The sequence below is a fragment of the Ochotona princeps genome, chromosome 17, assembly GCF_030435755.1.
Source record: "Ochotona princeps isolate mOchPri1 chromosome 17, mOchPri1.hap1, whole genome shotgun sequence".
Classification (NCBI taxonomy): domain Eukaryota; kingdom Metazoa; phylum Chordata; class Mammalia; order Lagomorpha; family Ochotonidae; genus Ochotona; species Ochotona princeps.
Genome location: NC_080848.1, coordinates 47,820,230 through 47,891,991, shown reverse-complemented (window position 1 = coordinate 47,891,991; position 71,762 = coordinate 47,820,230). Strand labels below are relative to the sequence as shown.

Genomic DNA, 71,762 nt, shown 5'->3' with positions numbered 1-71,762 from the left:
AGTGGAAGGTACACTCAGTCCCAGGCTCCCTGATATGGGATGTGGGCATCCCAGATTCCCACCACCCTTAGTTTTATTTTTGTGATAAAATCTCCACTCGCAGAGGAACTCAGTTTGATAGTTTATGTCACATGTTTCTAAGCTGTGCCCATGTCAGCTTGTACCCGCTCTGCGTGTGATGCCCAGGGTGTCCCCCCCCACCACCTCTTGTTTGTTCTTTTCCCTCTCCAATGAAGGAAACACATTTCCTCTTGTTCCCCGAGCCAAAGCTTTGGTAATGTTTCCAATGCGATCTCCTCGTTTGCTTGCAATCAAGTGTGTTGTACCTGACAATTCCTTCTGCTTCCTCTCTTTATTGCCTTGCTTGTTAATTGCAATACTGATTTTAACGGTGGTAAATAAGGAAAAATTTACTGCACATCAACAGAAGGAATGATAAGCTATCAAACACTGAGAGCCACTCAAATCAATGTTTCAAGAGGGACTGGCATGGAGGTGCGTTGGGGTAAGCTGGTATTGCATCTCAGAGCACCAGTCTGAGTCCTATTTGATGCATTTCCAATCCAGTTCCCTGGTAATGCACTTGGGAAAGCCGCAAAACCCAAGCCCAGTACTTGGGCCTCTTACACCCACCTGGGAGACCTGGCTAGAGCTCCAGGCTACTTGTGACCTTTTGCAGAGCAAACCAACGAGTCTCTATCTCTCCTTCCCTCTCCCTCTTTCACTCCGCCTTTCAAATAAATCCAAAAAAAAATAATAATAATAACATGATTTAGAAAATATTTATAGAATATTGTGGAAAAGCAGCTTTTCAGAACTCTACATTCAAAAAAACCTCATAATGATGGATATGTTGGTTATTCTGATCTGATTATTATACATTGCACACACATATTGAAATGTCTCACTGAATGCCACAAATATGTAGAGTTACTGTGTCTGGCAAATTTTAAAATATTTTTAAAACTTCATAAGCTCATCTTTCTCTCTCTCTCCCTGCACCTCTCCCTGCTTCTCCCTTTTATTAAAAAAAAAAATTGTTTTATCTGAAAAGCAGAGTTGCAGAGAAATAGAGACAGAGACAGAGAGAGAAATCTTCCAACTACTGGTTCACTTCTCAAATGTCTTCAACGGCCGGAGCTGAGCCTGTCTAATCTGAAGCCAGAAGCTTCTTCCGGGTCTCCATGTGGGTTCAGGGACCCAAAGACTTCAACTACCCTCTACTGCTTTTCCAGACCACAAGCAAGGAACTGGATGGGAAGTGGAGCAACTGAGACTAGAACCAGTACCTGTATAGGATGCTGGTATGCCAGGTGGTGGATTAGCGTGCTATCCCATTGTGCCAGCACCCCTTTGTGGTTTTTTGGTTTTTTGGTTTTTTTGGTTTTTTAGAATTATGGGACAACTGGTCATTTTATTTACTCATTTTGTTTCTTTCTTGGTTTATAATTTTAAAAATCATGGATTTCTTAGATTTTTTACTTTGATAAGCACTTTATATGTTGCAAACCTAATAAACATTGAGGAGGCAAACCAGAAGGACATCTGAAGCTGGCCAAAGGATAAAACATTTATTATTGAAAGGAATAATTCACAAGAAAAATATTTCTAGTAACTAATGAAGGAAGCTTAAGAATGAGAAGAAATTTTAAAATATAGAAAGATATCTCCAATAAGCAAATGAACGTAAATAGGACAGTATGTTTATTTTCTGGTAAGTTTGGAAGAAGTTTTGTTTAAGCAAAAAAGGAGAAGCTGTATTAGTGAATATAGGGAGAAATTAGCATTCTTAAATCCCATTAAACCCTTAGATCCGGTTGTTTCACTTCTGGGGTGCTAGCTGAAAAAAGTAATCCTAAATATTTTTTTAAATGGTTAAGTGGGAGATGTCCACTCCAATGTTCTTCATAAGAAGAAAACAGATGAAATGCAGCAAGATAGTGTTTGGAAAACTAAACACACTGAGAATATTCCAGGAAGAGTGGTCAAGTGCTTATCTATGGTTGATTAGCAATGTCTTATTAAAAGTGCCAGGCATGTAAGTGTTGTTAACTGCTCACTTAGTCAGCCCACATTGGAGAATTCCAAAAAGTTGGTACCATTCACCAGAAACACCTACCAGATGACCATCCCAGGCTGTTTCAATCAGACAGGCTTCCCAGGAAGCAGACTCACAGTTCTGGGTGGGTTACTGCTCACCAACCTCAGCCAGTGCAACTCAACACCCACCGCTTTTGTTTGGCACTGTTTTCTGGACTTAGACCTTCGCCCTGAACCACGAGTTTCTGAGAGTGTAGTTTGGCAAGTCAGAAATTGGCCCCTTCTGCTCTGGGACCCTCTTCTTCTAACTCTTCTAAGGATTCGGTAAGAACTCCCTTTTCCCAGCAACACCGCCACCTTAGATAGCCTTGAACTACCCCTTTCTGAGCCACAGTTGACATCTGTTGTATTCAGAATGTGACATCCCAACCCACGGCACTTCAGCATACTGTGTGCTGAGGATGGAGAATGAAACAGCCACCACGTGCAGTCACACGGGATTGCTAATTCCTGATAACTGTCGTGCTCTGGCCACAGCCCTATCTTACAGCCCCAGAGCCTTCGCAGTAATGAGATTTAATGGACAAGAAAATGAGGCACGCACATGCTGTTCCCGGGGGAGATCCCATCTCTTCTCTGGCATCTGTCAGTTAACTACATGCTGCGTCCTCCTTTAGGGAGGTGGGAGGGAGGGAGAGAGTAAAGAATGGGGATTTTCCTTGAAGCATGAAGAATAAAAAAAATGCACTGCAAAAAAAGAAATAATAGGGGCCCGGCGGCGTGGCCTAGTGGTTGAAGACCTCGCCTTGAATGCCCCGGGATCCCATATGGGCACCGGTTCTAATCCCGGCAGCTCCACTTCCCATCCAGCTCCCTGCTTGTGGCCAGGGAAGGCAGTCGAGGATGGCCCAAGGCCTTGGGACCCTGCACCCGCGTGGGAGACCTGGAAGAGGTTCCAGGTTCCCGGCTTCGGATCGGCGCGCACTGGCCGTTGCGGCTCACTTGGGGAGTGGATCATCGGATGGAAGATCTTCCTCTCTGTCTCTCCTCCTCTCTGTATATCTGACCGTAATAAAGTGAATAAATCTTAAAAAAAAAAAAAAGAAAGAATAAAAGGAATCAGAAAAATCCCCATCTCTGTACCAAAGCCTCACTTCCAATGGTACCATTGTGAAGTTCTGAATTTCATTTGCGCTATTGTATTTTGTTATATGGGAATCTAGCATTGGCTAGATGGCTCTTCACATGTGTACTCAAGGCAAGTGGCATCCTAGAGTGTGATATGGCTTCTGTTACCCCTTCCAGGGGCACCCTTCCAGGGGCACACCTCCCACCTGCCCTCTCTGCCCTAGGACACTCATTTGCATATTCCATGTCAATGGACTTAGTGAATCTACCGCTTCCCCTTGGAACTGGCCCCTGAGGAACCCAGGGAGGAAAGCGACAGATAGAAGGACGGTGAGTTGAGGGCATCTGTTCTCGCAGCCCCTACTCTGCAAGGTCAGCAGAGGCTGTCTGAGTCCCAGGAGTGAATCGCAAAGCCCCTGTCAGGGCCTCCTTAGAGGGTCTGCCCAGCAGCCTGCCTCCAGCCTAGGACTGCGCTTCCCACGCGCGTCCTGCAGCCTTCGTAAACTTTTATTAGCCAATGTGAGTTTGTCATCTGTTGCCTGCCAGGACGCTGACTGTGACTGGTTATGCTAACTTACAAAATGAGCTGGGAAGCCCCCCCATTGGTAGCTGTGCTCTGGAATCCATTAATGATTGCAAGAACTTCCTATTCGAGGGCCAAAGAACTAGTCTTCAGTAACCTCATGGTGTAGTGTTTTAGGGATGGAATGGGTTTTGTTTGTTTGTTTTGTTTTGTTTGGCGAATGTTTGAAATTCTTCTTATAGTGGATTCTTCATTTAGGTTTCTTATCCCATCAAGTGTAGTAAATGATATTCCCTAGAAAATTATTCATTGCCTTATGAAATGTAAAATTTACCAGCATGCAATTATTTGCAGAATTCTCCTTCACTGTTCTCATCTGTGCAGTGGTTACCACCAGAATAGAAAAAGTTGCATAACATCCTGAAAATTTGCAAATAAAAAAAAAAGGAAAAAGCAATTTTGTTCTTACGCAATGTTGCTCTGTGAGACATAAAGCTTTTTGCCATGCTTGGCCCTGCAGGAAGCTGTGTGTGCCTTCCTTATGTTTGGTAACATCTGCATCAAGTTAGTCTGATCTTCCTTGGGTAGGAGTCAGAATTGCACTTTCCCAGGCTTCTTTGAAACGAGGAGAGGGAAATGCGTGGCCCAAGACTCACCAGTCAGGTTTATTTACAAGAGACTTTGAGATTTCTGGGGACAAAGACACAAGCACAGCACCAAAGCCATTTCTGGTGCAGGCAGTGGACGCAACTTAAAACTGCCAAGGCTGGCTGGCATCCACGCCTTCATCCAATGTCTGGCTCTCAGAAACAAGTGGAGGTCTCCACGCTCAGTTGGATTAGTAACAGCATCTCCATGGAAAATGTCACATGGTGGTCACTGACGACTCCATAACCTTACTCTCCAGCCCTCCAGCCCTCCAGCCCTCATTCTTAAGGGCTCATACACTTTTTATACCTCTCAAAATTCATATCTTGAAGACTGATCTCCCAGTACCCTAGACTGTGCCTCCGGAAGTAAGGTCTTTAAAAGAACAATTAAGGTATGAAGGGGGCTGTTAGGATGAAGACTGGTTCCAATTTAGCTAATAGCCATTTAAAGAGAGGGAGAGACGGTCAGCAAGGTGGCATAACAAGTTACTCCTCCATCTGTGGTGTCAGAATCCCATATCGGTTCTAATTCATGTCCCCCAGCTGCTCCACTTGCCATTCAGCTCCCTGCTTATGGTCTGGGAAAGCAGTGGAGGATGGTTGAAATCCTTGGGACTCTGCCCCCATGTGAAAGACCTGCAGAAGCTGCCAGCTCCTGGCTTCAATCAGCTCAGCTGGAGCCATTGCAGCAACTGGGGAGTGAGCCTTCAGATGTAAGCATTCTCTAACTCTTTCTTTCTTTCTTTCTTTCTTTCTTTCTCTCTCCTTCTCTATAAATCTGCCTTTCTAATGAAGAAGGAGGAGGACAGAAGAGGAGGAGGAGAAGAAGGAGGAAGAGAAGCAAAGAAGGAAAGCAGGAAAAGACAAACCAGAAATGCACAGGTGCACCGAAAGAAAGACAGAAAGACAGAAAGACAGAAAGACAGAAAGAAAGAAAGAAAGAAAAGAAAGTGAGAAGGCAGCCAGTTGCACGTCCAAGGAGACAGTTCTCTGAAGACACTGAGTCTGCTGACAATTAGGACATGCAGCTTCCACAGCTGAGAGCAAACAAATGACTACTGTTCTGGCCACCTACCCTGTGGTGTTTTACAGATTTTAGTGCGATAGTGCTAGCAGAATGAGGCACTTGTATTTTTTTCAAGCTTTTGCTTCCTGCCTGAATGTGCTTTGTAATTGGAAATAAAGAACACTAACTCTGCATAATATGCTTCTAAGAAGGGTTTCCGTTTGTATAGCTGAGTAAGTTCCTACCAAGCCAAGCCACTTAGGATTACGGCTATACAAATTACTTATGTTAAAACTATTGCTTTATAGTTTCAGCTATGTGGGGCTGGCATTTGATGTAACAGTTAAGGCTGTGCCTGGGTCCCCTGCACCCCAGAGAGGGGTGCCTACTGGTTCCATCCCTACTGTAGCTTTCTGCTAATACAGAGGAGCAGGTGAAATTTCAAGCACTTGAGTTTGGGCCACTCAAGTGGGAAACCTGGAATGAGTCCCCAGCTCCTGGTGTTAGCTGTTGAGGGCATTTGAGAAATGAGCCAGTGGATGGAAAATCTCTCCCTCTATCTGTCTCTCCCCTTTCAAATAAAATCTCAAAATAAATACACAAAAACTTCTCAAATTACCATTACCCAAAGACACTGGAGAGAAGTCAAAGTCAGGCATATTCTAGAAATCTGAAAAGCACAGGGAGTGTTGCACAATTTCATAACTTCTATTCCAAGAGCAGACCCCATTTTTCACCAAGTGAGAATGGAAAAGAATGTAGTGGGAAACTTCCTGTCTTTTTTTTTAAAGCCCAAAAAACTAGGAAAATATTTTGAGCAGAACAAGCACAGTAGAGAATAAGGAAAGAACTTCAGAAAAGACAAACTCAGAGGACAAAGTCCTAAATTCTGTGGGTATACTTGGTTTATTCCCTAACCACACACATGAGAGACAGGCCAAGCCTTTTAGCTAAGGAGTGATTCAGAAGGTGAAAGCCGTAAGAATGGAGCCATAGTCACTCTCCACTCAGTGGCTTTACCCTTAGGTTCCAAGGAAGCCCATAGCCCTGGAAACCGATGTGAATCTGGTGGAGTTTACCACCTGGGTGAGAATATGGGTATGGAACAGCCATGACTCAATCCTCAGTAGCCACTGATCCAGGGAGTCTACTGGGGAAATAAAGATATTCAGGTTCTCACTTAGTCAGGGGGACTTCTGGAACCCAAGCTTTCTTCCCAAGATTTGGTCTGGCCATCAGAATTGTGTTATACCAGTCAGAGTCCAAGGACTTCTGACCTCAGTGCTTTGAACATTTCTTGTCTTCATCCGTGGAATCCATCAATCTCCCCTGTCTCTCAGCATCAGCCAGTCCAACTTGACCACTCAAGACTCAACCTTCTAAAATGAACCAATGATTAACATGAGCAAACTGTAGGTCTGCCCTTTGCAAGACTGAGTGTTTTCCTCATCATTTTCATGTCTTCTCATGTGTTGGTTTTCCGCAGTCTGGATTGTTTTGTATCACTTCCATTTGGAAAGGGGGGGGGCGGATTTCACAGTATTTTGATCCCCATGCAAGCTTGCAATGGTCTCTTTTCATAATTCATACTTCAATGCAATGCCCCTCTGAATCATATTAACATACCAATTGGAAGAAAAAACAGAGTTCTATTCTCATTTTTTTAACAGCTGTACCTTTTCCAGTGCTCATTATTTGCAACACTTTTTTAGCTTTTCAGAGGGGATTAGGCTAATGTTTAGTGTGACGATGGCAGTTTCTTTTGGGTTGTTGTTGGTTTTCTTAAGGGCTTCCTAGTACCTTTTGCATAGCTTGTCATTCTGGGATAAGGTAGGTGTTTACACTTGTTTTGGTGTCACTTTGCCAGATCCAAGCCCAACAACACGAAGATGTAAAGATTTCTTAGCTCTCAAAATGTTTTGTCCTCATGCTTGCATTGGAAGGCACCCAGCCGCTGGCCCTGATCCCTCCTGTACGCGCCTCTCTTGGTTAGATGTCAACTGGGGCCAGTATTGCTGCCCTCAAGTTGGGATGAATGAGTTCCTACTGCACCAATCCTCCAATCTTCCTGTAGATGGCCACCATAAACTCTATAGAAAATTATAAAAAAATAAAAAAAAAATTTTTAAAGTCTTCCAACTACTTAAAGGAATTGGAATAAGGCCTTAAGTAGGGAAGAACTGTTGTAAGGAATTTTGCACTTGAGAGATAGAAGCAGCCCTGTGTCTCCCAGATAGCCAGGACCAGACCAAGAGTGGGGACAGCAGAACATCCCTGCCATGTGTCCTAGAGGGATAAGGAAAATTTTGCCTCCAATATCTCCCCCTGTGGCCATGTTGCCTAATATTCACCTACATCATTAGCCTCTTCTTTTCTAAATCAGAATGCAGTAAAGCACGATTGCATTTACATCTTCATGAGTTTTTCCTTTCTACATATGCTATAGATATAGCTCAATTGAACATGCTCTTGTAGAAATTTGATTTTGTGCAAACACACCTTCAAGTTTCTAGCAGGTGATGGCATTCTACACAGAAATATTTTTTTCTCTTTAAATGTTTCAAATTTGACGTTTAGGAGTACATAGAAAAAGTCAAGTATGTGATCTCAAGCCACCATTCTCACTTAAACGCAACCTGTCACGAGCAACTTGCTGTTGGCTGGAGGAACCTCTTTGAGAAAATTGCCTAGCAACAGAAAGACGAGAGAGAATCCTGATGGCGCTAGTGAATAAGCCAGGTCTCCCTTATCCCTGATGCCAAAACTGTCTGATTGGATTTTCCAGTTACAAATGTTTGTATTACATTTCCTGTCTTGTTAAAGCTGCCATGAGCCAGGTTCTGTCACTTGCACCCAACGTAGGGCTGACCAGTTTACAATTTACGCCAATCTGCTTTGCGTTTGTCTTATATCATCATCATCGAACATTTTTCAAGTACTTTTACATAGTCTGCCTGATTTACATGAATATTCCACAACTTCTTTTCTAGCTGATACACTGTGCAAAGTAATGAGAATTAATATACATTAATAATTAATAACATTAGAACAATGCAAATGCCACTAATATAATTAGTATGTGATGTATGTTTTAATGATGTAATCGGCTGATGCAATTCATACTATTGATCAACAAGATTACTTTTGATTCCATTAGGATTTGTTAAAATCATTAATAGAAATGTGATTAATGCTCACCAAGTGCAGACTGTGAGTTAGGACCCGTACGGGCCCATTTATATCCCTCATTTCATTGAATTTTTTTAAAAAAACCATTATGCTTTTATTGAAAAGGCAGATTTACAGATAGAAGCAGAGACACAGAAAAAGAGCTTCCATCTGCTGGTTCACTCCCCAAGTGGCCGCAATGGCCAGAATCGAGCCAATCTGAAGCCAGGAGCCAGGAGCATCTCCAGGTCTCCTATATGAGTGCAGGATCACAAGGTTTTAGGAGCTGGATGGGAAATGGAACAGCCGGGATATGAACCAGCGCCCATACAGGATCCTGGAGTGTGCAAGGTGAGAACTTAGTTACTGAGCTATATCATACCAGGTCCACTTCATTTAATATTTGCGAGCTTTTGCCATATGCCGTTCTTTTTTTTTTAAGATTTATTTTATGTTTATTACAAAGTCAGATATACTGAGAGAGGAGAGATAGAGAGGAAGTGGAGCTGCCAGGATTAGAACCAGCGGCCATATGGGATCAAGGCAAGGACCTTAGCCACTAGGCCACGCTGCCGAGCCCTCAGCCCACCTCTAAAGTTACAGTAATGCATCTTTTGTCAAGACCCCTTTGCTCTCCTTCTGCATGTTCCTGCCTCACAGGGATGAAAACTCAGTGATGCCAGATTAACATAGTAGGTGTAACATCTCCATTAAGTGTTGTGAAAATCCCTGAGTTCTGGACCACTTTTGCTTTTTAAAAAATACATGTGATTTTGCATATCAAACCTTTATTGGTTGATTGATGATATTTGAGAAGCAGAGTTTCAGAGAGGGAAGAAGTAGAGAGAGAAAGATCTTCTATCTACTGGTTCTCTACTCGAAAGGTCAAAAGGGCCAGAGCAGGACTGATCCAAAGCCAGAATCCAGGAGCTTTTCCTGGGTCTCCCATGCGGGTACAGAGTCCCAAGGCTTTGGGCCGTCCTCCACTGCTCACCCAGCAGGGAGCTAGAGCAGGAGTAGAATAGCCAGGATTCAAACCAGTGTCCATATGGTATCCTGAGGCCAAAGGCTTAACATGCTACGCCATGGCTCCAGCCCCAGCATGTTAACTCTTAAAATTAGAATATGACCACCAATATAATTTCTCAATGTAATTAAAAAATCTCAACAATTTTAATTAAAAAATAAAGCATTTATACCCACCCCCAAAATAAAATTGCATTATGTCTACAACTATTGACAATGAAGGTACTTCAAAAAGTTGATGAAGAAAAAAGTGAAATTAAATGTAAAGTTGTTTTGTGCAAAAGAATTTTGAAATCTTTGCATTTTTCATCTTCCAATCAGAACAGAGCAATTCAGGACTCACTTCCCACATCAGAGCACCTGGGTTTGCTCTGACCCCCACCTCCAGCCAAGATAGACCAGAGGAGATGGCAGGTGGTGCCTCCAGGGCCTAAGAGACCTGGGTTGAGTTCCTGGCTCAGCTCTAATCGCCCCAGGCATTTGGGGAGCAAGCCAATGGACGGGATTCTCTCTCTCTTTCTAACTCTCTCTCTTTCTCCTATTCTCTTTCCTACCTCCCTTCCTCCTCTCAAGTAAACAAATAATTTTGATCTAGAAATAACATGCACTTTCCATGAACTTATTCAAAGGCTCATTGTACATTTCATAGGAAGACGTGTTTTTTTTCCTCAAGAAGTGCTTTTAAAGTCCAAGGTACATCATATCTTAGAGGCATGTGGGAATTAAGGCAGCAAGATAGCGAGTCTCCTGTAATTAAGCCAGACCATGTTTTATCCCATCAAGGGAATTCATTCCCCGGATGATTTCACAGCACATAGTCAACCGGGGTTGAACACAGCAGACTCTGAGTAGGATGGAGAGGTATGTGGCGCCTCATCTGCTCAAGGTGCGGCCCAAAGGAATCTTCAGTCACCAGCATCAGTTGCCCAGTGGGTACTCTCCAAGTACCCGAATACCTGAATACCTCATACTCAGATAAGGCAGGAGGAGGCTGAGGGCCCCTGAAGGTGGGGGCGAGAAGGTGCTAGAAGTTTCTAGAAGGATGGAGAGAAAAAGCCAATAGTACAATCATTAATACAACTGAGTCAACCTGCACTCTACCTCCTTGATATTCCCATGAACTATCATTTGCAGGTTTAGAAATTTTAAAAGAGATTAAATGGAATACATTAATATAGGTCTGTCATCAGTGTTGCTTTATGGTTTTATTTTTTCTTGCATACATTTTATTTTTGATAGATTTTACATGTTTGATTAAGGTGCGAAGGGTTAAGTGCTAGAGGAAAGTGGGTGAGATCATTGTTTGAACATTCTCTTTTCTTTCCAATATCTAGGGGGGGCGGAGAGATAAGGGGAGAAGCCACACCCAGCCACCCAACCAACCCAGGGTCCCCAATGTGGGGTATGCTCAAAGGGTCCTGCTGAAGTGGTTGCAATAGTTCAACAGTTCTGTATTGCTGCCAATCTTGTCAGCCCTAGCACGATGAAATTGCTCCAGACTCCATTGGCTGACATAGTCCACCTTAGAATCTTCCTTTGCCCAGGTATTCACTGCCAACTCTTGGCTGGAGTAGTTGCTGAGTTGTTCTGTCTTCCATCCTCTGTTGTGGTACCAGGAGTCCTCTGCAGGCTCCAGTATACTGCCATATCCTCCATGTGCATCTGGATATACTGGCCACTGCTCCATCTAAGCCACTGAGGAGGCCCAGCTCTGACACATGCATTCCACGGTCAGACCATAGAACCTGCAATTCTCTTTATGGTTGGAGTTCTGAGTCCAAGGGTTCAGTCGGGGAGATCCCCAGAGAAACTTTATCTGAGATGATCCCAGACCTGATTCTTGTGTGTGCTTGCCAATACAGGGTCCAGCACAGTCTATCACCCAAATCAGCTTATGCGCACACTGTTAGTTGTAATTGCTGGGTCAGTTGTTTCCAGCCCTTTTTCTATTTTAAAGGATTTTTTTTTTTTTTTTGGAAAGTCAGATATACAGAGAGGAGGAAAGACAGAGAGGAAGATCCTCCATTCAATGACTCACTCCCCAAGTGGCCACAATGGCCGGGGCTAAGCCAATCAGAAGCCAGGAGCCCGGTGCCTCTTCCAGGTCTCCTGCAAGGGTGCAGGATTTCAATGCTTTAGGCCGTCCTCTGCTGCTTTCCCAAGCAACAAGCAGGGAGCTGGATGGAAAACAGGGATTAGAACCAGCATCCATATGGGATCCAAGCACATGCAAGGCAAGGATTTTAGCTGATAGGCTACTGCGCTGGGACCTCCAACCCTATCTTCCTACACAAACTAATAGGTGTTGCAGCCCAGCCCAATCCTGCCCACCACATACGCAGCCCTCACGTACACAAGTAGGAGTTGTAGCCTAGTCAGAGCAACCCACAATAATTCCCACCAGGCCCACCCGCTACACTGTTTCCCATGCTTGCCAGTATGTACAACAGACCGGTCCAGTCTGTCCCACATTCTTATTCAGCTCTCATACATGTCAATGGACATTAAAGCCTTGTTCAACCCAACCAGCCCCACTATCCAGCCCACACATGTGCCAGTGGGTGCGTGCCACTCTCTGTCTAGCATGCCTGCCCCAGACCTGGTTCTCATGCTCACCAGTATGAGTGGCAACCCAGAGGGAGGTGCCCACTGTTTCCCTCACTCCCACTCCTGGATCTTGCACTCTCCAGGTGGTTCTGCAGTTTAGTTTTACAAAATTTGTCCCTGTGCCAGCATCTGCCAGCTGATGCTGTGGCAAAGCCCAACCAACCCTCACCCACTCTGCTTATGCATGTAGCAGTAGGTACAGTCTGCCCAGCCTGACTTTCCCCCGATCCAGCTTACATTAGACCAACAGGTATGTAACCTTGCCCGGCCTGGTCTGCCTCCAATCCCAGCTCCCACACTCACCCATAGGAACAGTGACCCAGCAGGGGAGTTCCAAGCAGCCCCGCTACAGGGTTGACCTGCTTTCCCCCAGGTCTCACATGTGCTGGTTGGATGCTGCAGCCCAGGCTGGTGTAGCCCGCCTCACCTTAGCATTTGCCAGTGAGTGCTCTAGGCTGGCCCAGCCAGGCCCAGCCCCAGTTCTAGCTTATGCTGGTAGGGACTACAACGTAGCCAGACCAGTCAGCCTGCAGTTCTGGCCCTAATGAGAACTGGCTGATATTGCAGCTCGACCCAGTCCAACCCACACACACAGTTCTGGCTCTCAGGTTTGCCAGCGGCCCAACCTGACTTACCTCAAACCTGAGCGAAAGGTAAGCCTGTGGGTATCATAAACTGACCTGGTCCAGGCTGATCCCTATCGTAGTTTTTTGCACTCATCTATAGGGACTACGTCCTGCCAGAGGAGTTCCCCAAGCTCCACCATCAGAACCTCTCCCAATGTCAAATCTTGCACACATCGGTGGGTCCATGGGCCAGCCCTACTTAGTCCAGCTCCTGTCCTAGCAGGAACAGCAGCCTTTCCTGACCGGCCCTCACCCATTCTGGTTCTTACTGTTGGGTGCTACAGCCCAGCCAAGCCTGGTCCACACCCAGGCACAGCTCACACATGGCTCAGCAGGGGCAGAGACATAACCTAACCCATCCTACACCCACCCAGGGTTCTCATGAGCAACAGTGGGTGCTGGAGTCTAGCCCAGTCCGGCACACCCCAGACCCAGTCCACACCTATGCTAAGGGATGCTACAGCCATATCCAGACCAGAACACAGCTGCCACTCCAGCATATGCATTCACCGGTGGGGCCCGCAACCCAACCAGGGCATCCCCTTAGCTCCAAAACCAGGCCTGATCCTAGCCACAAATCTCGCACATGCCAGTGGTTGCTCTGACCCAGCTTGGTATAGCTCCTCCCCTGTCTTGGCTTTTTGCCTTCAGATGCTGCAGCCTGGCCTGGCCCAGCTGGCCCCCAATCTTAACTCTTGCTGGAGGCTGCTACAGCCTGGCCCTGCTCAGTCTGCTCTCATCCCTTGCTCATGCAAACTGATAAGTGTGGCAGCCTACCTCAGCGTAACCTGCACTCCAGCCTGGTTTCTGAACTTGCCAGTGGGCTATGGTTTGCTCAGCCCTGCCTAGTCCATCCCCTTCCAAAACCAACACACACTTGCTGATGGATGGAGCTACCTTGCCCAGCCTGCCCAACATCCAGGCCTGGACTACATGTTCATTAGCAGGAGCTACAACCCACTAAGGGAGTTTCCCAGCTTCCCCCTCTCTGGCTACTCCCAGACCCAGATCTCACACATGCCAGCAGGTGCTTGGCCCTTACCCAGCATGGTCTGCCCCATCTGTCCCAGCCTTTGTATGAACTGGTATGGCCTGGTCTGCCCCACAGCCTGTTTTAGGGTGCTTATACAGGTGCTACAGCCTGGACCTGCCCTGCTTGTTTCTAGACCCAGAACTGGTGACCATCAGTGAGTTCCACAGTCATGCCTAGCTCAGCCCATCACTATCCCAACTACAAGCAGGACTTGTAGTTTCATAGGGTTGGGCCTACATAACCCCCCACAGAATCCATCCCCAAACCTGATCTCTTGCATTCTGGTTGGTGTCATGGCCCAGTCCAATGTGACCCATCCCCTGATCTGACACTCACTGTCAGGTACTGGGATCTAGTCCTGCCATCAGGCCCCCAGCCTTAGCATTCATGTACACTGGCATGTGGTGGTCAGCCATGCTCCGTGCTAACAAGTCCAACCCAGTACTCTTATGTGGGCTGATGGATCGGTCTGACCCATAAAGATCTTCAGGTCTCTCCCCTCCAAATCACCAGGTCTCAGTCCCCTCGCTTACCTGCAAGTACAGGTAAGCCTTGTCATTGAGTATCCCTCAGGATTCATTCCTCACTTCCACATATAGTGACCTTATCCATGGCTGTCCCTAGGCACTAATTTCATACCCCCCCCAAGACTCCAGAGCTCACTGCCAGTTGGTGCTCTGGCCTCCCAGAAGCCCAGGACCCTCCCCGCATCTAACAGCAGTGGATGGGGGTGCAGCTAGGATCCCCAGCAGAAAACCTGGCCAGTCACATGCCTGGGGCTGAGGAATCTAGACACCCACACTGCTCCTCAGGCTTGCCTTGCATTATGGTTTTATTCCACGAAGTGTCTATAATCAAGATACTTTTTTAAAAGTATTTTTTAGAAAAATTTTTTATTTTTTTTTTTTTTAAAGATTTTATTTTATTTTTATTACAAAGTCAGATATACTGAGAGGAGGAGAGATAGAGAGGAAGTGGAGCTGCCGGGATTAGAACCAGCAGCCATATGGGATCAAGGCGAGGACCTTAGCCACTAGGCCACGCCGCCAAGATCGAGGTGATGCTCTGCTGGCTCTGCCTACAAACCTGAGAGGGCCTCCCTAAGAGGCGGTTGAACTTGAACTGGACAAGTGGGATGCTGAACTCTGTATGGTGTAAACTTTTAATTAGGGAATCTCAACAGAACTTGAGCTGTGGTTATGCATCAAGGTGAAGGAATTCATGATGGGGGAAGGGTTTGGGGTGAAGGGGGGGGAATCCCAGTACCTATGAAATTGTGTCATGTAATGCAATGTAATTAATGAATAAATGAATATTTAAAAAAAAAGAATTCTAGACTGGAAAAAAAAATAAAATAAAATAAATCTTTTTTTAAAAGTAAAAAAAAAAAAAAAAGAAAAATTTTTTATTGGAAAGGCAGATACATAAAGAAGAGACAGAGAGAAAGATTTTTCATCCACTGGTTCATTTCCCAAGTGACTGCAATGGCCGGAGCTGAGCTGATCTGAAGCCAGGGGCTTGGAGCTTCCTCCAGGTCTCCTCTATGGGTGCAGGGTCCCAAGGCTTTGGGCAGTTCTTCACTGCTTTCCCAGGCCACAAGCAGGGAGCTGGATGGGAAGTGGAGCAGCTGAGATACAAATTCATACCCATATGGCATCCCAGCAGATGCAAAGTGAGGATTTAGCCACCAAGCAATCATGCTGGGCCCCAAAATACTGTTTTATGGTTGGATACAGGGCATAACCTAATATCCTGGACTTACATCTGTAACGGCTCTTACATAAACATAAATACTACTTAAAACGATGCCTTTCCATTTTCTCATCTGAGTCTCAGTGTTTTGTTATAGAATATGGGAGACACCTGCTATCTTTATCCTTTCTCTGCTCACTGCCCAGAATGGATTCCTAATAACTACTGAATAAGAAAAAAAAAAAAGGTGAAGATTGTCATTTAGAGACTCTCTGTGTGTGTGTGTGTGTGTGTGTGTGTGTGTGTGTGTGTGTGTGTGTGTGTCTGAGAGAGAGAGACAGACAGAGAAACTTTGCCCTAAGTTATACTGGACACTAAAAGCAGGATTCAAGCAGCCTGCTATTTGGCCAGAATATTTTGCCTGAAGATAATACATTTCCCTGCATTCCCACCTGCCAGTCCTCCTGACAAAGGATCAGAGGGAATCCAAGGATTTGGGGTCCCAGGATGTGCTGGGCAGTGCCGGTGCCATAGCTGGCGACTCTCGGCCAGGTGATCAGGTTGATGAGAGAAGAGGGCAGAGGTCTTCTGCACTCTGCAGAGCTGAGTCTCTTGATCTTCTGGGAGTTAATACCTTTAATTTTCATCAGCACACGACTGTGTCCCAAACCAGAAGGGGTTTGTCTAATTCATCACGCTCCCGGGGCGGTACAATGGGACCCCTGACACACAGCATATTGGAGGAGGAAAGAAAACGGACGTCAGGAATGCTCATGAATTGCAAATGCTTCTTCATTAAAGGTCCCCCGCCTTGCATGGGACCATCTGCTTGATAGGTCTGTACCCAGGTCCTCAGGCTAGAAACATCTGCCGCTTTAATCATTTCACCTCTTAATGAAAGCAGCGCCCAAAGGCAACCAAACACGGGTGTGACACTGGACAGAGCAGAGTTCAACCGTCCAGAACTGAAAGATGCCTCCCACCACAGCGGGCAGTGAATGAGAACGCACAGGTGTGCTGCTCCCCAGTGAGATAAAGCAAAGCTGGGTGCATGAGCCCTCCTTCCCCCGGACTGGCTCCATCATTTCCAAGACACTGGGTCTTTCTGCTTAATTGATCTTCCACTAGTAGGGCCTGCTGACCAGCGGTCTTTAAGCTGTTCTACCCTGGGGCACCTTGGTCGGGTCCTTAATGATCTCCAAACACACATGGTAATGCCCTAAGGGAGAGGCTACTTAAAGGACCCCCGCTGCTGAGCCTTTTGTACCACAATGAATTCTTTTGTGATACAAACAGTGGCCCTTTAGTCGCTGTATTTTGCTAGTGCCTGCGTTTCTATCAGTTTTCCCATACATCATAGGAGAGACAAAGGGAGATGTTCTGCTGTGTGCACAGTGAAGCACCAAGTTGTAGCAGCAGGCACTGCTATAACTCATACTCAGACGCACATTCATGACATTGAACTTGAGTCAAATAGTAAACCTGCCTCAGGGTTGCTGCAAGCCCATCTCGGTCCCTTATGCCTCACTTTGAATCTGTTTCTATATTCTCTCAAGAGCCTAGGTGTTCACATAAATATAGTCATGAAGTGAGAAACAAGACGCATCATTGTTTGGTTGTACGATGGTGATTTAGGGGTCCAGCGCCATGGCTCAGTGATTAAAGTCTCACCTTGTACACACCAGGATCCCAAATGGGCACTGGTTGTGTCCCGGCTGCTCCACTTTCCATCCTGCTCCCTGCTTGTGGCCTGGGAAAGCAGTGGAGGATGGCCCAAAGCCCTGTGACCCTGCACCCGTGTAAGAGACCCAGAGGAAGCTCCTGGTTCCTGACTTCAGATCAGCTCATCTCTGGCTGTTGTGGCCACTTAGGGAATGAACCAGTGGATGAAAGATCTTTCTCTGTCTCTCCTTCTCTCTGTAAATCTGCCTTTCAATAAACATAAATAAAAGTTTCTTTTTAAAGATGCTGAGTTTAGAGCACCTTGTGTAATGATGGAAAGCCATCGTTTCTTCTTGTAACAAAGATTTATGAAGAAACATGTTGTACGCCAGAAACAGAGCCACAATAAAACAAGGTTAAGCTCCTAGTAGGGCCTCGTTCAACAGGAGCAGAGAGCAGGGTGCTCAATAACAAGGTAACTGGTTCTCCATGAAGAAGAAGAAACACGTGGACAGAGATGAGGAAGCTGAAGGCAAGTGTTTGGTGACTGTGACATCTGCACTCCGCCTGAGAGCGCCTGGGTGTGCATTCAGGCGTCACTCCCCAATACGGCTTCCTGCTGATGTACAACCCCAGAAGCAGCACGTGATGGTTCACGTAGCTGGGTTCCTGTCACTATTGTCAGACACCAACTCTTTCCTTGTTTCAGCCTGGCCCAGCCCGTGCTGTTGCTGCCACTGGAAGAGTTAAACCAGCAGGCAGGAGCTCTATTGTACAAGGGCACGCACGTGCATGCGTGCATGTGTGTGTGTGTGAAATATGTAAATGAAGTTAATGAATAGAAGAGCTGGAGGAAACGAGCACCTTGAAGCAAGGAGAGGGAGAAGCTGGTGTAAACAGCTCTGCCTATGGGATAACCCTTGTGGGAAGTAACATGGACCACAAAGTTGAGCGACGCACAGAAGCAGGGAGAGCCATCTGTGCCAAAAGAACAGCGAGGCAGGAATGTGTTTGGTGGAGTTGGGAACAGTGAGGCGGTCCTGTGGACAGTGTGCAGTGAATGAAGGCAGTGGTGACGGGGGCCAAGGCATCAGGGAAGCACAGAGGGCAGACCTTGCGGAGACCTCGCTGTGGTTTGGACAGTTTCTAACCCTAACCCTACCCCTACCCCTAACCCTAACCCTAACCCTAACCCTAACCCTAACCCTAACCCTAACCCTAATTCTGTGGGTACCTCAGAAAAGCTTTGCAATGTGACTGCCTTTGTGGTTTTGATGGGACCTGATGCTGTTAAGAGAGTATCAGGTTAAGCGGGTTAATGCTTTCCTGTGCTCATAATGCTGAATGCTCACTCCGCAGGGCTGGATCAGAGGATATAAGTCACTAACATGCAATGTTAAGCCCTCACTCACCATCCGCAGTTATCCAGGCTCCTACGTATGTATTTTTCCAGAAATACTATTTACACACACAAATTATATATTCATTTTTCAAATCCCCACTGCTCCACTTCCCTTCCAGCTCCCTGCTGGGAAAGCGGCCTGGGAAAGCAGTGGAGGACGGCCCAAAGTCTTGGGAACCTGCACCCAAGTGGGAGACCCGAAAGAAACTCCTGGCTCCTGGGTTTGGATCAGTTCAGCTCTGGCCGTTGAGGCCACTTGGGGAGTGAATCAACAGACTGAAGATCTTTCTATCTGTCTCTCCTTCTCTCTGTATGTCTGACTTTCCAATAAAAATAAATAAATCTTAAAAAAAAATAAAAACAGGCACTGGCACTATGGTACAGTGGGTAGACCTGCCTCCTCTGATATTCCCACCTCATGTGAGGGCTGTTTCCAGTCTGAGCAGCTCCACTTTTGATCCAACTCCCTGTTGATGTACCTGGGAAAGCATCAGAAGGTGCTTCAAGTTCTTGGGCTCTTACACTCACGTGGGAGACCTGCAAGAAGCTCCTGGTTCCTAGCGTAGGATTTGCCCAGAGCTAGGCATTGCAGCCATTTGAAGAGTGAGCCAGTAAATGGAAGATATCTCTCTCTCTCTCTCTCTCTCTCTCTCTCTCTCTCTCTCTGTAACTCCACCTTAAAAAGAAGTGATATCCGAAACTCCATTACCAAGTGCATCATTTCAGAGGTTTTCCGTCTTCTCTCTTCTGTGAGGTTTATGTGTTGAGTCTTACATTTAAGACTCTTATTCATTTTTCCATTTTTGAGCTCATATTTTGTAATAGTGTAAGAGAATGTCATTCTGTTTTATTCCCCAATACTAAAGACACTGTCCTTTCACCACTGATGCCCTTGTTGAAAGTTAGCTGAATCTTGGTGTTTGGTTTACTTCCAGGTTCTCTGTTCTGATCCACTGGTCTCTGTTTCTGTTATGTTATGCTTTGTTTTAATGCCAGGACCTTATTGCTTTGCCTAATTTAGTTTTGTGATATAACTTACAAAACAATGCTTCCAATATTGTTCTTTTTAAGAAGTTCTTTGGCGATCTATACTCTGGTAATTCCATACAAATTTAAAAATTGTTTTCCTATTTCTGTGAAGAATACCAGTGGGATTGGACAGGGTTTGGGTTCTATGGATGCTTAATTATTCAAATCCATGAACACGGGATTTCTTTACATGTATCTGTGTCTTTTTCAATCTCCTTCATGAGTATTTTGTAGCTTTCAGTGTACAGATATTTTATCTCTTCATTCACCTTTATTTCTAAGTCTTTTTTTATGCTACCATAAAGGAAATTGTTTCTTTGATTTCTGTTTCAGATAAATTATCATTGCATACAAGATGCTATTGCTTTTTAAAGTGTTATTTGTATTTTAAAGGCAAAATAACAGAGAGAAGGAAAAACAAAGAGAAAGAGAAAGAGAGAGAGAGAGAGAGAGAGAGAGAGAGAGATCTCCCATCTTTTGGATCACTCTCCAAACTACCGCAGCAGGGGGACTGGGTCAGGCCATGCCAGGAGGCAGAGGCAGGTGCTTCTTCTGGGTCCCCGTGTAAGTAGAGGGCCTAAGCCATTGGCTCATCCTGCACTGCTTTCCAAGGCACATTTGCAGGAAGATGGATTGGATATGGAGAAGCCAGGACTTGAACCAGCACCTGGAGGGGACTCTGGCACTTCACGCAGAGCTTTAATCCACTACACAACAGCACTGCCCCCTGCTGTTGGATTTTATATATTGACTTTATGTACCAAAAGTTTATTAACTTTATTTATTAATTTAAGCTGTTGTATTGTTGAATCTCTGAAGGTTCCTACATATAAAATCATGTCATCTGCAAATAAGATCATTATATTCCCCCCTTTCAAATGATATGCTTTTTGTTTCTTTTTCTTGTCTGATTGAGCTCACCAATCCTTCTGGTACCGTGTTGAGTAGAAGGGATGAAAGTGGGGGGTCCTTGCCTCATACTAGTGTAAAAATTTTCAACTTCCCTCCACTGATCATGCTAACTGTGGGTTTTTCACAAACGGCACTTATTAGGTTGAGGGATTTACATTCTATATCTAAACTGTTCATGGCTTTTTATCAAGAAAGGATCTATACTTTGTTGAATACTTTTTGTGCATGAATTGAGCTGATGATGTGGTTTTTTTTCTTCGTTTAAGTTAAAGTGATCTACATACATACGTGCCTTGTGGCACAGTTGATAAAACCACTGCCTGTAGCACCAGCATTCCATGTGGTCCCAAGTTCAAGTCCTGGCAACTCCACTTCCAATCCAGCTCCCAGCTGGTGCACCTAGAAAAGCGGTGGAGGATGACTCAAGAGCATGGAACTTTAAGCCCAAGTGGGGTCCCTTGGAAATTTCCTGGGTTCTGGCTTCAGCCTGGCCTTGCCCCAGTCATTTTAATCATTTTGGAAGTGAACCAGTGGATGGAAGATATCTCTCAATCTCTTTCTCTCTCCTTTCTCTAATTCTGCCTTTCAATAGAAAATAAAGTTGAGAAACACACAAAACTCCCATACCATTTGGTTGTAATTCAATTAGATGTGTTTGTTAAATTCAGAAAATGAAAAACCATGATCTCTGGTTAAGCATTAGTGCACAAATCTTCAAAAAATTAACTGTCTAGAGAGGAGAGACGTGACTGAAAAAAAAAATGATTTGAAGAAATCCTGAGTAGAAAAATTCCCAAATTTGGCAAAATACATAAGCCTATATATTCCAGAAACTCAACGCATTGCAACTAAGATAAAAACATAAGAAATCCTATCAAGATGCATTAAAATGAAACAGCTGAATACTAAAAAATAAAAAAGGATCAAAGTAGTCAGAGAAAAACATGTATTACCTTTATATAGGCATTGCCATACTCTAATAATAAATACTTACAAATACATATTAAAACCATTAACATCTACAGTAGTATCAAAAATGTAACATGCTTACAGATAGATCTGACCAAAGATATATAAGATTCATACGACAAAAACTTGAAATATCACAGACAGAAAATAAGGAAAATTTAAATAAATGAGTGCTTTCAAAAATGTATAGGAAACTGCAATTGAAAGGTAAGTTTATTTTGATGCAAACATTTTTGAAATTCATGCATACAGGGTTATTCAAAAGTTCATGGGAATGCATGACCTGAAAAACTATGAATTTTCAAACTTTGTTCACAGTTATAAATTTATCTTTTAACTCAATTTTCCATGAACTTCTTGAAGAATTTTCACATTCCTTATTCATAAATCAGAATACTCAATTTTATTAAGAGATCAATTCCCTGAAATCAATACATAAATTCAACTGAATCTCTAGCAAAATTCTGGCAAATTCTGTGATAATTGCCAAGTTGATGTCATATAAAGCAGCAGGGGACATAGAACAGTTAAAAGAACTTTGAAACACTGGAGTTGAAGGTATTATCACAACGTGATGTAAAGACTTGTAATAACCTGTGTTTGGGCATTGACACTGACAAATAAATCAAAAAGAACAGAAGAGAGGGACCAGAAGTAAACCAAAACATTACGGACAGCTGACTGTCTTACAATGACACAAAGCGGACGCAGTGAAGAAAAGATTTTGTTTCTATTTCTATTTATTTTATTTGAGAGGCAAGGAGAGGAAGAGACAAACAGAGAAATTTGCCACCACTAGCTCAGTCTGAAATGCCAACAACAGTCAGGTCTGGGGACCAGGCTAAAACCAGAAGTTTGGAATGAACTCAACCCAGGTCTACCACACAGGTAGCGTGCCAGCAGCAACACAGGCATCTGACATGGAAGACCCGAGTCCCAAGTGCTGGCTTAACTGCTGCATCAGGTGCCTGCCTCCACCTCCCACTCCTCCCCAGCTGCTGTTCCTGTAAGTCAATGGTGAGAAGAGGAGGTTGTATGGACTGACCCTGCCAGCTCTGAGCTCCACTGGATGGAGGAGTAGTGGTGGTCCCCACTTTCAAACTGCAGAGGTGCAGCCACCACGCACAAGATTTTTTAAACTTTGGGGGCAGACTTTGTGGTGCAGCCGGTTAAGCTGCCGCTTTTGACACCCACACTGGAGTACCTGGAATCAGTCCCAGATACTCTGCTTACTACAGTTTCCAACGAGTGCACCTGGGAATGCCACCCACTCACAGCCACCCACACGGGAAACTTAGTTCCTTAAATAAATTAGATACCCATCTGCCAGCAAATCCAGATATTTTCTCCCTTGGTGTTTGCCCAACAGAAAGGAAATATGCACTTCTGCAGTGACCTGTGCACAAATATCCACAAAACTTCAATTGCAATAGCCCCAGGGTGGAGACAACCGCACCATCCATTGGGAGATGAACAAACAATGTGTTTCTCATGCAATGGAAGACTACTCAGGAACTTAAGCGAAGGATCTTTTCATACTTTTATCAGATTTCTTTTCAGATATTTTTAAGTGTACAATGAACCAAGAAATTCACTTCAGAAATAAGTTCTCTTTAACCCAATATACTATGGAAAATAGTATACTATGTTAAATGTTTGCATTTCAACATATAAGAAACGATGCAATATTTAAATCCTATAAATTACTTATAACTATTCAATTCCTCAGTCGCAAGAACTACATTTCATAATCCCTTCACACACTTAGAAACCATCTACAATGAATGGTGGAAGCTTCCACATACAGCAGCAGTCCTGTCTTTTTCCTGTGTCTTAACATTCCACTTTGTGAGAGATTTACTTATTTTTATTGAAAGACAGAATTGGAAAGAGGAGACACACAGAGAAAGATCTTCCATCTACTGGTTCACATCCCAAGTAGCCTCAACAGCCAGAACCAGGAACTCCGAAGCCAGGAGCCGATCTGAAGCCTGGAGCCAGGAGCTTCTTCCAGGTCTCCCCTGTGGGTGCAAGTCCCCAAGGCTTTGGTCCATCCTCCACTGCTTTCCTAGGCCACAAACAGGGAGATGGATGGGAAGTGGAGCACCCAGGACACAAACTGGTGCCAGGACACAAATCCTGGTGCGTGCAAGGCAGGGATTTAGCCACTAGGCCATTGCGCTGAGCCCTTAACACTTCATTTTTAGAAAGAGATTGCAAGGGGGCCTTTTGGAAACAGCTGGGTACATTCAGCAGGCTCCAGGTCTTAAGACTTCTCCCTCACCATTACAAAAATCCCTAAGGCTCCCAGAGAACAGTCGTTTACTTGTGTGATCTTAGGTTCACCCAACTCAGTCTGGAAGTGTGACTCCTGCAGTTCGTGATGGACACCTGTCAGTCAGAACTGCACATATCAGTGACTCTTCCTCTCCGAACCCTTGTCTTACTGTCTCCCTTACAGATCATTAGGCTGCCTTCCATTGCAAGGGCAACCTGGTGAGTGGTCATGGGAGGGAAGAACAAGGTCAGTCTGGCGGGGAGAGATGTTGTGTGACAATAAACTGAACTCTGGTAGCTCATCCCGAGAGTGCCTTCTCAGAGACAGCCAATAAATAGGAGCCAGTCATCTCAAAACATGTGTATTAACATCTGAACTGAAATATTGGGAGTGGTGCTCTTTATTTTGATTTGGAGATGGAGTTATAAGAGTAATTGCTGTGTCCACCAACAAGATCCATCCCCAGCCCTGGTTTCTGCATGTGCCAGCTTCTGCTGTGGCCTCAACAGACTCAGCCTACATCCCATCCAGCTCTCACGCACACCCATAGGTACTACAGCTTAGCTCAGCCTATTCTGCCCCCAGACCCAGCCCTCACATATACTAACAGATTTTGCTGCCTTGTCTAGTCTGGCCTACCCTTATCACTGGTTCTGATCCTCAACCAGGGGTAGGTATAATGCAATAGCGGAGTGCTCACATTTCTCTGCCAGGCATGCTTGCACCCCCAGATCTTGCACCCACCAGAGGATATTGTGGTCTAGCCTGACATGACTTATACCCAGGCCTTGGCACTTGCCAGCTGGTGTTGTGGCCTAGCCCCGTTGATCTGCACCCATTCTGGCTCTTGTGGTATGGCATGGTATGGCAGCTTAGCCCAGCCTAGCCCTCCCTTAGTCCCAGCTCTCACACTCACCACTGGAAGCAGCAACCCAGCAACAGAGTCCCAGAGGCTCCCCTACTAGGCCCACTCCGTATCCTGGATCTTGTGCATGCCAGCAGGCGCCGTGGTCCAGTCTGAGATGACCTTCCCCCCGGTCTAGCATTCACCAGTAGGGGCTGCAGGCCGGCTCAACCAAGCTTGCCATCTTCATAGCTTTTAACGGGATGTCAGATCCATTAAAAGTAGTCAATTCAATAAAGAAAAGAACAAGGAGTAAACACCATTGTCTGGTATTGTACAGTCATGGGATCGAGTTTATGAACACAAGGCGTTTGTTTTCCCCTGACACAGAGAGACTCATTAAGAAGCCATTTTACATTGCTCTCTAGAGTGGCCACAGTAAGCTCCATCCCTCAGAGGCCTAGAGGAGCCCAGAGGAAGGCTTTCATGAGAGCCTCGCCCAGAACTAACTCTGCTCTTCACTGTACTCATCTGTGGTTCCCACTGGTACAGGGTGATGGTTGAAGAAGCCACTCCAAGTACCTATCAGATGCTCACAGCCTCTCAGCATGCTAATAAGATTGTCCCTTCCCTGAAAAAATAAGTGCAGAGGGACCCACGAACCCCCAAGACATATGGAAGAAGCTCCAAACACTCACAAGGATTTCACGGTCAATTACCAGCTGCCCAAATCAGGGGCCAAACTGCTGGCCTACTGCCGCAGTGTCGAGACAAAGCAACTGTGATTTGGATCATTTCAGCTAAATTAAAAATGAGGAAATATCTTGTGCTTAATGCAGCCATTCTGCCAGGGATGGCAAACGTATGAACATGAATTCTACTTAAAGTCTATATCATTTTTGAGTTTGAAGTTAGGCAAGAAGTTCCAGGCAGAAAGGGTCCTTTTTCTTTACTGGGCAAACCAGGGCTCCCCCTACTGGAAATTTACCTTGAAATTTTCCTGAAATTAAAAATGATGTCTTTTTGAACCACTGGTTTAGTCGTGGAACAAGAAAAGCGCCCACACAGGAAAAGCACCCTCAATTTGTTTTTTTTTTTTTCAAGGCCAGCATCACTTGTCCATACAGATAATGAAAAGAGGGTTTGCTATGTTGAGGTTGAGTCAGATAAAACAAAGAAAGCTGTCATAAATCTTAGGAAAACACTCCCAGAGAATGCTTTGGCTGTAGTTCCTAATTTGGCAGAGATTAAGAACTATCCTGGGAAACTCTGAAGTCATTCAAAAGAGCAAAAAGGGTGATGGGAATGATGCCACTTCAACTCCGTGGTGGACAATGGGAGGGGTTTCCAGGCTGCATTACTTTGTAGGGTTGAACACATGTCTTTAAGATCTAGGTCTTGACAAAACTACCGTGAGGTGACTGCCATACTTGTCCAACTCTTATGTCTGTGTGCAAGAAGAATCAACACACTAAAGAGCTTAAACTGTCAATCTATGGTGGATAAGGTTAAGACATTTAAAAGGCTTAAATCACCTTGGCTTCATCTGGAATTTTTAAAAGCAGAGGACCAATGTTAACTTCCAAGCACTAGTATTTGAAACTCTGAACATGTAGATTTAAAGTAGGAATCCCAAGCCTGGATAGTGAGTAATGCAGTCTAATGGTCCGTACCAACTTTGTCAAGCCAATAGGCCCTTCAATTGGGAATTAACTTACGATTCACAATCATCACTTATCAAGAAGCATAGACAGTATGAAAATTGCTGGGTATGTAGAAAATGGTTCTTCCTCCAAAGTGAGCAAACCTTATCTCACCAGCAAACTCACATTCTCTTCTGTACTAATAAAGATTGAATTCCCACTACATATCCATCCAGCACACACACACACACACGCACGCATGTATATGAATGCCCCCTCACACACACACCAACCACCCTCAACAACGCCTGACTGACTGACCATGCAAATTGGTGAATCCAGATCCAATGACCAGCATTCACTAGGCTCTTTCTATGGCGTCTGTGATGGGCTTTAAAGAGCCATAACATCTAACAATCCCCCCCTCCAAAGAGCACCCAAGGTGTTCACAAATAAACTTTTAATAATATGTTTATTCACTTATTCAAAAGACATCAGAGAAGAGGGAGAGATAGAGGCAGAAATGAGATATTCTGTCTCCTGGTTAAATTCCCAAAGGGCTGCAATAACTAGAGCTGGGCCAGGTTGAAGTTGGGAGGAACTAAGAATTCCACAGGGACCTCCCACATGAGAGGGGAGAGCCTGAGCACATGATCTCTCCTCCACTGCTTTCCCAAGCACATTAGTAGGAAGTTGGATTAGAAGCAGAGAAGCCAGTACTTGATCCGACACTCTGCATGGGATGTTGGCTTTGCAGATGGTAGCTTAGCACACTGTGCCACAATGCATTCTGAATGCATGTTAAGGAGTCGTAGTCATTGAACAGGAGGTCCGTGGCTCTGTTAACACTTCTGATACAATGCAGTTTAGAGATATTCTCATCCTCACAGAGAATACAACCTGGCTCAATTTGAATCCACATCTACCATCACATGGTAGATCATCAACAAAAATGTGCTGAGTTGAGTTGAAATAAAGATTTACATTGAAATGCTGCTGTAGAGACAACTTTCATTACTTGTAAGGTTTGGGGATTACATTTCCATTGTTAGTATTCTTCTGCAACAGCACTGTTCTGATATTTGATTGACTTCTTTGAGAGCCAGAAGGAGAACAGAGAGGCAGAGGTTGCTTCGACTGGTGCCCTGCACTTCCCTCCCCACCACCCATCAAATACCTGCAATGGTCTCTGATGGGGACAGAGTTGAAAGCCAGGAATCTATTTGGAATAGGCTTCCCACATGAGTACTTGAGCCATCAGCACTATCGCTCTGTGAGTCCATATGGATGAAGAGGTAGAATCATGAGCCAGGGGCCAATACTGTGGTTCAACTGGCTAATCCTCCACCTGCAAGTGCCAGCACCCTATACGAGCACTGATTCATTTCCCAGCTGCCCCATTTCTAAACCTGCTCCCTGCGTGTGGCCTGGGAAAGTGGTGGAGGGTAGATTGAGTCCTTGGAACCCTACATTAGCATGAGAGACCTGGAAGAGGTCCCTGGTTCAGGGAGCAGGCAGACAGTCTCTGGACTCACAGATCAGAAAGCATCACACTTCTACTTTCTTGAAAAATTAGCTGAAGACGCCTCCCAACAAGCTAAAACATGATGCCCACGTAACAGTTAAAGAATGGGCAAGACATGGCATAAGTATAAAAATCCAGGAAAATAATGACAGCAAAGTACTCACAGATGTGGTTACAAAAAAATCACAAAAATGATGATAGATGTTCAGTTTCCAAAGTGCATACCTGATAGGATACAGAAAATGCTACGCCAAAATGCAGCACCTTGGTATACTAAGTATTTTAAGCTAACTGATACTGTGGAACCCCCTGAAGCCAAAAAGTTCTCTGACCTTTTTTTTTTTTTTTTTTTTTTGAGACCCTTAAGGAACAGATATGTCCTGCCCTGTACCCAGTGAGGCCCTGAAGAATCTGAACCAATAGGCCAGGCCAAGTTCCCCAAGTTTATTACTGTTAGTTCTTCCCCTGCTGTCAACCATGCTTCTACAAAGCTACTTATTCTTTATCAAGAATAGTCTGGGCAGGTCCAGGCTGCAGCACCTGCATGTGCATCTCAAAACAGGGTGTGGGGCATGCCAGGCTGCAACATTCACCAGGTCATATAAGGCCAAGATGGAGGGGTGGGCCATTTCGGGAAAGAGCCTAGTGCCCATACACATGAATGAGATCTGGGTCTGGGAGTGAGCCTGGTGGGGGAACTTGGGAAACTCCCCTAGTGGGTCAGAGCTTTGCTGGTGAACACGTTGTCCAGACCTGGGATAGAGCAGGCTGCACAAGGTAACTCCAACCGTTGGCAAATGTGTGGGCTGGTTTTGGAAGAGGGGGACCAGGCAAGGCCAAGAAAACCTTAGCTCACCATAAAGTGCAGAAACCAGGATGGAATACAGATCATGCTGGGCTAGGCTGTCACACCTACCAGTTTGCATGAGCCAGAGATGGGAGCTGGGCCAGGTTCCAGCACCTGTCAGCGAGAGTTAAGACTTGGGGCAGGCTGGGGCAGGCCAGACTACAGCATCCAAGGCAAAGGCCAAGACAGGTGAGGGAATATGCCAAGCTGGGTCAGAGCAACCACTTACATACACAAGGCCTATGCATGGCATCAGGGCTGGATGAGGAGCTGAGGGGATACCCTGGCTGGGTTGTGGTTCCCATTGGTGAGTGCAAGGGCCAGAGTGGGGGCTGCTGTCCGGTCTGGATATGACTGGGTCTAGGGTGTGCTAGACTGGGCTAGACTCCAGCACCCACTGGTGATCATGAGAATCGGGGTAGGTGCAGGATGGGCTGGGCTGGGTCTCTGCCCATCCTGAGCCATGTGTGAACTGTGCCAGGGTGTGAACTAGGCTTGATGGGACTGTAACATCCAACAGTAAAAATTGGAATGCGTGAGGGCCACGACTGGAGGCTGACTGGGCTGGGCTGTAGCCCCCACCAGTGTGAGCTGGAATTGGGAGTGGGCCAGGCCGGGCTAGGCTAGAGCATTCACTGGCAAATACTGAGGTGAGGCAGGCCACACCAGCCTGGGCTGCAGCACCCAACCAGCACATGTGAGACCTGGGGGAGAGTGGGAAAACCCTGTAGGGGGATACATGGGGCTCCCCTGCTGGTTCATCACTCCCACTGGCGAGTGTGAGAGTTGGGATGGGAGCAGACCTGGCCGGGCAGGGGTACAATACCTGTTGGCCTCATAGGCACTGGATCAGGGGAAAGCCAAGCTGGGTTGACTTTTCCTACTGCTACATGCATAAGCAGAGTGGATGTGGGTTGGTTGGATCTTTATTGCCACAGCATCAGCTGGAAGATGCTGGCACAGGGACAAATTTTGTAAAACTAAACTGCAGAACCACCTGGAGAGTGCAATATCCAGGAGTGGGATTGAGCCCTTTGGGGGAAACAGTGGGCACTTCCCTCTGGGTTGCCACTCATACTGGTAAGCAAGAAAACCAGGACTGGGGCAGGCATGGCTAGACAGAGAATGGCATCCACCGGCACATGTGTGGGTTGGATAGTGGAGTTGGTTGGGTTGAACAAGGCTTCAATGCCCACTGACATGTATGAGAGTTGAATGGGAATGTGGGACAGATAGGATCAGTCTGTTGTACATACTGGCAAGCACAGGAACCAATGCAATGGGCAGATCTAGTGGGGGTTATTGCGGGTTGCTCTGACTAGGCTACAGCTCCCACTTGTGTACGTGAGGGCTGAGTATGTGGTGGGCAGGATTGGGCTGAACTGCAACATCCATCTGTTTGTGTAGAAGCTAGGGCTAGAGACAGAACTGACCCAATAACTGCAACCATTAGCATGTTCATAAGCTGATTGGAGCGATGGACTGTGCCAGACCCTGTATTGGCAGGCATACACAAGAATCAGGTCTGGGATCATCTCAGATGAAGTTTCTCTGGGATCCCTCCAACTGAATTGCTGGACTCCAAACCCCAATCATGGAGAGAATTTAAGTTCTATGGTCTGGCCATGGAATGCATGAGTTAGAGCTGGTCCTCCTCAGTGACTTAGATGGAGCAGTGGACAACATAACCAGATGGACATGAAGGATATGGCAGTACATTGGAGTCTGCAGAGGACACCTGGTTCCATAACAGAGGATGGAGGACAGAACAACTCAGCAACTACCCCAGCCAAGTGCTGGGCAAATGGAGACTCTAAGGTGGACTATGTCAACCAATGGATTCTGGAGAGATTTCATCATGCTTGGAGTGGTGAGATCGGCAGTAAATCAGAGCTGTAGAACTATCAAAACCTCTAGAGCAAGATCCTCGGAGGATGCCCCACATTGGGGACCCTGGGATGGTGTTGGGTGACTGTCCTCCATTCCAGGGTGCAGAGGCATTTGGGAGACTGTGTGTGACTTCTCTCCTTGTCTCCTGCCTTCCCCCAAATACAGGAAGGAAACAAAGAGAATGTGGAATAATGGTCTCACCCACCTTCCCGTAGCCCTTGAAACCTATTACCCTAATAAACTATGTAAAAATCACCAAAAATTAAAATAATTATAAACATTAAAAATAGAACATAGAAATTGATACAGGAAATTTAGAATAGTATCAGAAAAGCTGGTATAACTTTATAAAAAACAGAAGTAAAAATCAGAATAAAATGCACAATTTCCTGGAGAATATGCAAATCACCAAGATTAGCTATGAGTCCAAATGCTAAAAGGGGGCACAAGTCATGGAAAAGTTTGGGAAAAATATCAAGAGTTTCATCCTGTGCTAACTGTGGAGCCCTCACGAAGCAATGAGTTTTCATTGCTACTGTTCCATCAAGTCATGAGCAAGCAGTAAGAGCTGGAATACATACACTCTGGGGTACACGCTTGAAAGACGCAAGAGTTCCCACTCCCGTGACATCCTTAACATGACCCTAAACCTTAAACCTTTTAAACATAACATACACACAAAAAGCTTGAAAATCAATCTGATGTATAAGTATATACATGCAAACAACATAGTAAAATGCTAGCAAAAGCTTTCCAACTATACATCAAAAGAAGAGGCCCTGATTCTATCAAAAAAATAAATGATCCACTACTTAAAAAACTATGGAAAGAGTTCACCAAGGTAATTTGTTAAGGGTAAAAAACTTGGTCTTCCGGGTAAAGCCTGAAAAAATATTGGCAACATTTAATATAATTTGATTTAAATTCCTATTCGAGTAAAAAATGTGCTTGTTGAAATCAATTTTTAAGAACCTTAATTAACAGTGCTGTCATTCCCAGTAAGTTCGGAGACAGAAGAAAAATATTTACAGTCACAGCTATTATTTGGCATGTTCTACAACTTCTGCAAAATCAATAAAAACAATTAGATGATTAAGAACTATAAACTGGGAAAAGGAAGAAGAGGCATGTTACCTTTTCATTTGTTTGTTTTTGCCTGTGTTGCGGTGATCTATGGGAAAGAATAATCAATTGGAGACAAAATGAACAAAGCAGACAGATCAATAAGGAAATGCAGTGTAAAACTAGTTTAGAAAAAACAGTTGGTTTCCAATAGTCCCAAAGTAGCCAACAATAAAATGCAATGGGATACAGTCAATTTGGAAAATCCACAGGCCATGTGAAAACCTGTACATAAAGGTAATACAAGGGGACTTAAAACACCACAATAAAAAATTAGCAAATGTTATCCAAAGAAAAAAAGTGCAGCAAGTAAGGCCACCCTGATTCCACCAAAGATAGATGACTCGATGCTAGGTTGGGGGAAAAAAAAAAGGCTGTGGAAAATCAATTTTTTTTTAAAAAAAAAGTTTATTTTGAGGCAAAATGTTTTTGAAATCTGCATAACTTTGTCAACTAAATATTTTTTAATATATGTATCACAAGTTTTTTGATGCTATCTTGCAGGAAAATCTGTACCAGGGAAACAAACAAAAATCTTCCTGATGTGTGACTAAAGAACAGAACAGAGCATCTTCAAGCTCTGTGCTTGCTTCCCGCCAAAACTTCCAAATCAGAAACTGAACTTTGCTTCCAAAAGAAAAAGATTTTCTTCCACAATGGTTGACAGCAGATATTGTCGCTTGGTTAAGAACCACCAGAAAAACTGAATTTGGAAAAAAAAAAGAAAGAAAAAACAACTACGTTTGAAAACACGGAGAGACCAAGGCCAAGGTTGAGCCTGAGATCATACAGGAGGCTCGTGGCAATGCGCACAACCCCCTTCCCTGAATTTCCCCTTAAGGAATTTGCCAGTGGTCCCAGAGGTGCAAGAGGTATCCCAGAGAGGACACGACAACCAGAGAAGCTGAGCAGGAAATGTGAGCTGCTGAGAAATGCAGACAGTTTCCCTGGGCATAAGCAGACACCACTCGGGAAGCAGCTCAGAGAGTAGCTGCTCCAAGGGTGCAATTCAGGGAGAATTCCATTTCTGCCAATTCCTCAGATGAATTATTTCTCAGAAACACTCAAAGATGGAAAATCAACGTCATCAGAACAAACCCCCTGGGGATTGATTAGTGAAGACATCTGCTTACTGGGTGTCTGCGGTATCCTGTGGGGTTCTATCACTGCTCAAAGGGAGAAACAATCTCCTCTTCTCAAGAAGATCACTAAACCATACAGAGAAGAGGTGAGTAGCTGTTTAAACAGAAGCTACAGGCTTAGCAGGAGAATGGGGAGCAGCTGGGGCAAGCAGCTGTCTCTTTTTTTGGTTTGCTTATTTATTTATTTGAGAAGAAGTCAGAGGGATTGTGTCTCCACTGATTTACAATCTGGGCACTTGGAACAGCCAGGCCTGGGGCACACTCAGACCAGGGGGTGGCAATGCACTCCAGCTCTCCCATCTGGGTAGCAGGGGCCAGGTCTATTAAGCCACCACCTGCTGCTTCCCAGGGTGCACACTGGCAGGAGTGCTGGAGTCAGGAGGCAGAGCTGGGAACCAAACCCAGGTAGGTACTCTAGTGTGCAGTTTGGTGTCATCTTCATCAGCATCTTAACCATCAGGCTAAGTGCTGAGCGCCCTTTCTGTAACTCCTTTATGGGGATAAAATTCTCATACCATAAAGGTGACTCTTCAAATATACAATTCACTAGTTTTTTGGTCCATTGACACTTAGAAAAAGATCTGTTAACATTCCCGGTAGTTGACTTGAGAACACTGTCACACCTCACAGGAACCATCACATCCTTTAGTTTCTACAACCTTTGTTCTCATCGCCCCTCCTCAGTTCTAAATAACCGTTGATCATTCTGTCTACAAATCTGGCTGTTCTGTGTGTTCCAGTGAATGGAATTCTCACTTAGTCTAAGCATTTCAATCTTCCCTCATGTGACATATATAACCAAAATCACTTCTTTTTACAAATACTGTTTTAGTGTCTGATTCTACAACATGATTATTCATCGATTGAGGAGGATTTGGGCATAGCCTTTGAGCTGTTATGAACAGGAACATATTCATATATTCATACATACTCATGAGCGTGTTTCCAGGAACATAGGCTTTGAATTCTCATGTTGCAGACCCAAGAGCAGGACTTGGTAACTTGGTAACTCCGTTTAATTTTTGGAGGAGCTGCCGGTTGTTTCCCGGAGCGGACACCCTGTACACTCCCTTGAAGATGCATCCTTATCAGACTGGAGATTCCCAGTAGATGGGAACAGGAATTCGTGGTTTTGATTTGCGTTCCTGGATGGCTAAGGATGCACAGCATCTTTTCGTGGACTTACCAGCCATTGGCAGATTTTCGTTGAACAAATGTCTATCCAGGTCTTTGAAACTGGGTTATTTGCTTTTTTATGACTGAGTTGTAAAACACCCTTATGCATCCTAGACACAAGTATCTGAGTGGATGTGTGATTCACAGCATTTTCTGAATGGGGGTTGTCTTTTCATTTGTTTGATGATGTCCTTTGAAGCACAGCAGTTTTCCGTTGTATTTCAATGGAATACGAGTCACCTTTGTTCACCTTTGTTGCTCATGCTTTTGGTGTTAGGTCTAGAAATATTTCTGCTACAGTTGAGGTCAGGAGTAATCACTATTTTTTTTTCCTTTCTGACAGTTTCAGCTCTGGCACTTGGCTCCTTGGTTCATTTAAGTTCATTTTTGTGTCCGATGTTAAATAATTGTCCACTTCCATATTTTTGGCATGTGGATATGCAGCTGTGGCAGTACCATTGGAGGAAACATTATTCTTTCCCCCATCAGATAATCAGAAGTCACCCCTGTCAAAAATAAGGTGCCCATAAATGCTTCACTTATTTCTGAATTTTCAATTCAGTTTCATTAATGTATCTATTCATTGTTGCATCAGCACCACACTGCTTTGATTGGTAAATTTTGAAATTGTATAATTTGAATCCTAGCATTTTGTGCTTCTTTTTAAAGATCATTTTGATTATTCTGGGTCCCTTGAAACTTATTATGTATTTTAGAATCACCTTGCCAATCTCTATGAAGAAGTCAGCTGGAACTCCAATGAGGATACTGTTGAAACCGTGTAGCAGTTGGGCAGATAGACATTGTGGCTCAGTGGCTACATTCCCCCCAGTGCAGTGCTGGTAAGAGTTCCAGCTGCCCCACTTCCAGTCCAGCTTCCTGCAGATACAACATGAGGATGGTGGATAACTCAAGTTCAACAAGTGGAGAATGGATATCCTGGCCATCTCCAAGGAATAGCCAGTTCCAGGCTCCTCACTTTGGCCAGACCAAGCCCTGTCTTCCTGTCAGTTGCAGATAGTTGGGTAATAAACCAGTAGACAAAAGAACTCTCTTTTCCTCTCTCTCTCTCTCTCTTTCTCTCAGAGGATAAAAGTGATACTTTTTTAAAGATAAATTTGATTCAAAGAATTTTTAAAAACACACTACAAATTTGAGTAACATACAAGTGTGTTGTTTCCCCTTTTGTGGTGTTACTATTACACATATTGCATCTCCAAATACACATACTAATTCTCCAAATTCAATAATACACTGTTATAATGACTTTTTCATCTGTAGTCATTTCCTTAACCCAACACAGTTCTGCATCCACCCACTTCCTTTGTGCTGTTATTGCTAATTCTAGGAAGGTCCTTCTAAAAATGCTGGCAGAAAATGATATTAGAAGGGAAGTTTAATGTGCAAGACATTTTTGAAATCCATGGATTTCATAACATGCATTTTTTCCAATGCTTTCTGAAGACCTCTCATATTATACATTTATTACTTTAGACATTTTCCATCCAACATTACATAAAATACACGGTAGTTTATACAACTGAGTTTTTAAATTAAGAGAAGGAAGAAAAGGATGCAGGTGTACTGTATTTTTGTAATCAGATAGCTACCTTACCAATATTTTTGTTTTGGTTTGGTTTGGTTTTTGCAAGGGGCGAGTATGCATTCAGATTGTCACTTTAGCCCTTCGAGCTTCTCCAGGCTTTCCTGTAAAGAGCACCTGCCAACAACACATCTGTCAGTTTGACTTGGGAAGTCAGCTTGGGACATTTTTGGATCCACTAGGTTTCTTCTGTGAAGTGACACATCAGTTGTGTTGGAGCTCTATTGGAACTAAGCAGCCCGCAGCCCACAGTTCTTGTTTTCTGCTTGGTTTTGACCCTCAGCCTTTTTCTGCGAATCTCCTTGTGTTTATGCCACGTGCATCTACCCAGCCTTCTGAATGTGCAGGCTTTTGATTTTCAATCATTGTGGAAGTTTTCAATGATGATCCCTTGTTTTTTCCTCTTCCTTTCCCTCGTCTCCTTCCAGCACTCTTGTCTCACATATGCTCATTTTTTTTAAAGATGTATTTTTTTATTGGAAAGTTAGATATACAGAGAGGAGGAGAGACAGACACGAAGATCTTCCATCCACTGATTTTCTCCCCAAGTGAGCCGCAACAGCTGGAACTGAGCCAATCCGAAGACAGGAGCTGGGAGCTTCTTCCGGGTCTCCCATGCGTGTGCAGGGTCCCAAGGCTTTGGGCTGTCCTCGACTGCTTTCCCAGGCCACAGGCAGGGAGCTGGATAGGAAGCAAGGTTGCCAGGATTAGAACTGGTGACCATATGGGATCCCAGTGCGTGCAAGGCAAGGACTTAACCACTAGGTTACAGTGCCAGGCCCAGCATAGGCTCTTGAAGACTTTCCGCCTTTTTGTCCATACTTTTTTCCTGCCTGTTCTTCAGTTTGGATGGTCTCTACCCATTTATTTCCCAGATCACTTATTCTTCCTCCAGTGAGTTCCAACCAAGTGTTGAACACCTGTAATCGGTTTTTAATATTTCAATTGTCATACTTTTTAATCTCATTTTTTCAGTGGTCATGCTTTTAAATTTTGGCTCCTTTTAAGTTCTGTGCCAATTTGTAAAGGCTAATTGCATCCTTTCTTGATAAATTTGACCTCTGATCTCTCTCACAACATCTGTTGGCTGCTTGTGTTCCCAATATATGTGTCCTACACACTTGTTTCTTTGCATCCCTCCTCAATGTTCATGGGAAACTGGACACTTCAGATAACAGACTGTAAGAACTCTGGGTTCCTGTGGTAGACCTGCAGGATGCTCCGCACTCCCGGCTTCAGCCTGGTCCAGCCCCAGCTGTCCAGCCATTACAGCTATTTCAGGAGACAACCAGCCAATGAAAGACCTCTCTCTCGCTCCTCTTTCAAATTAAATACATAAATATTTTTTAAAGATTTATTTATTTTTATTGGAAAGTTAGATATACAGAGAGGAGGAGAGACAGAGAGGAAGATCTTCCATCCAATGATTCACTCCCCAAGCGGCCGCAACAGCCAGAGCTGAGCCAATCTGAATTCAGGAACTTGGAGCCTTTTCCAGGTCTCCCATGCAGGTGCAAGGTCCCAAGGCTTTGGGCTGTCTTCGATTGCTTTCCCAGGCCACAGGCAGGGAGCTGGATGGGAAGCGGGGCCACTGGAATTAGTACTGGCACCCATGTGGAATCCCAGTGCATGCAAGGCGAGGACTTCAGCTGCTAGGCTACTGTACCGGGCCCTAAATATTTATTTAAAAGAAGCACATTATGGAAAAAAATCATGCACGGATAAGCTTTGGCACCCACACAAACTTATCTTTTATTTCATTTTTCATGAACCTAAAAAAAAAGAAGCTCTTATTTATTTGAAAATCAGAAGCAATAGAGAGAGAGAGATCTTCCATCACTGACTTATTCCCCAAAAGATTACAAAACCAAATTGGACCAAGTTGAAACAGAAAACCAGGAACTCTATCTAGATCTCCCACATGAGTTGCAGGAACTCAAGTACTCAAGTTCTCAAGTACTCAAGTTCGTCCCCAGACGAACCAGCAGGGAGCTGGAGCAGAAGTGGACCAGCTGAGAATGGAACCTGAGCTCCTACAGGATGTCCATGTTGCAGGCAGCGGCTTCATGGGCTATACCACAACACTGGCCCTGGAAACTAGTTCCTACAAGAGAGCTGCTTCTATAAGAAGCATGTGCCCACAGCCCTCTGCTTCCTCTGTATCTGCCATGCCATTGACAGTCCACCAATGTCAGACTATTGGGTCTGTGAATCTTGTACTGTGACCCTCCAAACCATGAACTGGGTTGGAGCTCCTTCCTTCCTCAGTGGCTCCTCTTGAAGCAACAAGAGGCAGACTTATGCATAAGCACTTCTCCCATGTCACCTCCTTTCGGTCCCCACAAGCCCCTAACCTTGGCCCTGGCATCCCATCTTAACATGGGAAGACTAAACCTTAGATTCTAAGTAACCTTTCCCATCTACTCCTGTTGCCACTATAGTAGAGTGCTTTACCTGATTTTCTCCTTCTGACGCGACCTTTCAGTGTTAAGAACTGCCATTCTGCGTTATATCTGTGATATCAGCATCCCATTTCCGGTTCGAGACCCAGCTGCTCCACTTTTGATCCAGCTCCTGGATAAGGCACTAAGGAATACAGTGGAAGATAGTCCAAGTGTTTGGGTCCCTGCCACTCATCTGGGAGACCTAGATGGTGTTTCTCACTCCTGAGTTTTGGCTTGGTCCAGTCCTGGCCATTGCGGTCATCTAGGAAGTAAACCAGCAGAGGGGAGATATGTTTCCTTCTCTCCTTCTTTCCATAACTGTGCTTTTAAAAAGAAAAGAAAATGAAAACTGATTTTTTTTCTCCATCTTCAGTTTTCAGTTCAAAACTGGGACCCAGGAACTATTGAATAAAGTGAAGTGTATCATTAGCTATATACACACAACAAAATGTGGATGGGTGAGAAGACGTGAACATGACACATAGGCCAGGCACCAGTTGGGCTTCTCTCATTCTTAGGGTAGTGTGAGCAGGTAAGGTGGTGCCACCTGAAGGCCTGGCCTCAAGTCACTGTCACCTTGACCTTGCAGTACACCCTGCCTTCATGCAGGGCTCTGTGCTGCCCTTGCCCACACTCACGATGAATCAGAACAGCTCACGGCGTGGCTCTGTGCTCTCCTTGTGGGTTATCGAGAACACAGTGTGAGGAGGAAGTTAAAGCTAGGAGTTGGGCTCACACCTCTCCCAGTCTGTAGACAGCAACAGTTCCCAGGCCTTCCCTAATCAGCACACGTCTGCACAGAAGGCATTGAGCAACCCCCTGGAACATGTCAAAACCAGCTGAGAATTCTTCATCTTTGCATCAACTCCTATCCCCACCTCCTCCCAAAATACACACCAGCTTCTCCTCGTTCTGACATCCACAGCCAGGTCCCTCCCCTCCCAGATCAAAGCCATGAGACATCAGTGAGTTACTCTTGATGTTTATTTTAATGCATCTTAGTCCACACTGTTGGTATAAAATCAGAGAAAGCAAAGCAAAATAATAATAACAATAATAATAAGAATGGTCTGGAGTCTTAGCATCAGAGGGCACCATATGTACATTCTGAGTTGGTGGCCAGTACGAGTCATCGCCAGACAGTCCTAGGAGGCACAGAACATTCTAGACCAGGCCAATCCCAGGATGGGGGGGGAACTCATGGTCCCAGGGGAGGGGTCTAGAAGCTTAGTTCTACTGCTCTGACCTTAAACAGCAATGTGGAAGCAATGGAAGTGTTAGAGTTTCTTCATTACAGGAAGAGCAAGCAGCCTAGCAAGGTACAGAAGTGGTTATAAACCACTTACATTACATGGAATTACTCAGGTCTCCATTCTACCTTTAGGTCATAAAATTGTTAACTGGCTTTCCAGTGAGTCATTTAGATGATTAGTGAGAATAAGGAATGGTAGATACATAGCACCATGTCACAGATTGGTTGTCACCGATTGCCCATTGACACGTGTGACGCACAAGGGCTGGTATCCCACAGCCACGGGCCACGTTCCTGCTCTGGGTTTCTGCTGAATGCACACCCCACCCCAAAACAAAGGGCTTTGGGTCACAGATTTTTGCTTTTGCGGAGTTTTTTTTTTTTCCCCACACTTTGGTTTTTCAGGAGGTGAAGTGGGAGGGAGGTATCTTATCTCAGATAAAGAGGGGGTGCCAAATGAAGTTGTTTGATCTGGGGGGCAAAACACAACCCCTACTTCCTCCCAAAGGAAAAAAAAAATCAAAAACAAAACAAAATACTGAGTTTGATTATACTGTTAAGAGGTCAAGTTCTTTAGCTACTTCTTGAAGGTTCAACATGAGCCTGATGGTCAACATAAAAGCCAAATACTGCTATGTACATACATGTAAAAAGTGTTATAAATAGGTTTTATAAACCATAGATAGTATATACACCTTCGAGGGACAGCCACTGCCGTCCGTTTGGTTTTTGGCTGGAGTTGGGGCTATGGGGGCTAGCTCTCTCATCCTTGTCTCGGGTTCTGGGTCCCTGGCCTGCCTTTTATACGCTCAGAGCCTCCGACGCACACTGGGAGTGGGTCAGGGCGCCTCATTCGCGTTTCCGCAAAATCACGTAGACCACGCCACTGAGCAGGGCCAGTGGGAAGGCCACCCAGGCCAGGATGTAGGAGAAGCCATACGAGTAGTCCGAGTTGACATGCCATTCCGTGTGCCGCACCGTGTAGATGGCCGCCGCGCTCATCACACATAGACCTGCCGGGGACAGAGAGGGAACACCGGGTGAGCCGAGGACCATGCCTCCCCCTCAACGCCCTCACCTCCCCGCAACACTGTGGGAGAAAGTATAGTTCTAACTTGGCAGGCATCTACTGCCAGGGGTGGAATGGAGAGGAACCAACAACGGACAGCTGGAGGCGTAGGAAGAAGGAGCTCTCGTCCACTGGCCACCTGCGCTTCACAGTCACTGCCTACCCAGAGACCCTTGCAGGTTTCTGCCCCCTATGTCTCCATCTTTAGCCGTCCCCCAATCCCCAAGTCACTCAAAGGCAGCTTCTGGAAACACTCCCCAGGAACCAGCTCTAAGTGACACAGGCAGGAACTACGTAAAAGAGAAATCACACTTCACCAGGCCTGGATTTGTGCTGTGTGGCAGCTCAGTGTAGACAGTCGGGCTGCCCCTTAAGATGTGGAGTCGCCTACAGACCCTGCTGCACAGACAGAGGAATGCACGGAAGTGAGGAAGCTGTAGGAGGAAGGGGGTAACAGGTGCACAACCACACCTCAGGATGCGGGCTGAAGACCAGCAGGTGCACAGGTAGGCCCAGTCGCCCCTCCAGTCCAACCACCAGGGATGTGGCAGGGAGCAGAAGGACCAATGCATGCAGCCAAACTCATGCCCTTGTGACAGTCAGCGTCCCCTGGCAGGGAGGCTTGTGGTGATGTCAGAACCCCAGCGAGGAGCTGCACAAAGCCTGGTCTGTTCCCTCTTGAATGCAGGGCCTTTGAGAAGCCCTGAGGGACTCTATTATGAATCCAGCACACCGTGTGGGCCTTGTGTGGTTCCAGCGCTCCCCACAGCTGGCTCCACCTACACCTAACCTCGCTGCTATTCGGGCAGCCATTTGACAGGACACTGCAACTTTGTTTGGACAAAAGGCAGAAGTGGGAATATGTGCACTTGGGCCAGCCAGATAGGAATGGCCCTCATGCAACTGAGGAGGAGAAACGCCCACTCCCAGGGCCCCTGGCGAGAACACCACACAATGGCCGAGGGGAGGGATCAGCCCCAGGACCTGCTCTGGCCTACACAAAATCCAGGAGACAGTAACACTGTTTAGGTCACAAGCATGACTGTAAAACTGAACACTTTCTTTGCTTTTGGGGATTCTCATTATCTCATGCCCCTCTCTAAGAAAAATCACAGAGCCCAACACTGGGGTACCTGTGATGCAAATACCCCATGTAAGAACAGAGGTTCAAATCTCGGCTGTTCCACTTCTCAGCCAGCTGCTTGCCAATGCACCTGGGAAAGCAGCAGAGGATGGCCAAAGTGCTTTGGCACCTACCCACATGGGAGATTCTGATAAAGTTCTTGGCTTGGGCCCGGCTCAGTTTTGGCTGTTGCAGCCATTTGGGAACTGGATCAGTGGATAGGCAATCTCTGTCTCTCCTTTTCAATCTGTTATTTGAAATACTCAGTGGCAGAGAGAGCAGGGAAAAGAGAAAAAGAAAAAGACTTTCCATCTGTTGGTTCATTATCCCAAGTGGATGCAATGGCCACGCCTGAGCCAGCCTAAAGCCAGGAGCCAGGAGCTTCATCTGAGCCTCTTGAAAGAGTGCCAGGTGTCCAAGCACTTGGGTAATTTTCACTGCCTTTTCCAGGCCATTATCAAGGAGTGGGATTGGCAGTAGAGAAGTTGGGACACGAACAGGCACCTATATGGGATGCTGACATCACAGGCAGTGGTTTAACCCCCCTCAATGTCAGTCCCAGAGAGAAATCTTGGAGTTGTATCTTGGGCTCTGTCCGACTCACAGAAAATAAAAGAAAAAAAAAAGTAAGCTTGGTCACAGAAGGGAGCAAGGTGTTAACAACAGGCTTAAAAGAGCAAGACAGTGCTTACTGTATGGACACAGCTCCCAAGGGAGGGTGACTGACCAGTGCAGTGTGTAAACGCCCTGGCAGCCACATGGAAATCAGCCCTTGCCCTGATCTCATAGGCAAAGAGAAAACATCAGGTTCTTCACTTGAACCCAAGGGACTGGGAGAGGCAGGATATACCAGTGTGGTATCTAACTCGGTGGCTGCAGCACCATGACTTTGAGTCTCATCAGACTCTTAGAAATGAGGGTCTTGAGAGCTTAACTGTAATGAGCAATAAGTTCAGCTCCCACCATGGAAATAGGATTTTGAGCTGGTCAGCAGGTGAGGAGAGCAGAGGTGAGCCAAGAAGGGCCAAGGGCTCATGCTAGACACGACCAGCAGGTCACAGCCACAGTCTCTGTGACAAGGCTCCTGGCCCCAGAGGCCAGACAGTTGGCTGAAGGCTGGGAAGGGGGAAGCCAAGGTGTGTAAAGAAGGAGGCTGTGGTGGGTAATCTCAGCAGAAGAGGTCCAGGAGCTGGGGGTTTGTTTTAAGATTACTCTGGCTACAATGTCAGAAAAGACTTAGGCAGCTGATCCTAAGGACAAGGCAGCTGATCCTAAGGCTACAGGGATAGTGGGGTCAGGGGAGGGGGAGGAAGTTTTCCCATGGCTGCCATGGGAAAAGTGGGTACAAGGGCAAAGAGATGGGCAGGGGAATCATGGAAGATGCCACATGATGCCACAGGTCTTGGGGACAGACCAGGGATGATGTGACAGTTAGGCATCACAGGACTGGGTGCACAGGGACAGGGATGTCTAGGAAGATAAAGGGACTATATTTCAAGCAGTCAACGCTACAGAAGAGTAGAAGCTTCCAGCAAATCAAAGGCTTCACAATGCACCTTGTAAAAGCACTCTCCTTGGAGAGAGCCCGGGGTGGGAGCCACAGTGAAGCTGGCTGCAATGTGGGATGTCCAGCGAGACCCCAGGGCTGCTGGGTGGTGTCTGTTTGAAGGGGGAGTGTGTGGGTCTCGCTCCCATCTCATCTTCAAGGGTGATGAGACAGGAAGAAGCAGGACGTGTGGGACTTCTGAAAGCGCTGTGCCTCCCTGTGTTTCAGGTGTGGTTTCCGTCCACTGGGAATCCCTGTCCAGAAAGTTCCATCTAGCATCCCTGGGGGGTGACGTGGGCGTGGAGAGTTTCCAAGCTAGTCATCTTTGAATCTGTGAACAGGGAGGGCTGCTCTGCATTCCTGAATTTCCTCCTAAATTCTTTTGGTCTTATCTGGTTACACTGATTCATCTACAACAAATCAACCAGTGGAACTCACTCAGGTGTGTCCTTCTACAACCATTTCTGTAATTCCCCATCATGGCAACTACACATCTGACCTGAGTTTAGTTCTGGAAAAAGAAGCCAGTTACTGAATGAGCCAACAGAGAGCTATTCAGGGTTTCCTGGGTGTACCCTACGTGGAGCCAGTTGCTGGATGCAAGGGCTGAAATGCATCAAGATCTGTCTTTCTAGGTCTGTAGCCATCAGAAATTCTTGAAAAGTTTCCATCTTGTGTAGCCCAACCCAGCAGAGTGAAAGCTGGGGTAATTATAAGCTAGGAATAGAGTCCTATGGGTTCTGAAAAGAATGACTCCAAACTCCAGTAGCAGATCCAGGCTATTTCTTCCCCACAAGGTGGCCTAGGAGAATCCAGAGCCTGTGACCAGGACTGGCTGTTTATGGGGAAATATTCTAGAAGATCTCACAGCAGCATCAGGCACAGAGGGATGGGACAGTGGTTCCCAGGCCCACATGCAATCAGCATCACTGAGGGATGCATCTTAAACAGGATGCTGGAGGGATGAGGCTCAAGCAGCCCTCACTCTCGTAATTTCAAGTCCTCTAGTTGAGTCTGATGTATAAATGGGTTCAAAGTGGACAGAACAAGAGGAAGGCGCCCTCAGGAAGTGGCCCTCCTTTGAAGCATATCATCTAGGAGAGACCAGTACCCTCACGTGGAAGACTTGTGGCTTATCATGGACTGGAAAGAGAAGCATGTGGTGAACCAGGGAGGCCCCTGACCACACACAGAGGGGAGGGAGCATGGCTCCCAAGCCTGCACTTAGCCACAGCACCCCCAGACCCTTGCACCCAGCCTTCCTGCAAGCTTCTCGTGACCCCTACAAACCACATCTGGGTCCTCCACAACGAACCAGTGCAGAAGTAACCCAGACTGTAGCAGTCACTCGGGAGACCCAGGCGAGACTCCAGTGGTTTCCACTGAAGCTGCTTCAGAGCCTGGAAGAGACATTTGCCCTCCACACAGCCAACTCTTAGTAACAGTAGCTTCTGCTTCCACACTCTCCAACGGGGCATCTCCCTCTCTTCTTTCCTTTCTTTCCTTCTTTCCAGTTGTCTCTATTTTCTTCTTTGCAGTCAAACTGTCACTTCTTGGGTTTCCTCCAGGCCTTACTGCCAATAATCAGAACCCAGTTTTCTCTCTGATCAAACAGTTGGGCCAAGTTTCTTCTAGAGTGGTCACATGCTGAAGGAATCAAGAAATCTCAAGTGGAATCCTTAACCCACTTAGGTCTTAGAGCCACAGCTATGATGTTCTAGATATCTGAAGTCCCCAAGGAGACTAGTTTCTGGATCATTTCAACAACTGGAAGAAGAACATTCTTAGAGCTGGTCGATGACCATAGCTGCTTTTAACTTAACATGTCTAATTCAAGATCACTTCCTATTCGAATACTTATGGCTAAACAGATAACAGACAATCAGGTTTAGGTAGATAAGCAGCAAGATCAGAAGGGAATGAGGAAGAGAAAAAAAGAACAGACCATGTGCTTTTAAATGTAGAGGTTCCTCTTGAAGAGTGCTAAAATATCGGATTGAGTTCAGAGGAGAAACAAAAGAATGAAGTGAGTGTGGATTTGTAAATACACCTATGGAGAGGATTGAGTCCTCAAGAGTGTTGGGCCACTGACATACAGAGCACTGTCACATGTCCAATCCAGCGGCTCTTGGCTCTGGACTTTGAGTGTTGACCCAAAATGATACTGCTAAAAAGACACTGTTACAGAATCTTGGAAGAATGACGAGGAAGAAGCTGCTTATTCAGGGAACAATCCTTCAAGTGCCTTCACTTCTCAGTCCAATACTTGGCTTGACCAGTTCCACTTCAGATGTTCTTGGAAACAGGGAATTGCCGGTGCATGAACTTGGGCCACCTTCGGAGTCTGCCACTATGGCTGCACACGGCTTCTCACCATTGTGCCTGCAAAATCAGGCAGCTGGCAGTCTGCACATCAAGGACAGCTAATGAAGCAATATGGTGTATCTCGATTGTAGCTTCCTTCCTGATGACATGTATAGGGGTGTGGGGAGCTTCCTGGCAGGGCCTCCAATTCATGCAGAAGCAGACAGTCTCCAAGTTCTAACATGAATACATGCATGCATGCACACACACCAACATTCACACTTTAGGCAAAGCATCCAGCAGGCAGACTCCTGACTTCCTGTCATGTTCTTCGGCTACAGGCAATAAGTCTGTAGCCGTGGTAGGCCCCTAGCTTGCTTATGGGCTTCAGCACCCAGAACTTACCAGCAAGGATTTGGAAGACTCCAGTGATGTAAAAGCGGCCGCCCTTGGTGAGGGTGAAGAGCTGGCAGAAGAACAGGAACAGGGAGAGGACGCTGAAGATGACGGACAGGATCATGGTGGCCTGGACAGACTGCAGCCATTCTGCGGGGAGAGACACTTGGTTAGGGAAGTCCCCACCACAGTCCAAAGGACTTGGCCCCAAAGCATGTGGGGGCCTGGTAGACGGTGAACCCATGCAATCTCCTTTTGCACCCTCTCACTTCATTCTTGGTTTAATGATGTCTTTTGAAAGGAACATAGTTCTACACATGGAAAACACATCTAGCTGTAGACATTTCAGCCAAGGGCTCTGAAATTCTACCACTCTGGGTTCAACTCCAGTTGGATTCTCTTCCCAAAGGTGTTAGCTCCATAGAGACAGGTGATTCTCAATTTACAACGATGGGACTTGGGATTGGTTGACTTCACAAGGGCAGGAAAGGAATACTGGAACTGTAACTCATGGTTTGAATTTGTGACCATGTACTCTGTGTAGCAGGGCTGGGAAGCACAGTAGGTTAGACAGACCACAGTATTTTCCACATATGATATTTTCAACTTGTTTTGGGCTGGTCAACCCTACCATCATGCTAACAATTGTGCATGTTAAAGAAGACCTGAGCCCACCCATCGCCTTCCTTTTGATAGGTTTATGGGACCTCTTAAGAATAGTTGAAAACTGTAGTTCACAATATCATCACCCCCCAGCGGATATGCAGAGATGGTGGGGAAGGATGTTGGGAGTCAAAACTGGCTTTGTTAGAAAGCTGGAAGGAAACATTGATGGCACCACATACACCTTATGAAGACATACGGTTGTTTCAGGCGAGCTCTGCCTCTCTCTCCTGCTCAGGGCCATCAGCCTCTGCTTGGTAGACATCATCAGATAAGATCCGGGTTGCTGAGCTCTTAGTCTTAGACAAATTCTCCATGTTCAACTGAAACACCCACAGTGGCTCCAGCTCAGCCTCTACTGTGATCCCAAGAAGGAAGGAAAGGAGGAAGATGGGGAAATGACTTGAATTCAACAGCACACAGAGAGGCCCTCAGTATCCACCTGCAAGAGCAGCATCTGTGTTTACCCACCATGTTTTTGGACCTTAGCCTTTCTTCCAAGTGCCACAAAGTTACTAGCGCAGGCACTGGATAAGCTACAGGGTTGCAGTCCACTCAGTTCAGTAACCAGCCAATGTGTGAAGGCATTTTGATAATCTTTTATTTGAGAGAAAGAGAGATTAGAGAGAGAGAGTGAGAGCTTGGTAGAGAGAGGAAGAAAGAGAGAGAGAGAAAATGCCCACAACGACTGGGACAGAAGGGCTGGGGTGAAGGCAGGAGCCTGGAACTTAATACATGTTTTCCACAAGGGTGTAAAGGCATAGATTCCCTGAGCCATCAATCAGTGTTGCATTCCAGGGTCTGCATTAGCAGAAGTTGGTATCAGGAGTTACAGCAGATATGGAACCCAGGCATTCAATGTGGGACCTAAGGCTCTTAACCATCATCTTAATCACGGGACTGACAACCCACCCCCATGCAATGGTTTTAGAAGGCACGTATCAGAGCATAATATGCTGCTAAAATCCATGAGATCTGGATGGTTTGTGATTAACATCTGAAGACGATAACTGTATTGAGTTTCAAGCAGTTTAAGAGTGCTGAACAGGGGCCTGGCACAAAGGCTCAATGGCTAAATCCTCACTTTGCAAGCACCAAGATTCCACAAGGGCGCTGGTTCATGTTCTGGCTGCTTTACTGCCCATCCAGTTCCCTGCTTATGGTCTAGAAAAGCAGAGAAGGATGGCCCATGGCCTTGGGACCCTGCACCCTCATAGGTGACTCAGAAGAAACTCCTAGCTCCTGACTTTGGACTGAATCAGCTCAGCTCCAGCCATTGCTGCCATTTACGGAGTGAACCAGTGGATGGAAGATCTTTCTATATCTCCTTCTCTCTGTATATCTGCCTTTCCAATAAAAATAAATACAGCTTTTTAAAAAGAAGATAGTTTAAAACAATGGGGTGGGGGGTTACTGAACAGGTTAACTGTTACTAGCCCATGGTACAAGACTTTTCCAGAAACTAGAAGCATTTTAAAGGTGGAAGAAACCTGAGGAAGGCTGGCTCCTCTGCTCTGAAAAAGATTTCCAGAGATGCTTGGAGGAGACCAAGCAACACAGCCATATCTCAGAGGTACCCAGTGGCAGACCAATTCACTTTCCACTATCTCACAACAAGTGCTTCTTTATTTCTTATCTTCACTTTCAATTTAAGTAAGAAACCAATGCTTTATATTCAAATAAACTTGTTTGAGAATTAAAAACAAAAAAAGAAAGATGCTTAACAGGCTGTGAGGCACCCTGATTTCATTTTCAGACAGATTTCATCAAATCTGTCTTTATCTACCATAGTGGCTCTTCCAGAGGAACACTGTTCAATGATACTAATACTGACATATTATATATATATTGCCTGTTGAGTGCACACCAGCAGGAGGTAACGTTGGGTAGATGACAACACATGTTTCCTTCCCCAGCTCCAGGATCTTTGCCCTCTTCTCCACTCCCACGGTCACTAGCAAGAGAAGCTAGTCTCAAATGTCACAGGTGGAAAGAAACTGAACATTTCTATTCATTGACTATGAATCGGAACAGTTCCAGAGAGTGAATGACACCCCTAAATCCTTCCAGAAACTCCCTTTATCCATCACGTGAACCAGAGTCCCAACCCAGTTAAAATGGGGTTATTTGGATGTCAAGATGTTTCTCAAATCAGATCAGGAGAGTCAAGAGATACTCCTCAAACAGAAGGCACTAGGAGACCAAGAAGGTTGGATTCAGTGAGCATTGGTTAAACACCTGCTGTTTGGAGCTCAGTCTTCTGGTTGGCTCTGAGGAAGGGGAAGGAATGATTTCCAACCCTAAACAGAATCAGAGACACACACATGAAGACAGTGAGTGTGTCCAGCTGTGCGCTGGTAATTCCAATGCTGTGGCAGGGACCAAGTCACTCACTGTCACATACAGAATCTCACATGGATTAGATAAAACTGTATTTTCATGAAATAGATCCTTCTGAAACAAAACAGCATTGAAAAAATTCTGAAAAGAACCCCCAAGCAAATATGAGTAAACAGAAAACAGTTAAATTGTGATCACAGTTTAAAAGTTTAGATTAAAAGAAGGAAAGTAGCGAAAGATAAAACATTTAATTTGCTTGATCTTTCAAGATACTTGATCGATGATGACTGAAGAAGAAAGAAATGAGGAAAATAAACCTTTACGCACATAATAACATGGCCTTGAAAAAGTATAAAACAAAGAGCAAAGTGTGAGAGGACATCGATAAAGCCACGATTGTTAGTTTCCTCCCAAGAAAGATAAATCAGGCACACCAAAAGTAAGAAAGAATGTAGGTTATTTGCAGAACAGGACAATACATTAGTCTAACAGGTATATAGGAAATCTGTGTCCAAATCACAATCTACAAATTATTTTCAAATATACAGGTGCACGAGACAGTCTTAGAAATTGCCTATGTAAAAAAGGAAGGAAGGAAGGAAGGAAGGAAGGAAGGAAGGAAGGAAGGAAGGAAGGAAGGAGGGAAGGAAGGAAGGAAGGAAGGAAACTGACTATGTAGTAAGCAACAACCAAAATGCCTCAAGTTGTGAAGGAAGTAGAAATGATACAAGCATAATATACAACTAAATACAATTAACTTACAAACAATAAGCTGAAGCAGAGGACATCAAACCTTAATAAATCCATAACCTCACACACATACACAAAAAAGCCAGTATTCCAAACAGTCCCTTGGATAAGAAGAGATGAAAAGTAGAAGCTTCTTCAACAACGGGTGACATGGAGAACTCTGCAGCCACAGAGGTCTTCTCAGGAAAATGCATACCTTTACATGCCTTCACTGTGGAAATGCTAAAAAAGGAATGAACTCAACTTGCAACTCAAGAATCTAGAAAAACAATGAAATAAACACAAAACTAACTGGTTTATGGAGATAATAGCACGGATTACTGAGGCCAAAATCTGACAAAATAATTTAAATATCTGGGTTTTTGAAAAGAAAAAATTCCATAACATAGATGACTTCTATTCAATCACATCAAAGAAGTGCTACAGAAATAGAGACATAGCATACTCCTGAGTTCCTGAGTAGAAATGTTCAAAACTAGGTTGGGGGTTCAGTTGGCTAATCCTGCAAGCACTAGCAGCCCATATGGGCACCTGTTCTGGTCCCAACTGCTCCACTTCCCATCCAGCTCCCTGCTTATGGCCTAGAAAAGTAGTGGACAATGTTACCAGAGCCTTGAGTCCCTGCACTTGCATGGGAGACCTAGAAGAAGCTCCTGACTCCTGGCTTTAGACCAGCTCAGCTCCAACCATTGTGACAATTTGGGGAGTGAACCAGTGAATGAAAGATTTTTCTCTCTCCTTCTGTCTGTAAATCTGTCTTTCCAGCAAAAAAAAAAAATCTCTTCTTTTGAAAAGAATTGCTTAAAACTATAAGGGTACAAAGACAAATTCCATGCTATTCTAATCAGCCATCAAATGGAACTTGAGAAAAATTACTCCAAAATTCACTGATACAACAATAAGCTAGAAAAAGAAAACTGAACCAAATACAATCGAGTAATAAGAGTAAAAACATAATCAAAGAAAATGTAAACAATATAGACAAAGCCAATGAAAAGATGTCACCTATTAGATGTCAAACACATACCTATGTTGAACTTATTATATTATATGCTATGTACTACATATACACTACATTTATTAAATGCATAACTAAAATTATATATTTGCAATGTGTTAATTTATAAAAATATATTTATAGATATTAAAAGCTTATTTTTATATTACAAAGATTTAGCAATTCCCACATGTGATATTTTTCATAAAAGAGAAACAATAGGACAGAACTAAGATTCTGGAAATCAACATATAAACATAGACAGCATATACACTTGTAAAATACTCCAGGTAAGTGATGTTGGTTATTCACGCAATGAAAAATAAGATCAGATATCTAGCTCACAAAATTAGATTCCAGAGAGACTAAGCACCTAAAAGTAAAATTAAAAGCCATTTAGACATATGATTTGCAAAGGACAAGTATGAATAGCCAATAAAGAAACTTCAAAATGCTCAGCCTCACCAGTAATATAGGAAATGTGAGTTAAATCTATGAGCAACGGAGGTCAAGTCTCATTCATCAAATGGTCAAAAAACAAAAGCAGCAGAGTCAATGTGTGATAGGCAGGTGCCTACACATATCACAAGAACGGTAACGATGACATCATCATCTTCTGTCGCTCACATTTGGGGAGACATAACTACATTTTTCCACGCCTCTAACACAATGACTGGGCAATTTAATCACTCTAAGCTGAATAGACCTGAACATAAAACTCAAAGACAAATGACTCAGAATGCTCGTTTTAGTAACAGTCCCTCTGATGGGGACTATTTCGCATACATAAAAAAGTGCATAGCTTTTGAAAAAGTTCCAAGGCAATGAACAAGTAAGGTGTTCACACGGCATGATAATACATAAACATACACTAAAACCTATATGCATACACACACACATACTTACACCTGTTCTTGGAAGGGGGGAAAAAGAAGCAAACTGGGGCATGCACTTGACCTAACAAGTAAGCCGCCGGTTGGGATGTTGCCACCCATAACACAGTCCCCAGATCTGAGCCCTGGTTTCTCCCATGTGCAGCTCCCTGCTCATACACACTGCAAGGAGCAGAAACTGAAGGCTCGAGCACTTGGCTTCTCACCACCACCATGGCAGACCTGTATTGAGTTTCTGGCTCCGGACTTCGGCCAAGCAGTGTGGACATTTGGGGAGTGATCCAACAGATGAGAGCTCTATTTCCCTCTGCCTCTCCAATAAAGATATTTTTCAAAAGGAATTTTTGAAAAAAAGTGCCTGTACTCAATATGTACAGGCTGTCTTTCCTCTTGCCACTATCCCCTAAGCAGCAGAGTGTAACAGCCATTTATACAGCATTTACACTGTGTATTGTAGGCAATCTGGAGATGACTGAAAGTATACAGGAGGATGTGTATATACAGGATGCAAAAACTGCACACTGCACCTGCAGAGTTTAGTATCCACTGACGGATTGGAACCAGGGACTATTTGTAAGATTCAAACCAATGGAAAGGGTTACCGGTAAGGAAGCCTCAGCCAGACAACCCTCTGTTCAAAGTCAGGCTCCCAAAACTCAGGGATCCACGACAATCCTGAGCAGAAGGGAAGCTCCACATGCGAGAAGAAAAGGGACTTCTCCTTTGCCTCAAAGTGCCATCCAGCAGGAGCTAGTGAGGAAGAAACAGAACTGAGCCCAGGAGGAAGCAGTCTCCTGTTCAGCCCCAAGAGCCTGGCCCCCAACCACCCTGACCACAGAGGAGGCCACAGAACCAGGGAAAGATTGCTAAGCTCGTTGATGACAGGTCCCAGGCCAGCAGCACTGGCCTACGGGGATGGAGGGTAGGCACTGGCAGACAACAGATGGCATACACTCCAGAAAGGGCAGGTGATGAGGACAGGCCCCCAAGCAAGGATGTGCCAGGCCTGACGCTACTGGCAGCCATGTGTCATCATCACGGACCACCGGCTCTACCTAGGCTTTGGTCTGAATCTCCTCCAACTTGAGTACTAGCATAGCTTAAAAGGTTGTTGTCATGATCCATTGAGCGAGGTGCTGTAAAGGTCCTCTGTGAGAGGATGGTGCAAAAAACCCCATTTAAAGACTCAGCTTAGGATGGATGTTTGACACAGAGATGAAGGTACTGCTCAAGCGGCTGGTGTGATGGCATAGCAGGCCAATGCTCTGCCCTGTGGTGCCAGCATCCCATATGGGCACCAGTTTGTGTTCTGGCTGCTCCTCTTCTGATCCAGCTCCCTGTTTATGATCTGCAAAAGCAGTGAAGGACAACCCAAGTCCTTGGACCCCTGAATCCACGTAGGAGACCCAGAAGAACTTCCTGGCTCCCAACTTCAGACTGGCTTAGCTCCAACCATTGCAGCCATTTGGGGAATGAACCAGCAGAAGAAAGATCTCTCTATCTCTGTCTCTCTTTCTCTCTGCAAATCTGCCTTTCAAATAAAAATAAATGAATCTTAAAAAAAGATGCCGCTTGAGATGCCTGCATCCCGCATCAGACTAGCTGGGTTCAAGTCCCACCTCTGCTAAAACAAACCAGAGAAGACAGGAGTGATAGTTCAAGATCTTCGGGTCCCAGAACCCTTGGGGAAGGCCTAGACAGAAGGCTGGATTCCTGGCTTTACAAGGCTGCAGTTCCCAATGTGTCTGCAACTGGGTCATACCAAACATCATTCTAATGGGGACCAGATTATCAAAGCAAACTCATTAGGATTCTAACATGCATTTGATTCAACTTGGATATCAACCCATATCCAATTTATAGCACTGGATGCTACAGAGAGCCAGGCAACAGAGACAAAGCCCATGGTGAATAGTCAGCAAATCCTGTGGGTGTTGGAGGTGAAATGGTCTCTATGGCACTTATTCAAGGCCATCCCTGTGGTATAGCCAGCTGCCAATGTGTACATGAATGGTGTGGCCCATTCATCCAAGGGCCTTTTATTTAACAAAATCCAATATTCCAAATCACGTGACATTGTCATGCCCTGCAGGCCACCACTCACCAGTGTAGCTAAAGCAAAAGATGTCCGATGGGCACAAAACAATGAGAATGGTTGTAAGAAAGAAGATGGAAAGCAAGAGGTTATCCACAGAAAACTTGGGGATTCTTAGCCAAGCCCCCGTAGTGACCCAAACCTCATTCCACCCCACCACACACTCACACACTCACACACAAATTATGAGTCCACCATGATGACCAAAGCCCCATTTCCAATGCCAACCTCCAGGCCTCACCAGTGTCAACATTTGCAGAATTCTCAATGGTGGCACGCCCCAGCAGAGAAGGGGAAGCTTGAGGTTTGGCCAGTGCAAGCGTCAAAGCTCTCTTCAAGGTCAGATTCACGCCGCAGGGTCAGTTGAGCAGGGAAGGAAATACATCTGCCCCCTCAGCTGTATTCTTAGCCCAGAGCCCACAGCCTAGTCACGGAAGGGCTCAGAAAGGAAGCAGCACTATTAAAATATAACAGTTCCTCTGTGTCATTCAGGAGCAGCCACTACTCCCCAGCACCTCTGCCCCGCCTCTTGGGCAATTCATCCAAGTTCCCTAACTTGAGAGCACAGGTTCCGTGGAAAGTGAGAGGACGGACAGAACACTGCAAGAGGCAAGGGATACCTTGTGCAGACCAGAAGGGCAAAAAGCTGGGAGGAAGCAGCCCCAGCAGAGGGATGAGTCACCAAGGGAAGGAGACAATATCTCCTCTCTTTGTACACGGCTGGGCTACTTTCCAAAACACATGACTCTCCAAGACCAGAACCCTCCCACCCCCAAACCTCCAACCCACGACCATCACACAAATCACCAGTTTTCTTCTCTTTCAGTAGAAATGCCATTCCAGAAATAGCTGCATCTCCAGGAGGTCCCCATCCAAAACAACGTGACCTTTGCCTTCAGGCTGGGCCCACCAGCTGGAGCCTTCCCAGGTCACCAGCTTCTATTTCTTCCCCCCACACAGGCCTGCTGGGAGCTCAGGATTGGGACTCAGATCACAGGGGAGGTTGTTTTGCATAGATAAAGGTGCTGGGTGTTTTAAAACTCAAGCAAAACCTACAAGGCATAAAGAACCTTTGCAAGGAGGGATTCCGTCTGAACTTGACCCAGGCTACATCCCTAATTCAAAAACTCAAAGGGTTCCAAAACTTGGATGATGCTATACATGGACAATCCCAAACCTGACCTCACATGGCGGGTCACTCTCAAACCATAGGTGCACTGAAGAGGTGGCATAAAGTTACTTTCATGGAAAATGAAATTTATAAATATATTGGGGAGGGGGCTGTTTTTGAATCCATGCACACCTGGCTTTTTTCATCACACACATCTTCCATGGGGTTTTTGAATATGCCTTGCATCTGATGTAAATTCAACATAGATGAATTTCATGTTATGTAAGCATTCCAAAATCCAGACTGAATGGCAATCCCAAACATTTCTGCTTCCGAGCCTTTGAGAAAAGGGACACTCAACCACAGCATCATGCAGTTAATGTACCCCTAACACAGAGCCCTGAAGCAAGCACAGGAACTAGTTCCTTCAACTTGTCTTGTGATTTGCCATTTTCTTGTTTCGCACACAGATTCCTGGACTTGAAACACGGCGCTCCTGGCAGCCACTGAGTTACCTCAGGTCACCTGAAAATAGCAAGGTATTTGGGACTTCTTTCTTATACCCTTGTTGGAAGATTCCAGAAACAGGAAGATCAGCGTAGACTGTGTTTCCCAAGGAATGATCTTAGAAAACTCAGTGAAGCCACAGATGCCAAAAGGGGAAGGGGGATGAGGTCTGGGCTCCCAGATCAGGTATTTTCAACCTCCCTCCTTGGAGGTCCACAATAAACAATGACTTATCTAAAGCTAGGAGGAGTCCTGGCATTATTGATCAAAAAGCCTGATCAACTTTTTTCAAAGTTATTTCTCAGGGAACCATTTTTTTTTTTGAAGAACAGTCTACCTGAAAATGCTGAGTTTAGCCACAGAAAGTGACTGGAAAGGAGCGTAGTTAGTCAGAACTCTGCAATCATAAACTGCAAAGATGGAGAATGCAGAGTAGTTCTTTGGGTTAAAAAAAATTCTCTACATGAGAACAATCAGGAACTCCCACCCCTAATGCTGCCCCAAATAGGCAAACAGGCCACACATGAAGAGCTAGAGAGAACGCAGCCTCTGCCCCCACCCAGTACAGTAAGCCACCTGTCCTGCCCCATGATATTCTTCTTTGGTCCTTATGCTGTCTGATTTCTGCCCAAATTCCAAGGTCCAGTTCCAAGGTGACCTCCTTTTAGGGTCACCCCAATTGTGAGAATACTTCAAAAAATATGTGGGGAGATGAAATATCCAGATGGATTTGGTTCAGAAACATTTTTAATTCTATACCAGGAGCCTTCAAAAGTTCATAGAAATGCTTACCGTTTAAAAAAAAAGACTGTGCATACACTTCACAATTGTTTGCATCAAATTTGTCATGAAAGTCCTCTTTCTAGGAGTCAGTGAAGTTCCTTTGTGCATCCTGAATGTGAACAGGAATGTGTCCCTAACTCGGGGCCATGTCCAGGGCTCACTCTGCAACCAGAAGCCAAGGCATCTGTTCAGATGTTAGTTGGAGGTAGATCCAGGGCACAGAAACCAGGCCCCCAGTACTCAGTCTGTGGAGTTTCCCATTTCAACTCACTAGGAGATTCCAAGAAGATCAAGAGTATGTTGGAAGGCTAATGCATGAAATGATCCAACCTCCATTTTTTAAGATTCAGAACATACAAAAAGGTAGAAAGGAAGGAGGAAAAAAAAGGGTATGGGAAGGAAAAGCAAAGGGACTCCCCTTGCTCTCTGATCACAAGTACGCCACACCAAGCCACGGAGTCAGCTCCAGGGCAGTGAGGATTGGCCCATGCTTGCTGTATTGGATGCCATACTGGCAGCAACTGAGAGAAGGCATGAGACTACAGCCCTCAAGTGTCTGAAGAGTCAGCGCATGAGGAAGTGTGACCATCCGCTGGTCCAGGGCTGCTCTGAAAAAGTTAAAATCTTGAGGTTGAGCCATGTGACTTAGGAGAACCCAGCCTAGTACCCTGGGCATGAACAAAGCCAACTAGAGTGACTGAATAAAAGACAGGGCAGACACGGGTTTGACAAAGTAATTTATCACATAGTGTGTTCTCTTGGCATTACAGTCCATTAGGATCCTGGACCCTCACTAACCAGGGGCGTGTCCAAAACCTGGCTCTGCACCCCAATCCCTTCCTTGTGCCCTCTCTTCTCGGCTGCTCCCCATATAGTTGCATCCAATACCTTGACATACACACAAATCATGCTTCCCCTAACTCCTTACAACCAACCCTTCTGTAAGCCTTGTCACTAGCCCCATCTCCTCCACTCCACCAGCTTCATTAAGTCACCACGTACCCAGTTCTTTGGAGTATTAAATGCAGTGAATGCCTGGCCATGCCACTCTTCTACAAGAGCACTTCATGAGTGCCCCCCTGGTCCTTCTCAGCACCACAGCCAGAGAAGACCTAAAGGCCCAGTCCCTCAGCCCACTTTCCTGCAACCAGCACCCAGACACATTAAATTCTTCCATGCCTCAGACCTCAGCTTGTCCCTTCTCCTTCTAGAACTTTCGCGCGCGCGTGTGTGTGTGTGTGTGTGTGTGTGTGTGTGTTTTCCCATGACTGGTCCTGTCTCATCTTTTGAGTCTCAATACAGCTTCGTCCTGACCAGCAGCAACTTTCTATTCCAATCAGTGAGTACTTCCTGTTCCTTAGGGTCACAAAGGGGCTGGGTAGCCCCCAAAACAAGTGAGCTGCACAGGAGTAGGGATCTGATTTTGTCTTGGGCACCTGGTTTGTGGAACAGGGCCTCATACATTGAATACACCTCATTGTTGACTTATCCAAAAGGAAAAGGGGTCACTTGAGAGGTAATGAGGTCCCCATCATCGGCAACATGAACACATGGTGGACCTATGCCACAGGGCTCTACAGCTAGATGATCCTGTGTGTGTACCGTGTGTCAATCAGCAGACATTACCCCTAACAGCCCTCTCCCAGGGGCCAGAAGCCAACAGCTGCACTCTCAGGCTATGTCATGAGCAATTTATGCACCTGGAAAATAGCCTGGATTTTTTTTTTTTTTTTTTTTTTTTTTTTTTTTAGTATACTGGTAAAATTCTGGGGACGAGGATGCAAGTATTTTAGAAGCAGGGACTATAAAGACCGAGGCCCATGTGGTTTCACACTGCAGTAAGCATTCCCCTTGAACTCCTACAAGCTGGCCTCAGATGAGATCCTTGAGGGACTGAAACACAGCACATCTTATCTCCAATGTTTCCCTCATCCACCAAGCGCTCGGGCATACCACAACTACCTATAAAACCAAGAGCTGACGGACACCAGGGCCTGGCTGTGGCAAAGGATGCTATGCGGGCAGATTAGAAGAGGATGCAATTATCCCCTTTATGTTTGGGAGTACCACATGGACTTTCTCTTCAAACCTGAAAAAGAAGGTACGCATTGTGGGTGTCTAACATCTCCAGGGGAAAAGCTTATCAACCTGTTAGTCCTTCTGAGATCAGAGAGGACTCTGCAGTGGACAGAGGACATGGGACACATGTCCTGCTGGAGACAAGTTCTGCCGGCACCCTGCCTCCACCTGACACTCCCAAAGACCAGACCGAGGGTCAAGGGCAAGGTTTCACCCTGTCAGCTCCCAAACAGCTTGTTCCCTGTAGCCTGACCTCATCCCTGCTACCTGACCTAGTCCCTGGAATCTGACCTGGTCCCTCCGATCCGACCTGTTCCCTGAGATCTGACCTGTTCCCTGGGATCTGGCCTGTTTCCTGTGACCTGACCTGGTTCCTGATCCCTGTTCCCTGTATCCTGACCTGGTCTGTCAGATCTGACCCTGTCCCTGGGATTTGACCTGGTCCCTGGGATCTGACCTGCTCCACAGCAGATCCGCCCAGAGGAGGTGGGATGTTATAATATTTTTGGAGTACATGGGTTCGCTGTTTGCACCTTCTGCCAAGCTCACAACAAAAAGTAGTAGTAGTTCCCTCAACAGCACATCCTTTGCTTAAGCCCTCTGGGACTAAGAGAGAAAGCGGCAGGGGAAGGAGGTTTGGTACAGAGAAATGGAGGTGATGACTTCTCAGACTGATCTGATCTGGGAGGTTCTGGCTGTACCAAGCCTCAGACCTTTGACGGACAGGGCAACCCTATGCGAAGGTCAGCTCTTCTTCACTCTGCTGCTTCCAGTGGTTCAAGATCATCTAGTTGGGCCCAGCACGATGGCTCAATGGTTAAATCCTCACCTTGCAATTGCTGAGATCCCATATGGGCACTGCTTCATGTCCTAGCTACTCCACTTCCCATCCAGCTCCCTGCCTGTGGCCTGGGAAAGCAGTCGAGGACGGCCCAAAGCCTTGGGACCCTGCACCCACGTGGGAGACCCGGAAGAAGATCCAGATTGGCTTAGCTCCGGCCATCACAGCCATCTGGGGAGCGAATCACTAAAGATGCAAGGTCTTTGCTTCTTCTTGTCTCCATAAATCTGATCTGCCTTACCCATAAACATAAATAGATATTTTAAAAAGAGCTTCTAGTCCTTCAGAGATGTCCACCAAACAGTTCCAAAGAAGAGAACATCTAGGGAGGAGGGAGGTATGCTGAAGTGAGAGGTTGACGATGAAAAGGCAGGCTGACGTGCCGGGGTGAGGGGCACTTCACCAATGCCATAGACATGGGAGCAGGTCAGGCAGGCGGATTCCCATGGCCTGGTTAACAGCTTCACCGGGAGGTTCAAAGTGAGGATCCAGCCACAGGATCAGCTTGGGATTCAGTAGAGAAGTGACTCAAGAGGAAGCAAGAGAGGGACCAGGTGGTGTGCCCTGGGGACAGAGCGGCAGCAATGAGACTCTGGGAAGTAGTAAAGGCACGGGGGATACAATGGAGCAAGGAGATAAACTTCAGATAGCTGGGATGGAGGGGGTGCTGGAGTTGGGAGAAGGATATCTGAATTGAGAGCAAAGGACACATGGCAGCTTCACTCCCAACCAGGGAGATGGGAGAGGAAGAGAGAGGAGTCTCCAGCTGCCGACACAGGTCGGTGTTGCCAACAGCGAGTGGGAGATGCAGACACAGAGTATCCAAAGAATGCTGAAGGAATCCGGCCCTGCATCCAAGCCAGGGAGCCTGCTGTTTGAGCATGCCACTGGGCACAGAGGGTACAGCCAAGGCCTCGGAGAGAAGCATTTCAGGCCAGGTTCAGCGGGAGGGGCTTGCTATTTCTATTTCTCTGTCTTGAGTCAGTTCTCAACTGCTTGCTAGCAAGTGCAGGTGCAACCCTATGACTAAGATAGACCTCCATGCTGGGACTTAGGGATATGGCATTAAGAAGGACACGGACAGAGTCTTTCTCTTCTCCACCCCTCCTACTTCAAATATAGAGAAGATGGCTAGAGTTCTAGCAACCTTTTGGTTTGGGAAGATGAGGGTCAGACCAAAGAGACAGCAGAGAAATGAGGTAGAAAGTGCCTGGCACTCTTCTCCCAGCCTGCTTTCAGACTGCCATATTGGCAGTTGTCATTTGAAGATGGTCTGTTAGAACACAATGGATTTTCATCTTTACTAGCTGGTCTACCTTGTCCCATGCATTGCTTGCTCCTGGATTTAGGTCACATCCTTGCTCAAAGGGGCAACGTACTCCCTCTGGCTTTACACCCCACCCATCCTTTGGAGGATGGATCAGATTCCACCTCCCACCAGAGAATTTCCATCCACTTCCTCCTCAAGTCCTGGCACTGTCTGTCCGGGCCTGTGGGCTGGGCATCTGTCCTAGGCTGCCCTCACAGTGGCTGACTCATCCCTCCATTCTTATCTGCTGACTCCTCATGGAGGCTGGGGAGTCACACTAAGGCCAAACCCATCACTCCCTGATCCTTGGACTTCCTGAACTAAACAAGCATCCCCACTCAAGGTCAGAATGATCACGCTTTGATTGACACCTCCTGCCAGATTGGAAAAGAAATCGGGAAGCACATTCAGAAATTTCTAGATGCAAGAAGGCAGGCAGAAAAAACCTCAAGCTTCTTCCAATGTCAAGAAATAGCTTGGGCACAATCTTCAGACCACATGTAAGCTCATTGGTAAGACTGTGGCAGGGTACAAAGCCAGGGGTGGGTACCAGGGACCGTGCAGGTGGCAACCCCCAGAGAGAGAGAGAGAGAGAGAGAGACGCCCCCACTATTGAAAACGAGCAGCCAGTGGTATAAACCACTTGGTTTCCCCAGAACTCACTGGTCACGAAGTCTACACAAATAGATGACCCGTAACCATGCTGAGGATCGCCACTATACGACGAGCAGATACACCCGCGAGCAATGGTTTGTCACTGACGGAGTTCATGTGTCAAGGCAAGCAGATGACTGCCGAAAATTAGATAATTTTCCACCTTGCTGTTCTCCACAACCACTGGCAAGACCAGGAAAGGCAGGGAAGTGGATGATCGTCTTAGGATGGCACCTTCGAAATCTGTTCTTTATGTCAACAGAGGCTTCTAAAAGCAGGCAGCGAGGGCAAAGGGTGTCCCTGAGGAATGTCCGTTGAGAGCTGAATTTGTCACCACAAGCCACAGGCACAAAGATGAGGACTGATTGTGCACAAGCACGATTGGAAACAAACCCAGCCCACTAACAGGTGTGTCCAGATGTCTTGCAAGTGCTCCTCCTGGGAGAGCCAAGGAGGCAGACAGCAAGGAGGAAGCGACGACCCTCCCACCCGCCGTGGGAAGCGACCAGCTTTACTCAACACCTCAAAGCCATGGATTCTTAGCCCAGACAAATTGGCCGAGCCTGCAAGGGGCAAGCTGAGAGAGAAGAACTTTCCGGTTTGAAATAGCATTAAAACCTCTCCCACCAGTAAACAGCTACTCAGAACAGCAGGAGACCTGTCTCCCTCCCTCCTCTGCATGGTTTGCACACAACTTAGCTCTGCTGAAAGCTCAGCTCAACTGCCAAATCGGCCCCTTTCGGGCCAAACAGTCCTAGGTTCCGTGCCAACCCCGCGTGGCCGATGCCACTTGGGGATGGCGCCCGCAGGGCACTGATACCAGAGTCCATCAGAGAGAGCCTGCCCTCCCAGGCCACCTCCTCCTCCTCCGTGGGCTGAACTGCCACTGGTGACCACCAGGTGTCAGCAGCGAGTGCGGAGACTCCTGCGCAGGAGTGGCTGGAAACTTCAGACTCCACAGAGATCCGAGTTGCCAATGGCTTTGGAGAAACAGCAGTGGTTTGGGGGACATCACATTCCCAGGCGCTTCTGAGTATTTCACCTACCCGGGTGCCAACTCACCAAGCAAGAGGCAACCTTCTGGATGGTGGCATTTGTTTATTAATAAGGTTAGTTGTTTGAGATGCAGAGACCACGAGACATCACTCCCGGTTCAATCCCCAAATGCCTGCAACAGCTGGGGCCAGGCCAGGGTGCAGGACCGACAGACGCTGGGAGCCAAGAACTCACTCCAGGTCTCCCATGTGCGTGGGCAGGAACCCAGCACCTTGAGCCATCAATGACGGCCTCCCAGGTGCACCTTAGCAGGCAGCTGGAGTCAGGAGCTGCAGCTGAGAACTGAACTCTGAGATGGCTTAGAGGTGTTGTGCTCTACTGCAGGCCCGAAGCCCAGCTTGTTCAGGAGAGTTGGAGTCCAGTGGTTCCCCAGGCAACACTAGGGTCTTCCCTCCCCCTCCATCCCCAGGAAGCAGGAAACATCAAGCCAGTTTCCTCCTAATTTGCTTGCACCCCCTCTCACACCCACCCCATGTCCATTTGCAATTGAGCATTTCCACGGAGACACCCCCGTGTGCTGCTGGGAACAGAGCTCACAGAAGGAGAAGCCCAACAGAGAGACTGCAGAATGCAAAGTCAAAGCCAAGGGCGGCGAGTCACAGCCCGCTCGCCTGGACAGAGTCTGAACTGGTTCCTCTTCTGCAGGGTGGCTCTCCAACGTAAATAGGGAACCCAGGAATCGCAGCAGTAACGTTTACAGCTAAACTTGATTGGCCTTTGAAACCTACAAGGTTGAGGGAGCTTGGCATATTTTCCTTTCCTCTCCGGGCTAAGGGCTGAGGCTTTGCAATAGCTCAGTGTGACAAGCCAGGCTCACTCTGGGGTCTGAATCCCAATCACTGTGACCCACCCAGTCACCAGCAAAAGACATCCTCTGCCTCCCAAGACCCAGGGAACCCTGCGCAGCACAGTACTCTCCCCCCACCCTTGGGTGCTTGATACAGGTGCGGGAGGAGGGAGAAAGGTATGTAACAGGTGCCTCACTGCCTCCCTTAACTCAACCCTGATAAAACCTGGTTTCCCGTGTTGCCCCAGTACGGCCACAAGGAGAAATTCAGTCTTCCAGATGCAGGACCCCAGGCTCAGCTGGGAGTTTTGCCAACCACCTTCAAGTCCCCATGTTGCTATGAGAAAACACCCGAAAAACACTGTGATGCTGGGAGATACTACCAAAGCCCAAGACAGGGTGTAACTGTCTTTATCACTGCAGGAAGCCAGCCGGCTGCAGCATCCTCGACACAGCCCTCAACGAGGAGGAGCAAGAGGAACAAGACATCTCTGGACAGAGGCAATCACTTAATCCACAGACACCTGTCAGAGCCCATGTACCCAGGGGGGCTGCTGGACAGCCAGCTCGCTGCCTCCGCTGGCCCCCTGTGTCTTGTCCTTCAGGCTAGGTCTGTCTGTCGCGCTCCCTGTCACCTCCCGTCATACCTCCCTCACAGCAATGACGCCCCATGAGGATGTGTCCCCTGGCTCACCGTTTGCCGAGGAGGAGAAGCAATGCTGGATGTTCCCAGAGGAGGACGTACTGCAGTTCTGCCAGAGGTCAGTGGAGTATCCATTGCCCTTGAGCCAATGCTAGAAACAACCAGAAGGTTCCCTCGGGTGAGCAGAGGCACAGCTCAGAGCTGCCACATCCACTTGGGATGCCCAGCCTGCCTGCCCCTGTCCCTGCCCTGACCCAGGGTGGCCACTGGACCCACATAGAAGATGGAGAGGTACTATGGTGCAGGCATCATGTTGAGGTGACAGCCGGGGTTCCATGAACAAAAAGCACCCCTTACACACACACACACACACACACACACACACACACGGCCATATGCAGAGGTGTGTATTATAGCACACACAACCTCGGTCAAACTCAGCATTTGAGCTTTCACTCCGGTTTCCTGTGAGCCCTTGACCTTGCTGGGAATTCATATCAGACAAGATTATCTCAGGCATAAGCTGCAGCTCCCAGCTGCACGATTTCCCCCAGCAAGACTCAGGGAATTGCGCTTTGCCCTGGCCAGGAAGGGCCAGTCCCAGAGCCAGCGAATGCCGCCCAGTCCACACCACCTCTCCACACCAGCCGGAGGTCTCATCAGCAAGGACCTGGGACCCCTGAGCTCTCTTTCTAGAACTGCACAACTTCACACTCTCAAATCCAAAAAAGGGACGGGAGGCGGGCTGCAGGGGGGGGAGATGGGAGGAGTTGAGAGGCAAAGCTATCCAAGGGACCTGTGCGGTGACTTGGAGGAAATGAAGTGTCGCAGCAATATTCAACTTTAAGAAGGATTGCATGCATCAAGTGGGGGGCAGGAAGTAGGAGCTAACCAGACTTCTCAACTGAGTTCAACCTGGCCTGGACATGCAATCCAGGTGCCTGGACTTCCCGGAGGAGGTGCCAGCTCCCTAGTCCTCAGGGTACTGGCTTCTTTCCCATCTCTGAATCTGTTCTGCCTTTCTCCAAGCGATGGACTGGAGAGGACAAATGACCAGAAAATTGTTTGTTTATTTAAAAAAAAAAGAACAAGGTCAATAAATCAACGCTCTGGGACATCTGAGGCTTCCAGTGCTGGAGTTGGGCGGGAGCAGGGGCCCAGGAGTGCGCGCGTCGAGGACACTCACGCTGACGATGGTGGACACGAACAGCAGCACCAGCACGGCCACGTGGAGGACTATGATTCCCAGCAATAGCAGCAACATTCTGGCGGCGAGTGTCTGCGCGGCGGAGTCGCCTGTCTGTCTGCCTGCCTGCCTGCCCGGGGAGAAAGAGTGCCAGCTGTGAGAAGGCGAGGCCCCAAGGCTGTGACCAACAGACTGCTGGGGCTGGGCTGGGCTGGGCTGGGCTGGGCTGGGCTGGGCTGGGGAGGAGCGCGCAGAGGAGGGAGGGATCCTAGGCGCTTAGCGGAATGCCCGGGCCTGGCCCAGCGCCCGTCCACCGAGAGTGAGCGCGCCCTCGCGCCGCCCCGCGGCCAAGAGGGGGCAGCAGCCGTCCGCGGGATCCCCTGCCCACCCGCAGCCGGCCAAGGAACAGCTCTTGGCACCCAAGCGCCGCTGCAGGCGCGCGTGTCCAAAGCCCCCTCTCCCTCCCCACTCCCCGGAAGACAACGATTTTCCAAATTGTGGAGCTGTACCCCACCCACCCACCGCCCCAGCAGGTTTTTTCATTCGCCTTCCCCATCTCCAGCCTGGGCACCTCCTCCCCTGGGCAAAGGCAGCCTGAGTTGAAGAAAGAAGACACTCCACTTTCTCCTGAACCCCTACACAGAGGGCGAATTTCCCTGCAGGTTAGAGGTAGAGGTGCTGCGGGTGGACGCCCAGAGCCCCCAGGGAGTGCCCATTGCATGTTGTACGCGAAAACAACGTGGCTGGGACGCTGCTTTCCCAAACTCTGGCGCGCCTAGCCGATTCCGTTAGCCTCTGAGTTTCCAATCAGGTCTTCCAGTGTCCTGGCCCCCAGCTCCGCCTGGCATCGAGACACTGGCGGGCAATGGAGAGACAGGGCCGAGTCGGGAGGGGAGGAGTGTGGAAAGGAAAGAACGGCCCAGAAAGGCTGCCCGGCCCCTGCGCGCTTCCCGTCCAAACGTGCTTTCCTCCACCGCAGCCCCCGGGGAAGGACTAGGAGCACTTTGCACCCCTGGACCAGCTGCCTGGGCGCACGTGCAAGTGTTCGCCTGAGGATCTAGCCTTAGGATCCCAGGCCACACTGAAACCCAGACGTGGGCTCGGTCCAGCCTTGGCAACAGCCTGAGGCTGGGAGAGAAGATGGCAAACGATGAACCAGTAGGCTATCCTCTAACAGCAGGCAGCCCTGGGGTCTTGTGCTGTCCCTTTGGACTCTGAGGACCTGAAGAGTGGCTGACCACTTGGTTCCTAAAAGCCTTGTCTTGTAAGTGCCCAAGCCCAGGCCGCTCCTCTGTTTTTAGCTGCTGCAAGAAACTCTGAAAGACGCAGCAGCAACGCTGGAGTTTCGTCGCGTCTTCCAGAGGCCATCCATTGAATCGGATGGTCTGGAGCGCCAAAAGCAGAGTGCTTGGGCGTGTGGCCAGCAGCTGGGGCGGGGGTGGGGGGGTGGAGGAAGGGAGAACCGAAAGGGCCGGGACCCCTGAGATGTTCGCCGCAGGGGGGCTGCGTGCCCTGTGTCCCCTTTCCAAACAAGGCTCCCAGACCCTGGAGCCGAACACCAGCCCCCATCCCTGAAGGAACTACACACCCAAAGGAACTGCCCGGCAGGCGGAGCGCACGGAAGGCTCTCCCGAGACCAGGGGTGGGGAGCGGGAGGGAGGATCTCTACCGGAGCCCGCGCCTGTCTGCTGCGCGGGGCTACCGGGCACGACCTCGACGGGTGATGCCCGCGTTTTCTCTCTGCCATCCTCTCCCCGATTTCGCCCTATGTAGTTACTTACAGCCCAAAGGGAGTCGTTAGCCGGTGCCTTAGATCCTCGACTGGGATGGGTTGGCTAGGCGACTGGCGTTCCCCAAAGACTTAGCGCGCGCGAAGCAAAGGGGGCAGTGGAAGGCTCCCGGCGTTCCCCTTTAACCGGAGCAACGCCCTGTTTGCGTCGCTTGCAGGAGGGTGTGTCCCTGGGTTCGTGGTGTGCGCCAGGGCGGGACTCCGGGGGAGGCGAGAGGGGCCAAGGGGAGGGCGCGAGAGAGGGCAGCAGACTGTTTCTTGCCCTTGAAAAAGTCCATCTCTACAAAAACCCGTCGCTGCCGCCGCGGCCACTTTTTTTTTTTTTTTTTTTTTCACTCGACCCTGGAAGCCGCTTTACTTTTTCTCGCCTCCCGGGTTCCCGCCCAGATCATGGAAACTGGCCTCCCTGCCCTGCCGCAACCCCACCTCGGCCCACATGGAAAAAACAAAAAGTCAAAAACCTCTGTGCCAGACGGTGCCCAGCGCAGTGCTTCGTGCAGCACTGACGCGACTGCGCCCACGCCTCGGGGACACTGGAGCCCAATTGCTCTCCTCCTAGCTGTCCCCTAGCCTGAGGGCTGGAAGCCGCGCGCTTCTGGCTCTCGGGTCCAGGTGCACCTGGCTTGCCTGGGACGCCACGCCTAGCTTTGCGCCTAGGAAGCGCGAACGACTGCCTGGGAGTCCGGGGCAGCGATCTAGTCGGAGTGGGATGGAGAAGCAGGGCGCAACCTGGGTGGAACTTCGGGTGCCGCGGGGCGAGCGAGACTGACTTGCGTGACCCCTGGGATAGGGGCTCCTCCTGGAGCAGGCAAAGCCGGGCTGCCGCCCAGGAAGCTCCAAGAGAAGTTTGCCTGCAGCACTTTGGCGTGGCTTCCACCCCTGGCTGGCGTTCTTCGGGCCACGGGGTCGGGGCGGGGAGAGGGGTGGACGGTGAGGGAGGTGGCCATTGGAGGTGGAGGGGAGAGCAGCCAGCAGCGAAAGCAGCTGATTCATCTCCGCCTAAATGTGGTCCGCCCAGCGGGACAGCGAGAGAGGCTTGATGCGCTGGGGCACCCACAGTGGCAGGATCGCAGACCAACTAGATACAAGCAACAGGAGGTTGGGATGTGAATGTTAAACTTGATTTGCCTACGAATGCAGCGCTGCGCGCGCGCGCGCGCGCGCTCGCGCACACACACACCCCTCCCTACCGGTGTATCTAGTCTGACAACCTCTTTCAAATGATTCTAAGCATTCCCCATATTTTTTTTTTTTTTGTCTCAGACTAGCTTCCACATTAGCTTAATCCTAGCCTCTTCTCTTTCAAGTAAATTTGAAAACTTTGACCGTGCTCTCGGATGTAAAGGACTGCTTCTAGAACGCTTGACTCCAGGTATGTGGTACACCTGGCACTTCACTTGGACTTTGCCATAGAGAGTCTGTGAGAGACAGTGCGGTCCAATGGTGAACGCATGCTCGCTTGGAACTCAGACTTGTTGGGTTCACTTCCACGTGAACTTGGAGAGGTTCCGAAGACTGCTGAGCTTGGATTTTCTCCTCTGCAGTCAGGTAACCCTCAGACCAACTCTGCATGGCATAACTGACCCACCTTGGCGTGAAAATAGCTTTCAACTCTTAACTCTGAACCGAGGTTTGCTGTGCCTGTGAGACACGGTTCTGTGAAAGTGATTCCGCTAGAGCTCCCCTCCAAGGGTCGTTTGGGAGGTCACATTTATCCTAGTTTTCAGCCACTGAGTCTTTGCTTAACCAACATCTGTGTGCTAAGTGCCCTGTAGTGTCTCAGCAGCGCTTCACAAATATTACAAATACGTATTTCTGGCTTTGCTTTCTGATTCTGTGTGTGTGTGTGTGTGTGTGTGTGTGTGTTTCAAAGTAAACTTTTGCATAGACTATCAACCACATCTAGAAAAACACACACGTTGTAAGGCACAGCTCCCAACTTCCTCCCCATGGGACCCAGGATTTCCACTCGGGCACTGGAAGGCACCAGGCAGCTGAGCCCTCCTCGCTGCCTCCTGCCTCGCTGCCTCGCTGGTCCCACCAGGCTCGCTGCAGGACCCACCAGGCTCAGCCATCCTCAGGGCCTGGCCCCGCCACAGATGAAAACTTCTGCCTCCACCTGTTTACTAAATCACCTGCTAGCTGTGTGCACACGGAACCCCTCCTCCCCAGCCACCAAATGCTGAGGTCTCCAGGCACTCAGATGGATGAGCTCACTGCCTCCCCAGCCAGAGCCCACAGCCAACTCTCCACCAAAGCTCTAAAAGATTCCTCCAGTGGCTTCCAACACAAATGCACCACCTGGGTTGCAGCCCTTTCCATTTGCAGTCAGGGGGAGTGGGGAGGGGGAAGGGAGAGGAGGAGGGGATTGGGCAACTCTATGGAACACAGCTCACACCACCCCCAAAGCACAGTCTGCCATTGGAACTCACCGGCCCACCTTGCTCCACGTGGATTTCCTTGCAATCCAATGCAAGAGGGGGCCAAGGTCAGGTCCTCTCCCACGGAGCAGCCAGAGACCCACTGTTTTGTCCAGCCAGGCTCCAGGGGCTGTCCCCGAGAGCAGCTCCCTTCAAGTGCATGAAACCACAGCAGGGGCCCTTCCAGTTTATGCAGAGGCTGGCCCAATGCTGGGATATGTCAGGGTGGCCTGAGCTGATCTGGACCTTGACTATTTAAAGAGACAGTACCCAGCTCCCTGAAGCTTCTGTGCAAGAGCCATCAGGGGATTCCAAACTCAGCATGCACTGGATGTATATGATACCTGGGAGAGGTGTGGACAGCAAGGAGATCCCCAGAGTCCCAGGGAATTTTGCAAGACACAAGAGTTCTTTAAGAGCAGTTGATTTGGGTTCTCCTCCCCACCACCACCACCGAAAAAAAAAGTCAGAGTATAAATTTTTCATGATATGTCTTGGGCCATCCTCTGCTGCTTTCCCAGGCCATTATCAGATAGCTGGATCAGAACTGGAACAGCTGGAACTCAAACCGATGCTCATATCAGATGCTGGGGCTCTAGGCGGTGCCTTAGCTTACTACGCAAAGGTGCAGGCCCTTGCCTGAGCTTTTTAAAACCCTGGAATGGCATGCGTAGGATCCATGTGCACAGTGTTATATGTGTGCTAGTAAAGCTGCTTGAATCAGCACCAAGCCATTTCTCAGAGAAGGATCTTAGGCCAGAGAGGGATCCAGAGCCTTTGTCACCAAATGGGGCCGCACTTGGCTCTGACACCCATCCTGCCTGCCTGGACTCTGCCGCTGCAAACCACCCTGGCAGCAGATCAGAAACACACTTAGGGAGGTTCCTTCTCTTGGCTCTGCTTTTAATGTTCACTCAATCAACTCATCTGCATGTGTTTGGTTGATTTCTACTTATTTGAAAGGCAGGGATAGAGAGCTGAGCTCCTGTAACTCCCTCAAGGCCTGCCTCTTTTGGTGAGCTGCAGCTGGCATGGAGAACCCGTGGCTGCCCGCCTGCCGCCCACCCATGGGTTGATTTCTGGCCCTCTGCAGCTGACAGTCACTGCCCCCCAACCCTAAAGAACAGTCCCCTCACTCCCAAGCTCCAGCTGCAACCGCTGCCAGTGGGGCGAGTTCATGATTTTCGCCTTTTCAGAATGTGAAATGAGATTGGGAGACCTCACTAGGGGTGGGGGGGAGCACGGTGATGGTGATGTCGCATCAGAACATCTAAGTGCAATGCGTGAGCCTCAGCGCAAGGAAAGCTGCCCCTTGGGAAACCTGCAGCTCACAGAAGAGTGGCACTCTGGAGTCCTGGCTGTTCTGTGTTCCTGACCCAGCTCCCTGCTACTGTGCCTGGAGATGCAGCTAAAGATTTCCCAGGTGCCTGGGCCCGTGCCACCCACATGGGAGACCTGGACGGAGCTCCTGACTCCTGGCTGTGAACCAGTCAGACCCTGGCTGCTGCATCAGTAGGAGGTAGGAACCAGTGGTTGATTTCTCTGTCTTCCCCTCTCTCTTTTTCTCTGTTGTTCCCTCTATCTCTGTCACTTTGACATTCCAATAAATAAATCAATCCTTCCTTAAAAAAAAATGCTCGAGGTTTTCTGCTCCATCCACAGCAACAGCCTTTAAAAGACGCTCTCTGGGAATGACAGTGGTGTGAGTGGCAAACTGCCTAAGGATACGCACACATCTGAAGGCGGCACAAGGCTGGTCCCTAATCTAAGATGCACAGCTTGATTTTGGGGGGATGTGCATCTCTCACCGTGGGGGAGAGAGAGGGTTATGAGGTGGCAGTGGGACAAAGGTGGCTATGTTTCCCCCATGCTTTGCTGCGAAGGAAAGCCAATTCCAGGGAGGCAAGTTGGAGGGTGAGCCAGCAGGGGCAGGATGGGCAGCGATGCTAGCAGGAGCAGCTAAGACATGGATTTGCACTTGGGCTGGCAACGTTGGATGAAAACGTTTTAAGACTGACTCCTAAGGGGCGTCTCTGCTGCAGCGGGGAACAGGTGCACAAGGTGAGAGGCCCAGCTTCCTTTCCAGGAACAGATGGAAGGGAGAGGAATGCTGGGATTTGTCAAGGACCCTGTGGGCCCAGACTTAGCAAAGCAGCCTAGACTTGATTGTACCAGGTCATTCTCACTGAAAAGTCCACCCTAGCTAAAAGCAATGCTTGATTCAGACAAGGCAACCCAGGCATTCACCTCCCCCAGGAAGAACAAGGCAGCTCATATGAGTGCCAGTTCGAGTCCCTGGTGCCCCTCTTCCATTTCAACTCCCTGCTAGTGCACCTGCTACCCATGTGGAAGGCGTGGAAGAAGCTCCAGGCTCTTGCCTTTGTGGCCCCTTGGGAAGTGGACCAGCAGATGGAAGGTCTATCTCTCTGTCTCTCCCTCTCTATGTAACTCTGACTTTCCAATAAGTGGAAGGCAAAGAGTACAACAGTGTCCCCATCATGCGTTGCTCCGTGCAACAGCAGCCACTCCTCCAGTGAACTTGAGGGCAGCTGTTTCCTTCACGTCCCTGTGCCTGAACTGCTTCTCAAGTGAGAAAACTCAGCTAAACCAGGGAAGTTCACACACCTAGGTCAAAGCCTCCTGAGAAGCTCAATGGAAAGCTGGGCAAAGCTTCAATATCAGTTCCATAGGACTGTAGCCTGCCACCTCAAGTGGCAACCGCCTCAACATGCAGGCCCAGAAGCTAACCTTCTAGAACTGTCTCTTAGAATATCCATGCATATGAGAGAGAAAAGCTTCCATAAACTAGCTTACTCAGTGGCTACAAGAGCCAGGGCTGGGCCTGGCCAAAGCCAGGAACAGATTCCACCTGGCTCTCCCATATGACTGGCAGGGCTCCATCTTCTACTGCTTTCCTAGACATGTTAGCAGCAAAGTAAAGCAAAAACGGAACAGTTGAGACTTGAACTAACACTCTGCTTGGTGGGAACTTACCCTGCTAAGCCACAATGTCAGCCTCAAAAATCATAACACTATTTATAATGAAGAAACATGTGGGTATCCCAGATCGTGAACAATAAGGGAATAGTCAGTACATTTTTCATACCGTCATGAGATGAAGTGTGATAAGAAGTATTAAAACCAATGAGGAGGAAGAATATGCAATGAAATGATGATATAAA

At 47.2% G+C, this 71,762-nt stretch overlaps 1 protein-coding gene across 2 annotated transcripts; it reads right to left on the bottom strand.

Annotated features, from left to right (window-relative positions):
- Nucleotides 1-38,953: 38,953 nt before the first annotated feature.
- Nucleotides 38,954-68,733, bottom strand: PMP22 (peripheral myelin protein 22). Of its 2 annotated transcripts, none has more exons than XM_058676009.1 (5): nucleotides 68,593-68,733; nucleotides 64,372-64,501; nucleotides 63,237-63,336; nucleotides 45,687-45,827; nucleotides 38,954-40,252 (listed from the first exon to the last, which is right to left on the bottom strand). In XM_058676009.1, the coding sequence occupies exons 2-5, from the start codon at nucleotides 64,447-64,449 to the stop codon at nucleotides 40,089-40,091; spliced, it is 483 nt and encodes a 160-aa protein (XP_058531992.1). In that variant the 5' UTR covers nucleotides 64,450-64,501; nucleotides 68,593-68,733; the 3' UTR covers nucleotides 38,954-40,088. The 2 variants fall into 2 exon arrangements, with proteins under 2 accessions (XP_058531992.1, XP_004594781.2); XM_004594724.3 differs by lacking the exon at nucleotides 68,593-68,733 and adding an exon at nucleotides 66,153-66,299.
- Nucleotides 68,734-71,762: the final 3,029 nt, after the last annotated feature.

Bases quoted from the DNA above. Each gene is read 5' to 3' on its own strand.
- PMP22 (XM_058676009.1), bottom strand. From the start codon at position 64,449: ATGTTGCTGCTATTGCTGGGAATCATAGTCCTCCACGTGGCCGTGCTG. The intron at 63,337-64,371 runs GTGAGTGTCCTC...GGTTGTTTCTAG, and splicing joins TCGTGTCCACCATCGTCAGC to CATTGGCTCAAGGGCAATGG. The intron at 40,253-45,686 runs GTAAGTTCTGGG...TGTCCCCGGCAG, and splicing joins AGTCTTCCAAATCCTTGCTG to GTCTATGTGTGATGAGCGCG.